Source organism: Schistocerca nitens, chromosome 1 (assembly GCF_023898315.1).
Source record: "Schistocerca nitens isolate TAMUIC-IGC-003100 chromosome 1, iqSchNite1.1, whole genome shotgun sequence".
Lineage (NCBI taxonomy): Eukaryota > Metazoa > Arthropoda > Insecta > Orthoptera > Acrididae > Schistocerca > Schistocerca nitens.
This window is the reverse complement of record NC_064614.1, coordinates 1,286,686,124-1,286,758,212: the sequence shown is the minus strand read 5'-3', so window position 1 is coordinate 1,286,758,212 and position 72,089 is coordinate 1,286,686,124. Positions and strand designations below refer to the sequence as shown.

Here is a 72,089-nt window from a genome sequence, read left to right as displayed (position 1 = left end):
GTTTACCGTTTGGGCTCCGCCTTGCGTCTCTTTACCGTGATTTTCAGCTTCCTTCTTAGTCCTGTGTTCCTCGCTCCCTACCCTCCGCCCCCCCCCCCCCCCGCCCCCTCGGTTAGTTCCTCGGCCTCGAATTCGGATGGATCTCCGCCGAGGCCCGAAAGATTCCATCCCCCCCGATGGTGTTCCGTTTCTTTTTCCGCTGAATTTTATGGGAGTTTCGGGACGCTGTTGTTTTTTACACTGATGGCTCTAAATCTGCTGATCATGTGGGGTATGCCTTCACGTCCTCTGTTGGAACGGAAAATCATCTGCTGCCACGTACATGTGGGATGTTTACTGCGGAATTGATGGCAATTTCCCAGGCCCTTACCTTTATTAAACAGTCCCAACCCAACCGCGTTTTGTTATGTACGGACTCAATGAGTGGCCTTCTGGCTATTGACCGATGTTTTTCGCGCCATCCCTTGATCTCTGTCATCCATGACCATCTCGCTGATATTCACCGTGCTCCTTGTTCCGTTGACTTCCTTTGGGTCCCTGGCCATGTGGGTATCCTGGGTAATGAGCTCGCTGATCGTCAGGCTGGGGGAGTAGTCACTTACCCCCGTTATCTGTAAGCCCTCCTGCAGCGGATTTACGGCTTCACATCAAATCCCACATCACACAATCATGGGCCAACTCTTGGGAGGCTACTTCTCTGTCTAATATGCTTGATGCGATTAAGGTGACACCAGGCCCGTGGCGTTCTTCCTTTGGCCTCTCCCGAATGCACTCGACCACACTGTGTCGTCTCCACATTGGCCATACCAGGCTGACCCATGGTTTTCTTTCGTGTGAGGAGCCACCCCCACTTTGTGGTTGTGGATTCTTCCAGTCAGTAGCCCACATTTTACTTGAATGCCCCCTTCTTTTGGCTCTGCGTGCTAAGTACAGACTCCCCCACACTTTACCTTTGATGTTGGCTGACGATTCCCGGATGGTCTCTCTGGTTCTCGGCTTCCTCAAGGAAAGTGGTTCTTATTCTCAGTTTTAAGGTTTTTAATCTCTCTCAGGTGTTGTGGCAGGGCGGTGAGTGTTGGGGTATCTCCCACTGTACGCCGTGGTTGGAGATTACCGACTCCCCTCCCTGGCTGAGATCCCCTTTTCTTCCCCTTTTACTCTAACTAATCCTAAAAAAAATGATAAAAACAGTCTCCTTTTCCCATACACACTTCTACATTCTAGCGGTTGCACCTTTTAAGTCGCAGGTGGTCTTGCCTCTGCTGCTTCAGCGTAGCGTTGAGTTCGCTCTCTTGCAGACTTGCGTCATTTTGTTTTTACCATTGCCAACATGACTGTCCTTTTACATTTTTAGCCTTTTCCCTTTTATCGTTCTGACTTTTTTGAGATATCACACTACCGGAATGGACCACATTTGAAACAAGGGACTGATGGGTTGGTTGGACCAAACAGACCAAAAGTCTCCGCTCGACCACCTCCAAACATGACTTCGTCACAGTCGCATTCGCGCCTAACACCCGAGAAAATTCATATCACCTATACGTCTTAGATTACGCTCCAAGCCAGGCCGCGCGCGTGCGGGAGGAGGGATTCCAAGTTCAGCTTCCGCGCTCGCTCGTGACAGCCGACCCGAAAGGGCACTCTCCTCTGACATGTGAAAGCTGCGTTGTTCTTCTCATGTTTACCGCCGGCGTCTCAGGTCTGGACCTGCCTTCAGGTCTGTTGTCAGAACAGCCCATAGCTCGTTGACACACATGATTAACGCGGCCGGGAAAACATATACTACTCGCAAGCAACCGAGGTCGTGTTGGAAAACCAATCACTCTGATTTGCGCTGCAGGTGTGTGTAATCATTGAGAACACACTATTTTTTCGAACAACTTATTTAACGATACAGTATATCTATCACGCTATCACAAAACACCCACCCAGATGTGCCCTGGGCCATGTTGCACAGTCCACAGACACGCACCCAATCATAACTTCAGTACATACAATAGCAAACTGCTGCTAAATAATTCTTCACACAGATGTGTAGATACGCTCGGTACTCGTAAACTATCCAAATAACGCACAGCAGAGCCTGTAGATCCGCTCGCAAAATAACTCAGCAGACGTGCTCAGGTACCCCTCCACTCCGCACCCTGCCCACAGGATCGTGAAGTCACCCATCCGTCTGATTTCAGACCTCACACAGCCCCTGTTCGGCTTCCGCAAGCGTGACTTGGCGCGGTAAACGCGCTCGTCAGCAGTCAAAGAACACACATACGTCTGTCCAGGACCACGATCCGTCACAATCCCGAGCCGCGACCACCGAACTCGGGTGAAAGACAACTTAATATCAACGTAGCATAATTCGAAAGCGCAGTCTCCATACGCTAGACACATCATAGCAGCGCATGTCTTTACCTCCTATGACACTGTAGCACACTGCGCATTGCTCCTCAGACGACATTACACGACCCTTTAACTAAACGTAACTACACATCCCTGCTCTCGCCTCGTCGCGTGACCAGCCATCTAAAACCTTCTCAATATTATTCTTACTTTACAACATTTTTTTTAATGAGATCTAATTTACACCTCCCACAGCACCTCACCTCACACCCGTCCCACCATCAACATACGCAAACGTCCTCAACCCTATCTTGACACTCATATATCACCCCACAAACCATGTTCATCAATCAATTTACCATTCTCATCCCCTTTTTTCGAATTACGTACAAACGTAGCCTCTATCTAAACACCAATCAAGTCGTCTTTTTCGCACTTTCAACAGTAAAATTAATTTTACACACACCCAGAAATACCAAACGTAATTAATGAGTCAAAATTTTATACAGATCCTCAAGCACGTACGACACTCACACCATTATTCAAAGCCTGATCCACATTTACCACCTCCACCTTGAATTAAGTATTATTACCATAGCCCCAACATTCTGCCAGCACTCGATTTCGACCTATTTTTCCGCTCTTAACTGTTGTCACTAGCGGTCGAATATCACTATCTATAGATTGCATAAATTTCCACATAAAAAAATCTCTCGCGCCGTTTAGAGACTCCTATATCCGAACATCATTAGGCAAGAGCAAGTGATAGTTGTTGAATAACTCATCCATCAGGTCTGGGGGCAAGGTCACCCCCTTTATTTCCTTCTTTCAGCAGCAGACAGCTATTTTTTACAGTGGTAGCTAAATTGCGCCATCAACTTAACATCACCAATCGCGAAACATATCTTCAAATACACAAACACTCTCTCAATTACACAGTGGTCCCGCCGAGGACATGAACTTCAATATTACAGTTCTTAATCCAATAACGACCACGACAAGTACTAAATGCTCAAACTAATCGCATAGCGCCTTACAAAGCGAGCGTCCGAGCGCCGCTGGCGGCATGTCAAAGCAACATAACTGTCAATCTAAACAGCCTTCCACTCAGCCCTGGGACCAGAATGCTGAAGTGGGCTCTCTCTTTCTATAACTGCTCTCCAGCTATTGTCTAACGACATACAGTGCACAAATGGATTCCTTAATAGTGTAGATCTCTATCCCTCCCTCCCCCCCCCCCCCACCACACTAACATCTCCAACAGGACATGTGAAAAGTGTCTCCCCCAGCCAGCGAATCTGACGTCATTCACCCTTCGCTGACAATTTCCACTCGCAAATCTTAAACACTCGCATATATAAAACCATATTCACTCCTGCCAAAACTCACTTAATAATATTAAAAAATCATTCTCCCTTTCTAAGCATAGATGAGTATGCATTTATCTTCACCCATCTGACCTCTGCAATTTTAGTCGCAGAAAGACATGTCTATTACCTTCTGTAGCCTGTATAGAAACAGGACGACCTCAGTTACTGCAACAGGACCTTCTTTTGACCATTCGCCAGAAATGAGCGCAATGTTGTACGTCACAAACTAGATACTGTTGTGTCTACCTCATACAGCATAGACACAATGAGGTAGCTAGGTGCACGCTAAACTAACGCAGACGGGCTTGAAGTTCTGGAACATGAGACTTATCAATGAATAAGAAAAAAAGTACGTAGATGTTGGTTACTTAACTTTTATTCTCTTGTTGGAATACATCTCTCTTGAATATTAGGAAGCTATAAACACTGATACAAATGGCGCCTTGCTAGGTAGTAGCTATGGACTAAACTGAAGGCTATTCTATCTGTCTCTCGGCAAATGAGAGGAAAGCTTCGTACGTCTGGTCGCAAGCTATGTCGTCCGTACAACTGGGGCGAGGTCTAGTCCGTGTCTCGTGACCTGCCATGTGGTGGCGCTAGGTTGCAATTACACAGTGGCGACACGCGGGTCCGACATGTACTACAGGACCGCGGCCGATTTAAGTTACCACCTAGCAAGTGTGGTGTCTAGCGGTGACACCACATTCCTCCCCCGCAAATCGGCGAACGGTCGTGAGATAAGGCTTCCGCCCGCCGTGGGGAGGACCCCATGTTGACGTATGCGATGAGGTGGGGAGCCTAACAACAGGCGAGGCCGTGCCACCCGCACCCGGCCATTGGGTCCGAGGGGAGCTAGGAAACGCCTGCAAACCTAGTCCAGGGTGCACGTCAACATGAGGTGTATGCGCACGTAATGAGACAAGAGGGGCCGAAGGGTCGACCTCCATGTGGTCGGAGCACCCGACGGGCGAAGACGACATCTGGTCCGGAGCGGGCAAGAGGTCCATGGTGGAGGACGGCTGGGCACGGGAAGCGAGCGGCGGCGCGTGACCCAGGGAGGCGCCAGGCGGCTGCAGCGAAGCGTCCGCGGCGGGCGGCGCCGGCGGCGGCTGCGGCGGCGGCGGCGCGACGCCATGAGGCAAAAGGGAAGGCAGCGTCGGTAACACCTGGGGATGAGGCGAGCCAGTAGATGGGTCCGTCGCTGAAAGCAGACGGGGAGCGGCAGAACCCAGGCGACGACAGAGGCGCAGCTGATTGAGATGCCGTCGCACCTCACCAGAGGCCCCCAAAACCAAATACATCGCGCGGCCGAGGCAGCGAAGAATGCGCCCTGCGAGCCAACGCTGTGAACCGCGATAGTTGCGATAATAGACAACGTCGCCAGGAGCAAAAGCAGGAGTCTGCCGCTGCACAGGAACCTGATGCGGCGGATGCAGCAAAGACATCAGGGTGCGATGAGAACGACCATGAAGCAACTCAGCCGGCGAGCGACCATCTCGGGGCTGAGAGCGATACGAAGACAAAAAGAGCAACAAAGCGTCCTCCCGAGAATGCGACTCTTTCAATTTCAACATCTGGGACTTGAAAGTCCGGACCAATCGTTCAGCGGCACCGTTCGACTGAGGCGAAAACGGCGCGGATGTCAGATGTTGAATACCATTGGCCTTGCAGAATGACTGAAATTCTGCGGACATGAATTGTGGGCCATTGTCGGAAACAATAGTCTGCGGAAGACCTTCAATGCAAAAGATAGCAGACAAGGCTTGGATTGTGGCAGAAGACGTCATGGAAGACATCCGGACTACAAAAGGAAAATTACTGAAAGCATCGACCACAACCAACCATCGAGCATTCCAGAATGGACCAGCAAAATCGATGTGCAAGCGTTGCCAAGGGGAAGTGGCTTTCGGCCATGCAAAGAATTTCCGCGGCGGTGCGGATTGTTGTTCGGCACCCGCCACGCAAGAGGAGCACATATTCGTAATCGCAGCATCGATTCCGAACCAAGTACAGTGCTGACGAGCAAGTTGTTTCGTACGCACTATACCCCAATGTCCTTGGTGAAGAAGCTTTAAGACAGAGGACTGTAACGATCGTGGGACCACGACTCGGGATTGATCATTATCGGAACGCAACAACAAAACACCACGTCGTACAAAAAGGCTCTCCTTGTGAGCAAAAAAACGGCGAACCAAAGGATCTTCGATCCGTGACTTTGACAAGGGCCATTGCGTAGCAACAAAACGCAAAACAGTAGCAAGGACAGGGTCAGCAGCTGTGGCTGTAGCTACACGACGAAAATCAATCGGAAACGATGCGACCACGTCATCGGCTTCCGAATCAATGAACATGCAAGCAAGTTCGGAAGAATCGAATGCTTTATCCTCAGCAACAGGCAAACGGGACAACGCATCAGCGTTTCCGTGCTTAGCAGTGGACCGAAACAAGATATCGTAGCGGTACTGCGAGAGAAAAAGCGACCAGCGAATGAATTTCTGCGCCGTACGTGGAGGTACAGGCTTGTTCGGATGAAAAAGCGATGTCAAAGGTTTGTGGTCCGTGATGATTGTAAAGTGACGACCATACAAGAAGTCATGGAACTTGGTAACACCAAACACGAGAGCTAAAGCTTCTTTCTCTATCTGTGAATAATTTCTTTGCGCAGATGAGAGCAATTTTGACGCAAAGGCAATAGGGCGATCATGCGAGCCATCTTTGTGCGCAAGCACAGCACCGATCCCGAAATCCGATGCATCTACCATCAACAAAAGGGGTCTTCGGGGATCGAAAGGCGTAAGGCAAGTATTTGAAAGTAACGCCGATTTCAACTGGCGAAAGGCGCGTTCGCATTCCGTCGTCCAGACGAACGGAACACCTTTACGGCGTAAGCGATGAAGCGGAGCTGAAATGGAAGAAGCATTGCGCAAAAATTTATTATAATAATTTATTTTACCCAACACACTCTGTAGCTGTTTCAAATCTTGCGGAGCAGGTAAGTCCTGTATGGCAAGGAGGTGCTCTGGACTCGGATGTATACCCTGGGCATTTATGACATGCCCCAGGTAGGGTAAGTCCCGAGCAAAAAACACACATTTGTCCTTCCTCAAGCGAAGACCATTTTGACGCAAGACCTGAAATAATGTTCGGAGATTTTGCAAATGTTCGGCTTCTGTCTTTCCTGAGATCACAATATCGTCCAGATAGTTCGCAGCAGTAGGGACCGACGCACACACAGTTTGTAAATATTGCTGAAACAAAGCAGGGGCGGATGCACACCCGAATGGCAGTCTTTTGAAGCGATACAAGCCAAGATGCGTGTTTACTACCAAGACGCGCTGGGATTCTTCGTCCACAGGTATCTGCAAGTACGCATCTGCTAGGTCCAATTTGGAAAAATATTTTCCCGGGCACAGTTTGTCAAAAAGATCTTCCGGGCGGGGCAAAGGAAAAGTAGCAGTCAAGTTGTGGAGTCACAGTTGCCTTGAAGTCCACACAAAGTCTCAATGTTCCGGACGGTTTTGGCAAAATGACTAAGGGTGAGGCCCAGAGAGAAGCCTGCACACGTTCAATTACACCTTGAGATTCTAAATCGTGCAATGTTCTTGCGACCTCATCACGCAATGCGTGGGGAACATTGCGCGCTCTGAAAAATTTCGGTTGCGCGTTGTCTTTCAATTCCAAATGTGCTTCATAGTTCTTAGCGCAACCAAGGCCCGGTGCAAAAATGTCTGCAAATTCTTCACAAAGACTAGAAACACTGGCGGAAGGCACAGTCTGATTCACGGATAGGACCTGATTTACTGTAGACAAATTAAACAATTGAAACAAATCTAAGCCAAACAAGTTCACTGCACTAGAATTAGAACGAAGAACGTAAAATGATACAAGTTTTGTTTGTCCCTTGTATGTTGCAAGAAGGCTGCACTGTCCTAACACAGGTATATGCTGTCCTGAGTAACTAGTTAACTTAACATTTGCGGCACGCAATGGCGGTTGGCCCAGTTGTTTGTACGTGTCGTGATTGAGCAATGAAACTGCAGCTCCGGTATCGAGCTGGAATGGTATCACTTTGCCTTCAAAGTCTAAGTCCACAAAAAGTTTATTGTCCTGTTGACGACAAGAGCGACTGTCACGTGCAATTTGAACTGAGACAGGTACAGAAGCACTTGCGACTTTACGGGATTTCCGGCGACGTCGACGCACACTTTTGGTGGGACGAACACAGTCACTGTTAGCTAAAGTGTCACTGGACGGGTGGGAATGAACTACATGAATGTCCATGGGCGAAGGTCCACGAGCCTGGTTGTCCTGGGTTTGATTCCGGCGCGAAGCAAAAGGCCTGGAATTTGTGTGATTGTCTGATCGAAGCTTTTTCTGGCAAACTCTTTGAACATGTCCTTTCTTTCGACAGTAAAAGCAAATAGCTTGGCGTGACGGGCAATTTTCACGCGAATGTCTAGTTGCACACCTCGGGCATGATTTCACTGCAGTTGCTTGCTTACGCGGCGCACGTGTTTGCGAGCTAGGCTGCCGCTGCTGTGCGGACGGGCGCGAGGGCCGTGTAGCGTCCCGGGCAGCGCGGCCGGCGGGCCGGTTAATGTGACACATGGCTGGCGAAGTTTCAAATGATTCCTGAGCAAAGTCAAGTGTGTCTTGCCTATCCAATATATCTATCACTTGTTGAAGGGAGGGATTTACGAGTTTCAAAATCTGTTCCCGTATGCGAACATCAGAAACGTTCTGTGCTATTGCATCACGCACCATAGTATCTGAATAAGGGAGGCCACAGTCACATTCAAAGGCACACTCCCTAGTAAGTCCTTGCAAAGTTGCTACCCACTCCCTATTAGTCTGACCGGCCGTACGTTTTGTACGAAAGAACGTATACCTTTTTGCAACTACATTTACTGTTTCTTTGAAATAGGCATCTAAAGCCGACAAAATTTCCTCGTAGGTCAGAGTTGCTACGTCGCGTCGGGGAAACAATTTCACTATCACACGGTAGGTAGACACACCGACACAAGAAAGCAAAAACGGCTGCCGCTCTTTACCTTGAATTCTGTATGCTGCTAGGTGAAAGTTGAACTGGCGAGACCACTCTTGCCAGGTCTCGTCGGCCGCCACGTATGACCGAAAGGGAGGTGCAACAGCGTGTTGTGGCAGCAGTAGCGAAGAAGCGGCGGCCGCCGCATCGTTTTGCAGCGCACGTTGACCCTGGACGAGCTGTCCAAGGGCTTCCAATAACGCCTGCGTCTGCTGATTCTGCAAGCGAAAAAATTCGGACAGTACATCTGGAGATTGTGGTGAAGCCATGACACAAGCAAATCAGAGCAAAGTACAATCAAGTAAAGCAACGTGGGCGCGGCACCACTCCTCGGCGCCAAATAATGTTGTGTCTACCTCATACAGCATAGACACAATGAGGTAGCTAGGTGCACGCTAAACTAACGCAGACGGGCTTGAAGTTCTGGAACATGAGACTTATCAATGAATAAGAAGAAAAGTACGTAGATGTTGGTTACTTAACTTTTATTCTCTTGTTGGAATACATCTCTCTTGAATATTAGGAAGCTATAAACACTGATACAAATGGCGCCTTGCTAGGTAGTAGCTATGGACTAAACTGAAGGCTATTCTATCTGTCTCTCGGCAAATGAGAGGAAAGCTTCGTACGTCTGGTCGCAAGCTATGTCGTCCGTACAACTGGGGCGAGGTCTAGTCCGTGTCTCGTGACCTGCCATGTGGTGGCGCTAGGTTGCGATTACACAGTGGCGACACGCGGGTCCGACATGTACTACAGGACCGCGGCCGATTTAAGTTACCACCTAGCAAGTGTGGTGTCTAGCGGTGACACCACAGATACAACAGATCCTCAACGCCCTATCATCTTTATCCTCTACCATCAAACAGTGAAAAAGTCACGAAGGCACCAATGCGATCTACCTCCAGCGGGAAGAAACGGAATTCACAATACTCTCCCCGAATAACTCAGAGTGCGATCATCCAAGAATTCCTGACACCTCAAACAGCTCACCAAGTCAAACTGCAGCTGCCTATATGAACAAGATCATATTAAATATACAGACGCTGCACAGACCACTTTAAAGTTTGACCACCCATAATCTAAGCGAATGAGAAGCTGCCTCTGACCCTTGTTCAAACAGTGTTTTCTAACACGCTATTGCACAGTGCCGAGCATTTCGTCCTTCTGCCGCGACTTCGAAGTCAGTGTCTGATTCTAATCAGACATTAACATGGACTGATGCACGGCCTCTCACAGGAAAGTATATCTTGCAGCTTGTAAATCATTCAATGTTATTCTATCGACTGTAAGAATATGATTTCAAATAAAGGACAGCCACAACACAAGGAAACTAGAAAAGCCTGGTGGCGTTGTGGCGACTTCCCTCGAAAGTGATTGACCACCTCTACATTTAAACTCATATGTCGCAGTGACCGAATAGTTTATAACTCTGTGTTCCATTTCTAGTGATGGTGATCCCGAACTTGTGTGCAAAAATGACCCGTTTTTGGTGCTAGCAACCCCGGAAGTTGCGGTCCATCAACCAAAATTTGACTGAAAATGCTTGTTTGAGTTGGGGGACAATCATTATGTCGTACCCAATGCACTGATGCGGTGGATAAGACACCACCGATCTTCTGTAATATTATTCATCACAGCTGATACTGTAAAAGTTTTTGCGGTAAGTCCAACACTGGCCTATCTTGTTATAGCTAGTTTTCCTAATTTCAGTATCATAGCTAAACAATACATCCTCTGCTTTGCAAGTATCATTGCGAACATTCATAGATGACTGCTCAGCACGTCCATTCCAACTTAATTCTCGAACACATAAGAAACGATCAAAGTATACCAGACAACGCTATACATATTTCTAAGACCTCGCACATAGTACTCGATCAATTTCTCTGCGTATGGCGGTCACAGAGCTATCTCGCCCTCTTACGTTAAAAGACCATTCTCACCTCGGCATTGACCAACCTACCCCGCAACATCGCTACCAAATTATTCCTCAACCGAGCAGACGAATATAAGCTACACTCCACCTCTCTTGACTGAATAGAACTTTCCTAGTCCTAAACCCTCCAAGTGCACCACATTTCTCGAAATGTAACAAAGTCTTGGAGCTTAGTACACCATATCGATCTATAGTAACAGATCTGAAAGTGCCTTAATTTAATAGCATACAGTTAAGAACAACAAGAACGGAGTGATATTTATACACAACGTAGTTCGACGCATTTTTACGTAAGTCATCCAATCTATCATGTGTAAAGTATTGTTTTAGAGTCCATGATTGGTGCATCGAAGGTTCCGGTGGGAGAGGGGGAGAGAACATAAACACACACACTCCTAAGACGAGAACGTTCAGCACTTAAAAACGGGCGATAACCTTAGATCGCTTACTTTTCCGTCCTGTCAGACATATGGCTCAGCGTAAGGAAAGCGGGGAGAAGGATCTCTCTCCCCCAATCGTAAAACTTTTCCTCTCTGATGTCCGCAGCTCGTGGTCTTGCGGTAGCGTTCTCGCTTCTTGCGCACGGGGTCCCGGGTTCGATTCCCGGCGGGGTCAGAGATTTTCTCTACCTCGTGATGACTGGGTGTTGTGTGTTCATCATCATCATTTCATCATCATTGACATGCAAGTCGCCGAAGTGGCGTCAACTAAAAAGGACTTGCGATACGGCGGCCGAACTTCCCCGCATGTGGCCTCCCGGCCAACAATGCCATACGATCATTTCATTTCATTTCCTCTCTGATACGAGCCCAATATGGCCCTGCGGTCACGTCTAGTGCCCAATGATCACATACAATGACGAGTCAGAAATAATCATCTTTATGTAGACCTGATGGAGTAATAGTATAATTATTAGTAGCCGGTACATCCTACAGGCAAACAGATACGCTTAACAGCAGCGTCCAACATGTGAAAATTAAGTCATCCCGTCACCAACTCTGTAAACACCCATCTGTCGGGTAAGTGTGTACACAATGAATACAGCCCCTCACAAATACCCACATCTAACTTAGTAATGACGCTGAAGTCTCGATTTTACACCAAGCATGCGACAGGGTGGGGAACGCGTAAATCAAATTGCGTTTAGAGGAATGTGTCAACTTTCATCACACATGAGATGGAAGTCCTCTAATGACAGACGGGTTCACCGTCAACGATCGCAAGTAGACAGTGCTTTAAACCACATACGGAACACGTACCTGCATACGACTAGAACGCAGGCTATATCACGTGACTAAAGCATCCAAATAGAATACTGGAAAAAAATCGACCTTCAGCAACTAGTCCTTCTCTAGAATAAATGAGTCAACGTTTGAATCGTACCTAGTTGCAGCTCTATCTCAATCGATCATCCCGTACACTCTCTGTTATCCTTCAACACAGATGTAAGTTTAGACGTGAATGATTCTCTGTCCTCCTGAAAAGCATCAAATACCGTATTGAACTCGCGTGTATCACTGCTACCTCAGTAGACATACTCTATAATACGAACTCAACGTGAAAAAATTAACTACCTTCCTTAATCCGCTCGCTTCGATGTCATCGTTTCCCTACATTCCTCTTGTTGCCGCATACTTGACCCCATGTACAAATTCCTCCCTGCGGACCAGAAGATAAGAAAGTACGTTCTCATTTTCACCGCATTTCGGTGTATATTAAGTTAGTTTATACCTATGCGCTAATCAGTTTGCGCATTTCTTTCGATTTTGTCAGATCCATCCATGCGACCGCGACATGACCTATCGTTCTGTGCTCTAAAATTGCCTGTAAATGTAACCAAGGCGTATTCAGTCACCTCTTTTCATTTCATCTACACTGCTGGCCATTAAAGTTGCTGCACCAAGAAGAAATGCAGATGATAAACGGGTATTCATTGGACAAATATATTATACTAGAACTGGCATGTGATTACATCTTCACGCAATTTGGGTGCATAGATCCTGAGAAATCAGTACCCAGAACAACCACCTCTGGCCGTAACAACGGCCTTGATACGCCTGGGCATTGAGTCAAACAGAGCTTGGATGGCGTGTACAGGTACAGCTGCCCATGCAGCTTCAACACGGTACCACAGTTCATCAAGAGCTGTGACTGGCGTATTGTGGCGAGCCAGTTGCTCGGCCACCATTGACCAGACGTTTTCAATTGGTGAGAGATCTGGAGAATGTGCTGGCCGGGCAGCAGTCGAACATTTTCTGTACACAGAAACGCCCGTACAGGACCTGCAACAAGCTGTCGTGCATTATAATGCTGAAATGTAGGGTTTCGTAGGGATCGAATGAAGGGTAGAGCCACGGGTCGTAACACATCTGAAATGTAACGTCCACTGTCCAAAGTGCCGTCAATGGGAACAAGAGGTGACCGAGACGTGTAACCAATGGCACCCCATACCATCACGCCGGGTGATACGCCAGTATGGCGTTGACGAATACACGCTTCCAATGTGCGTTCACCGCGATGTCGCCAAACACGGATGCGGCCATCACGGTGCTGTAAACAGAACCTGGATCCACCCGAAAAAATGGCGTTTTGCCATTCGTGCACCCAGGTTCGTCGTTGAGTACACCATCGCAGGCGCTCCAGTCTGTGATGCAGCGTCAGCGATAACCGCAGCCATGGTCTCCGAGCTGATAGTCCATGCTGCTGCAAAAGTCGTCGAACTGTTCGTGCAGATGGTTGTTGTCTTGCAAACGTCCCCATCTGTTGACTCAGGGATCGAGATGTGGCTGCACCATCCGTTACAGTCATGCGGGTAAGATGCCTGTCATGTCGACTGCTAGTGATACGAGGCCGTTGGGATCCAGCACGGCGTTCCGTATTACACTCTTGAACCCACCGATTCCATATTCTGCTAACAGCCATTGGCTCTCGACCAACGCGAGCAGCAATGTCGCGATACGATAAACCGCAATCGCTATAGGCTACCGTCTGACATTTATCAAAGTCGGAAACGTGATGGTACGCATTTCTCCTCCTTACAGAAGGCATCACAACAATGTATCACCAGGCAACGCCTGTCAGCTGCTGTTTGTGTATGAGAAATCGGTTGGAAACTTTCCTCATGTCAGTACGTTGTAGGTGTTGCCACCGGCGGCAACTTTGTGTGAATGCTGTGAAAAGCTAATCATTTGTATATCACAGCATCTTCTTCCTGTCGGTTAAATTTAGCGTCTGTATAGCACGTCATCTTCGTGGTGTAGCAATTTTAATAGCCAGTAGTGTATTTACGAACTGCGTAGCACACAAAACCACACAATATCGACTCTCATTTCCAGCAAAGCATCTTTGCTTGTCTCTCATTATAAGTAATATCGCTGTATGTAAGTTCGAAAGTCCCTGAGCCCATATTAAAGGCGTTTTATGAAAGCGGAGCGGTGGACAGCATCCGAATTCTATAGCTTCTAAACTGTGCGCTTTCCACTCCAACGTATCTTACTGAAACCGAGTGCAACACATCACTTACCTCTCCGTAGTCGAGCCACGGCACGTAGTGCGGCCTCCTCTTTACCTCGGCCTCAGCGACATGATCACTTCCGACACGCTCCGTCATCTTAAAGCGAGTGAAGGGATGCGTTTCCGCGGGTATGAGCTTAGCGATCGTCAACTGTCTTTCATTGTTGCGTGTGCCGTGGCTTCTGCAATGTAAATGACTTTCTATTCCATCTTTACATGTAATCAAGTAGGCACTGGATATCAGAAACTGTTCATTCAGAAACTTCATTTTTATGTGGTAACCACATGTTTCATATCACTTACATGATGTGCTTCCTTTGAGAATGCTATACGCCTACATCATCATATAGGAGCTGACGTCACGGCTTAGGAATGGTGTGAGGTAAAGTCATCAAACTTAATATTTTTGCTCATAACTTTATGTGATCAGAAATCAACCAGTCATACATACATTTTAAATATATTGCAATTTCTGATTAAAAGCAACAATAACTCCAATTTTCCTTTCATGTGAAAACGTACCGTACTTCAAAATTTGTACTAATCATTCCACAAACGACGACTAGAAGTGAAGATAGCCTTAATTAAAGCTATTCCCATTAGAAATATGCGTTTGTTACAAGCATTCAGCTTAATATTTGCGAAATGCAAAGAGAGTCGGTACAAGTGACGGTATTGTCTTTTGCCTATCAACTGCAGTAAAGCATTTTGCCTTTATGTAGTCAAAACATCAAGTGCAAAATTTTCATAACAATGTCTGCTGTCGTCCTGCAGGACAACAAGTGGATGCTATATAAAGAAACCGTTATCTTTAATGATTGTTGTTTCATGTCACACCAGGCAAGTAGAAGATTCTAAATAGCACTGCTGTGCCGAGTTATGAAATATTATGTACGAAAATTTATGTAGCAATCTTCCCAGAAGTTTCGTAGCAGATTAGAATACAGAAAAGTGTTGGTAATTGTACAGAGCCACTTCTTGTTGATATGATTCACTTAAATTGGAGTTTAACTATAACGGTGATAGTATTATTGGCCAGACACTTTTTGTTACTGAATGTGCATCCTGTGTATTTGTCCACATGATTAATAGCTTTGATACACTACCAAGATGTCGCTTACATTCTACCAGTTAACGTCTTTCAGTAATTTATGATTACATGTATCGTGGATGTATCGTGATTGTGGTTCATGGTGTGGGTTCCTGTTGTCATGTCCTAGCAGGAATAGCACAATGGGGTGTAGGGCTTTACATCAGGAAAGAAATGGAATCCAGCGTAGTTGCAGTAAGACTCGTAAACGAACGACTGACGTGGATAGATTTGACAGTGTCTAACAAGAAAATTAGGATTGTGTCAGTATATTCGCATTGTGAAGGGACAGATCAAGATAAGATGGATAGTTTTAATGACGCACTTAATGACATAGTTGTTAAAGTAAAGGACAGATGGATGGCTCTGAGCACTATGGGACTTAACATCTGTGGTCATCAGTCCCCTAGAACTTGGAACTACTTAAACCTAACTAACCTAAGGACATCACAAACATCCATGCCCGAGGCAGGATTCGAACCTGCGACCGTAGCAGTCGCGCGGTTCCTGACTCAGCGCCTAGAACCGCTAGACCGCCGCGGCCGGCAGTAAAGGAAAAGGACAGTGTTCTGCTCATGGGTGATTTTAATGCCACGATTGGAAATCGAACAGAAGGGTATGAAAAGGTTATGAGAAAATTTGGAGAGGATATGGAGGCCAACAGGAACGGGAAACAACTCTTGGGTTTCTGTGCTAGTATGGGCTTAGTAATCAGAAACTCGTTTTTTAAACATGGGAAGGCAGGGGAACCAGATCTGTCATTGACTGTACAATAACAGATCAGTAATTCAGGAAGGCTGTGAGGGGGATACGTGTATTCAGGGGATTCTTTGATGACACTGATCACTATTTAATCTGCAGTGAAATTGGTATTGTGAGGCCGAAAGTACAGCAGGTCAGGTCCATATGTAGGAGGATAAAAGTGGAGAAACTTCAGGATAAGGAAATCAGGCACAAGTACATAAGTGATCTCAGAAAGGTACCAGTTAGTTGAATGTAGGCAATTACAGTCATTGGAAAAGGAATGGACAAGGTACAGGGATACAGTACTAGAAGCGGCTAAAGAATGTCTTGGAACAGTAGTGCGTAAAGGTAGGATGAAGCAAACAGCTTGGTGGAATGACACAGTCAAGGCAGCCTGTAAAAGGGAAAAGAAGGCGTATCAAAAATGGCTACATACTAGAACTCAGGTAGACAGAGAAAGAAACAAAGCCAAACAGATAATTGCAGCATCCAAGAAGATATCTTGGGAAGACTTTGGAAACAGGTTGGAGACTTTGGGTCAAGCTGCTGGAAAACCATTCTAGAGTGTAATTAGCAGTCTTTGAAAGGGAGGTAAGAAGGAAATGACAAGTATTATGGACAGGTCAGGAAAACTGCTGGTGAATCCTGTTGATGCCTTGGGCGGATGGAGGGAATATTTTGAAGAGTTGCTCAATGTAGGTGAAAATACGATGAGTAATGTTTCAGATTTCGATGTACGATGAGTTAGGAATGATGATGGAAATAGGATCACATTTGAGGAAGTGGAGAAAATGGTCAATAGATTGCAGGGCAACAAAGCGGCTGGGGTGGATGAAATTAAGTCGGAACTCATGAAATACAGTGGAATGTCAGGTCTTAAATGGCTACACAGGATAATTGAAATGGCCTGGGAGTCGGGACAGGTTCCATCAGACTGGACGAAAGCAGTAATCACAACAATCTTTGAAGATATACCTCTGTAGTTGTTACAATCTTTCCTGTTTCCATGTTTAATCAGCTTTGTGGGTAAAATCTTCTCAGGTATTGTTGAAAGGAAAGTGCGAGTATTAGTTGAGGACAAATTGGATGAAAATCAGTGTGGGTTTAGGCCTCTTAGAGGTTGTCAGGACCAGATCTTTAGCTTACGGCAAATAATGGAGAAGTGTTATGAGTGGAACGGGGAATTGTATCTATGCTTTATAGATCTAGAAAAGGCATATGACCGGGTTCCTAGAAGGAAGTTATTGTCTGTTCTACGAGATTAATTGCTTGCAAAAGTTTGCCTCCTATTCCATAAAGGTCTTTACATAGATAGTCAGGCAGCAGTTAGAGTTGACGGTAAATTGAGTTCAGGGTTCAGAGTAGTTTCAGGGGTAAGACAAGGCTGCAGCCTGTCTCCACTGTTGTTCGTATTATTTATGGATCATAAGTTGAAAACAATAGACTGGCTGGGTGAGATTAAGATATGCGAACACAAAATAAGCAGTCTCGCGTATGCGGATGACTTAGTTATGATGGCAGATTCGATTGAAAGTTTGCAAACTAATATTTCAGAGCTAGATCAGAAAGGTAAGGACTATGGTATGAAGATTAACATCTCAAAAATGAAAGTAATGAAAGTAATGACAGTGGGAAAGGGATATAAACGCATTGAGTGCCAAATAGGAGGAACAAAGTTAGAACAGGTGGACAATTTCAAGTACTTAGTGTTATATCCTAGCCAGTAATGCCACCGAGCCCGCTGCCAAAAGGTTGGCAGCATCAAAGTCCGGACGCCGTCCGCATAAGCAGCGCCAGCGAGACAGGAAATCGCCGCAAGTCTGCGCGCGCCACCGCTGGCTTCTGGCTTCTTAAGCGCTGGAGTCGCGAGCGCTAGGACAGTTCTGGATTCGCCGCTCAGTTGTAGACTCGCCACCGAATTGTGTACCTGCTAGTCAGTTGTGTGTTCATCGCAGCAGAGTTGTTGTTTGTCGTCAGCCGACGGTGACCAAGCCGCTCCGACTCGAACTAGACAGATTTCTGTAGACCATGTTCACCACTGTGTTCTGTATCGTCGTTAATAAAGATAAGTACCGACTTTCATTTAATCCGAGTGTGTGGGTTTTCATCTTTCTGTTCACTGTTCCAGCGGACCGGTCGGCCCGCTATTAAAAGTGTGGCGGTGACTTCGTAGGCCGTTTCTACAGCGAAGTGTTGTCGCTACGAAGGCCGTCACAAAACTTAGGATGCATATTCTCACAGGATGGCAACGTAGTGAAAGAACTGGAAGCGAGGTGTAGCAAAGCTAATGCAGTGAGCGCTCAGCTACGATCTACTCTCTTCTGCAAGAAGGAAGTCAGTACCAAGACTAATTTATCTGTGCACCGTTCAATCTTTCGACCAACTTTGTTGTATAGGGGCGAAAGCTGGGTGGATTCGGGTTACCTTATCAATAAGGTTGAGGTTACGGATATGAAAGTAGCTAGGATGATTGCAGGTACTAGTAGATGGGAACATGGCAGGAGGGTGTCCACAATGAGGAAATCAAAGAAAAACTTGGAATGAACTCATTAGATGTAGCAGTCAGGGCGAACAGGCTTAGATGGTGGGGTCATGTTACACGCATGGGAGAAGCAAGGTTACCCAAGAGACTCACGGGTTCAGCAGTAGAGGGTAGGAGGAGTCGGGGTAGACCAAGGATAAGATAGCTGGATTCGGTTAAGAATGATTTTGAAGTAATAGGCTTAACATCAGAAGGGGCATCAATGTTAGCACTGAATAGGGGATCATGGAGGTATTTTATAAGGGGGACTATGCTCCAGACTGAACGCTGAAAGGCATAATCAGTCTTAAATGATGATGATTATTATTATTATTATTATTATTATTATTATACAATACTGGCATAATGAAAATAAAATGGCTTCACTCAGTTATTTTTTCATTCTGATGCCAATTTTTTACTAACCCTGACTGCTTCAGCGTAAACTTTGTATGCGAATTCTCTAGGAACGGCATTATTTACATTGAAGGTATCGCCACCTGTATTCTGTTGTTATTTTCGCCAGTTGCGCAATTAACTGAATCACCATGCTCTATAAGAGCAGTTCTATCTAAAAAATTAAAAAAAAGAAAACAAGAATGGCCATGAGACTTAGTGCTTTGTACCGCACCCTTGTTAAGTAAGTGACGGTAGCAAGAAGAAAGCTTCAGACCATGAGTCACGGTTACCGCATGACAGACACACTCTGACGCAGTAGCTAGATGCCAGTGGTTACGACTGTCGCCGAAAGGAGTCAGCTTCTTATGGACTACGAAATTAGCAAGTAGTTTAAACATATTTTAGAAACAAAACTTTAATAATAATTATTGACAGTCGTAATAAGCATAATAACTAATTTGTTTATTAATCTCAATTATTGCGTGAGTCGGAAGTAAGATATAAAATGATAAGTACACGTTAGCGTGAGAACTGTGATTGTGCAGGAAAGGTGAATTATACTCACAAGGGAATTTTGTAATGTACAACTAGCTAGACTATGGGGTTGAGAAAACAAGAAACACAGATCGATAATTCTGTAATTGTACCCTCCGTTGTTGTTGTCGTCTTCAGTCCTGAGACTGGTTTGATGCAGCTCTCCATGCTACTCTATCCTGTGCAAGCTTCATCATCTCCCAGTTCTTACTGCATCCTACATCCTTCTGAATCTGCTTAGTGTATTTATCTCTTGGTCTCCCTCTAAGACTTTTACCCTCCACGCTGCCCTCCAATGCTAAATTTGTGATCCCTTGATGCCTCAGAACATGTCCTACCAATCGGTCCCTTCTTCTTGTCAAGTTGTGCCACAAACTCCTCCCCAATTCTATTCAGTACCTCCTCATTAGTTATGTGATCTACCCATCTAATCTTCAGCATTCTTCTGTAGCACCACATTTCGAAAGCTTCTATTCTCTTCTTGTCCAAACTGTTTATCGTCCATGTTTCACTTCCATACATGGCTACACTCCATACGAATACTTTCAGAAACGACTTCCTGACACTTAAATCTATACTCAATGTTAACAGATTTCTCTTCTTCAGAAACGCTTTCCTTGCCATTGCCAGTCTACATTTTATGTCCCCTCTACTTCGACCATCATCAGTATTTTTGCTCGCCAAATAGCAAAACTCTTTACTACTTCAAGTGTCTTATTTCCTAATCTAATTCCCTCAGCATCACCCGACTTAATTTGACTACATTCCATTATCCTCGTTTTGCTTTTGTTGATGTTCATCTTATATCCTCCCTTCAAGACACTGTCCATTCCGTTCAACTGTTCTTCCAAGTCCTTTGCTGTCTCTGACAGAATTACAATGTCATCGGCGAACCTCAAAGTTTTTATTTCTTCTCCATGGATTTTAATTCCTACTCCGAACTTTTCTTTTGTTTCCTTTACTGCTTGCTCAATATACAGATTGATAACATCGGGGAGAGGCTACAACCCTGTCTTACTCCCTTCCCAACCACTGCTTCCCTTTCGTGCCCCTCGACTCTTATAACTGCCATCTGGTTTCTGTACGAATTGCAAATAGCCATTCGCTCCCTGTATTTTACCCCTGCCACCTTCAGAATTTGAAAGAGAGTATTCCAGTCAACATTGTCAAAAGCTTTCTCCAAGTCGACAAAAGCTAGAAACGTAGGTTTGCCTTTTCTTAGTCTAGCTTCTGTGATAAGTCGTAGGGTCTGGATTCCGTGGAAATATGGGAACACGTGAGGCAATGCAAACTGATCTTCCCAGAGGTCGGCTTCTACTAGTTTTTCCATTCGTCTGTAAAGAATTCGCGTTAGTATTTTGCAGCCGTGAGTTATTAAACTGATAGTTCGGTAATTTTCACATCTGTCAACGCGTGCTTTCTTTGGAATTGGAATTATTATATTCTTCTTGAAGTCTGAGGGTATTTAGCCGGTCTCATACATTTTGCACACCAGATGGTAGAGTTTTGTTAGGACTGGCTATCCCAAGGCCGTCAGTAGGTCTAATGGAATGTTGTCTACTCCTGGGGCCTTGTTTCGACTCAGGTCTTTCAGTGCTCTGTCAAACTCTTCACGCAGTATCGTGTCTCCCATTTCATCTTCATCTACATTCTCTTCCCTTTCTATAACATTGCCCTCAAGTACATCGCCATTGTATAGTCCCTTTATACACTCCTTCCACCTTTCTGCTTTCCCTTCTTTGCTTAGAACTGGGTTTCCATATGAGCTCTTGATATTCATACAAGGGGTTCTCTTTTCTCCAAAGGTCTCTTTAATTTTCCTTTAGGCAGTATCTATCTAACCCCTAGTGAGATAAGCCTTTATATCCTTACATTTGTCCTGTAGCCAAGCCTCCTTAGCCATTTTGCACTTCCTGTCGATCTCGTTTGAATTCCTTTTTGCCTGCTTCATTTACTGCATTTTTGTGTTTTCTTCTTTCATCAATTAAATTCAATATTTCTTCTGTTACCCAAGGGTTTCTACTAGCCCTCGTCTTTTTACCTATTTGATCCTCTGCTGCCTTCACTATTTCATCCCTCAAAGCTGCCTATTCTTCTTCTACTGTATTTCCTTCCCCCATTCCTGTCAATTGTTCCCTTATGCTCCCCCTGAAACCCTGTACTACCTCTGGTTTAGTCTGTTTATCCAGGTCCCATCTCCTTAAATTCCCACCTTTTCGTAGTTTCTTCAGTTTTAATCTACAGTTCATAACCAATGGATTGTGGTCAGAGTCCACATCTGTCCCTGGAAAAGTCCTACAATTTAAAACATGGTTCCTAAAACTGTGTCGCACCATTATATAAACTATCTGAAGCCTGTCAGTATCTCCAGGCTTCTTCCATGTATACAACCTTCTTTCATGAACCAAGTGTTAGCTATGATTAAGTTGTGCTCTGTGCAAAATTCTACCAGGTGGCTTCCTCTTTCATTTCTTCCCCCCAATCCATATTCACCTACTACGTTTCCTTCTCTCCCTTTTCCTACTCTCGAATTCCAGTCACCCATGACTATTAAATTTTCGTCTCCCTTCACTACCTGAATAATTTCTTTGATATCATCATACATTTCATCAATTTCTTCATAATCTGCAGAGCTAGTAGGCATATAAACTTGTACTACCGTAGTAGGCGTGGGCTTTGTGTCTATCTTGACCACAATAATGCGTTCACTATGTAGTTGCTAACCCGCACTCCTATTTTTTTTATTCCTTATTAAACCTACTCCTGCATTACCCCTATTTGATTTTGTATTTATAACCCTGTATTCACCTGACCAAAGTCTTGTTCCTCCTGCCACCGAACTTTGCTAATTCCCACTATATCTAACTTCAACCTATTTCCCTTTTCAAATTTTCTAACTTACCTACCCGATTAAGGGATCTGACATTCCACGCTCCGATCAGTAGAACGCCAGTTTTCTTTCTCCTGATAACAACGTCGTCCTGAGTAGTCTCCACCCGGAGATCCGAATGGGGTACTATTTTACCTCCGGAATATTTTACCCAAGAGGACGCCATCATCATTTATCCATACAGTGAAGCTGCATGCCTTCGGGAAAAATTGCGGCCGTAGTTTCCCCGTGGTTTCAGCAGTTCGCAGTACCAGCGCAGCAAGGCCATTTTGGTTAATGTTACAAGGCCAGAACAGTCAATCATCCAGACTGTTGCCCCTGCAACTACTGAAAAGGCTGCTGCCCCTTTTCAGGAACCATACGTTTGTCTGGCCTCTCAACAGATACCCCTCCGTTGTGGTTGCACCTACGGTACGGCTATCTGTATCGCTGTGGCACGCAAGCCACCCCACCAAGGCAAGGTCTATGGTTCATGGTGGTGGTGGGGGGGACTATACAGTTATTGAACCGGAAAATTGATGGTTAGATGGGGATTTGTCAATTTCGTTTTTATGTGTTCGGTTAGGAGAGCAAAGTACCCATGCACCACAGAGCGTTACAGTTTCTAATGAGTTAAATAACGATGTTTAATCAGATGAGTGCTATAACTGATTTGATTTCAGTGTTACTAAAATCCTAGGAAAAAAATGTATTACTGCTGATGCTCTACAGCGCTTCATAATGAGAGCAAGGAGTATCATAATGAGAATAGGTTAATTTTCTTTTATTTTTAAGGATATCTTTCCGAAAGTTTTATTACACGTCCACTTGCCAATAGTGGTAAGAAATGGTAGAAGAATCCTTCTTGGAAGGGTGTGAATTTGAAGCGGATGGTTCACTTCACTATTGCAATTTGACAGTACTAGATAGTTGAAAATGACATTTTCTTTATGAGAAAGTATATCAGCAATTAGTGTAAGGTGACTTTTATACCATCTTTCTAATACCTGCTACTTCGTTAACATAGAGAATAGATTCTGTAAGCCAGAGCTTCACGGAAATCTTGCTTGAGAGGTAAAGGTAATGACTCTACCTCAATGCTGCCTGTACCTGCGATGAAAAATCACTATCGTAGCACTTACGTTTCTGGAGATTGTTCCAATGCCTGTTGTTTGAAAATTAATGAACTCTAACATACTGGACTATACGCTGGGCTATACTGAGAAGGTGGCAAAGAAATGCAAGAGGTGCGATGAGTTGAAGAGCCCACTAAGATAATTCACACTGTAACAAAGGTGCTGGTGAAATCTCAAAAGTTAACAAGCAAGGTAAATTCATTGCCTCACCAGTTTTTTTCCTTGTTTATGCGGAACCAGTTTTGGTAATGTGAGTGGAGCAATGTAATGCTGAGGACAAAACTATGTTGTTCCCTAGAACAATGTACCGAAACCTGGAAGTTGTCTGTCACATTTGCACTTTTCATTTCTGAATTTCGAGGATTTGCCGAAAAGTAATGAGTCCACACTTTTTATGTGAAATCTCTGAACTGAATTCCGTATATTTAATTTGAGGATTAAGCATTTCAGATGTGTTTAAAATGCCTTTCACTGACAGTTTCATGAGCAGTAGTGTTTTTTTGAAAATATGTAAATAACGCAATAATTTTGAAGAGACTAGGAGGACTACTTTTCACAATAAAACGTATGGTGTTGTACATAAATTGTTGTTTATAAAATACTTCCCTCTGGGTGAAGCTGACGTGCGTGGGTGTACTAATTGTATTGAAATGTATATATTTGTATTTTTCGTCTCATGAACTGTAAATTTTCAGTATCTGGCAGCTCAATGTCAACGTCTCACGACATTTCAGTCAACGCTCTGCAAGGTGTTCATTGCATGTTCAGTAGTAAAGTATAAAAATAGAAGTAACAGTACGTCTACATCTCCAGCTACAGCCACAAGTCACTGTATGGCGCACGGTGGAGGGTACCTTGTACTACTAGTCGTAATTTCCTTCCTTTTTCCACTCCTAAATGGAACGAGGAAGAAACGACTGTCTATATGCATCCGTGGGGCCACTAGTTTCTCTTATGTTGCCATTGTGACCGTGACCGTAATCGTAATGTATGTGGCGGCAGTAGAATCTTTCTGCAGTCAGCTTCAAATTCCCGTTCTTTAAAACTTCTCAGTGGTGCTTCGTGACAAATGGGAATCCTTTGAGGGAAGACTACTTTCTTTCAGTTCCCAAAGCAACTCCGTAACACCTGCATGATGATCACAGCTATCGAAAACAAGTCTAAGCGGCACACGTCAGAGCTGCTTTTTTTCTTCCATTAATCGAACCTGTTGGGGATCGCACACAGTTGAGCAGTACTGACGTATTCCTTGAAAAATGAGTTACATTTCCCTAAAATTCTCCCAGTAACTCGGAGTCATCGATTCGCCTTCGCTACCACGGCCCTTACGTGCTCGTTTCATTTCAAATAGATTGGTAACGTCACCCATACATAATTTATCGACGTGCGCACCACTCATGCTGTATTCGAACGTTACAGGATTGTTTTTCCTTCTCATCCGCATTAACTAACATTTTTCAACTTTTAGAACATGCTGCTTCGTTGTGTCCAGTTCACTTTGTATCCTCCTACAGTCGCCTAACGATGGCACCTTCATGTACACCACAGCATCACAAGCAAACAGCCGCAGATTTCTGCCCACCCTGTCCACCAGATCATTTACATGTATAGAGAATGAGAGCGCTCCTGTCACACTTCTAGGACGCACTCCTGACGACACCCTCCCTCTGACGAATACCTGCCGTTGAGGACGGCTCACTGTGTTCCATTACTAAAGATGAGCCACTCACGTATGTGAGAATATAATCCGTATGCCCGGACTATATGATTCTGCAGTGGACACCCCACCAAATGGTTTCCGAAAATCTAGGAATATGGATTCGATGTGTTTCCCTTCACCCATGGATTGCAGGAAATCATGTGAGAAACCTGATAGCCGTGTTCTGCACGAGCGTTGCTTCCTAAATCGGTGCTGGTTCGCGGAAAGTAGCTTTTCTGCCTCAATGAAATTTATTATACTCAAACTGCGAATATCCTCAAGAATTCTACAGGAAACTGATATTAAGTGTATTGACCAGTAATTTTGCGGCTCATTTCATTTATTCACATTATACACATGAGCCATTCGAGCTTTGATCCCAGATAAGGGAGGGTTTCGCAATAAATTCAAGCTAAGCAAATGTCAAATGCCGAACAGTCCTTGCTATAAAAATAAATTGTGTTTCTACCCGGTCCAGGCGCCTTGTTTTCAACTCTTTCAGGACGTATGTTTCACTATCCTCCACGGGGGAGTCTCGTATAGACATACCATCGTTTGAGCGTCGCACATTCTCCTGAATGAATGATTTTTTAAAGGAAAATTAAAATTTCAGTCTGGAAAGAAACCGTCGACTCGCTTAGTGGTTACTATATGACGATGGAAATTGTTGTATGCTTCGTGGCTCCATCTTTTTCAACATGCTCGAATTGCTAAGTTTGCCTATCTATATTTCCACGTTCTTTTTGTAATCGAGAGGCTCAGAATCTCTGCTTCCTGAGCATTATCTGAATATTGTTATTAAACCACGACTGGTCTTACGCGCTTAGTCGCCACATGCTACTCCGGAGCGCGATTTGCAGCCAGGTTACTCTTGGCCCATGATGCGTCTACGCTTATCGTATTAGACTATAAATCAACTGCACTTAGTTCCATGTGGAATGCTAACAACTGTTGATCCGCTCTTTGTAGTTTAAAGAACGGTCTTAGCTTTCTTGATCGACTGAATTTAAACTTTGTGTTATTTCCAGCTAGTCGGCTCGGCATCAATGACTACGGTAGATTTGAATGGCATGTGTCTACTCTAGCAGCTTCAGAAACCTCATTTATCTACCTGCGCCTCATATTCTCGCGAGTTATTGTCCCTTTTATCTTTCCTCATCCTCATCAGAGACTTTCACAATGAGTGAAAATTTCAGTTCGTCATTGCCGTCTCTGTCCTTCCTGGAAACTCCCTCCTGACGACGAAAATAACACAGAGTTAGTGTCATTGTCTCTCCTCCCACGACGTGGGTGTCGGGCCTTACCCAAAAACTTTGCTCTCTGCTGTTCTATTCCTATCATGAATGGCTTCTGTGGAGCGTAGCTGCAGACGAATTTAGAAAGAGAACGAGAATTAGTTCATCTGCAGAGGAATTTGGTGCGTATACAACTGGACGATAGGTGGTTGAATGGTAAAGAAAGAAACTGCCTAACGGTGATAATGTAAATAGATGGAAAAACCCGTGGGTTCTACACAGAGGTATCTTGTTTAATACATGTAGATACGGTTTAGAAAGATGCCGAGTGTGTATTTCTTTGGATTAAAGATGTGAACTCATTTCGTATATTTACTGGACTTACGGTCATTTTGGTAGTAAGAAATGTATAGCTCACGTAAGGAGATATCATTATTGTAAAAGCATTAATCGAATCATTAGAAAGAAATTAAGTACATGTACGTTATGCCAACAAACCAAGTATGCATTAGGCACTAGGCTGGTACTCATTTTCCATTTATACCTAGGACGTTCGCTGACATTTCTTCTGTTACCGAGAGGAATAGATGGTATATGTTAGATCATAAGTCTACTGTAACTATAATTTAAGTTCCTTAAATTACATTCTGTCAAAGCCGCCACTGGCCAAGCTGTTGTAAGGATTTTCTATAGGGATTCCATAATTCATAAAAGAACAGGTGTAGCAAGTGGGTGCATTCATTGCACCAGCCAGAGTTCTTTTATGAATTAATTAAATTAATTATACTGTACTATGTTAATTAAACCAATTCATTATATTACATTATATTAAATTCACTACATTATATTACATTTATAAATTTTAATTTGCATAATGTAATGCAATTAATTTAATTAATTTGTAAGAAGTGGTTGTGCATTAGAATCACACCTAATGTGCTCCATACCCACTTACTACTAAATATAAAAATCAATGCCAATTTTGAGCACACTAACTAAAATCCATAGAGAAATGCAAAAATAAGTTATTTGTAAATGTTGGCCATCCTGAGCGAACTAGAATTAAAAAATAATAATTTGATGTTCAAAATCATTAAATATTCTTTTATATTCAGTCAAAAAATTTTCAGCAAAAGCTTTTGATAGGAAACGTATCAGGTTTTTTTTTCTCGTGGTATTCTCTTTATTTCATTTCAGCCCACTGTTGTTTTTTTTTTTAGTCAATATCGCTTTTGGACTGCGACTCACCCAGCTTCTTCTTCTTCTTCTTCTTCTTCTTCTTCTTCTTCTTCTGGCAGCCTCTTGGCAACAATATCTGCAGATGGTTCAGTTGCTGATAACAGATGTCCTCATTTTCTTCTAGATGTGCTCAAGCAAATACCAATAGTATTGGGTAGGCAAACAAAACCTACAGCTATTGAGCTGTCCTCACAGGGCAAGGAAATAACGTTTACAAGTTGTATATACAGTTAGTATTTGAGAACAAAGCTGATTGAAGAACAAAAGTGAGACACCTGCTAGCGGTTTCCTGGACCAGCTCCAGCTCCAGCTCCAGCTCCAGCTGCTAAGGCTGTCCAGGAAGCTGTGGCTGGACAGCACGGCGCGGCCTCCCCGCCGCTCCGGATGGCGATCAGAATTTGAGTGGGACACAGGTCACTCAGGAGGCAGGAGCTACGCTATATTTCACTCCAGCCAGCCCGCTGAACTAATGGACTTTCTTTGATTTTTCAGCCAAATAGTAACCAGTTTTAAAAATTCAAAATTCGAGTGTAATCTACATGAAAATGGATATTCAGAAAAATAATAATGAATAAAATTGGGTATCATAGATATGCAGTTCCTCTGTTTAAATATTTTCAGTAGGTATTCTGTTTTGAGATTCCCATCTAAGTTTATTTCTATACATGAGTATATAGAGAAGTGTGTCTTTAGATACCTTATCATTAAACATACCCGCCAAAGCCATTGGTGTCTTTTGACTTGTAACTATTTCGTCCAAGTGTCACTTTGATCACATAAGAAGGATAATGTGTTACGAAATCGGGAGGATTTATATCAGTATCTCCTTTGTAGAGTAACTCGTTTAAAATAAAGAGGAGTGTCATAAACTTTCAAATAATTATCTGCTGGTTCTAAATTCCAGCCGGCCGCGGTGGCCGTGCGGTTCTGGCGCTGCAGTCCGGAACCGCGGGACTGCTACGGTCGCAGGTTCGAATCCTGCCTCGGGCATGGGTGTGTGTGATGTCCTTAGGTTAGTTAGGTTTAAGTAGTTCTAAGTTCTAGGGGACTGATGACCTCAGATGTTGAGTCCCATAGTGCTCAGAGCCATTTGAACCATCTAAATTCCAAGTTTCTTGTGGAGACACGTCGTCTCTCCCGTTTTTCATATACAGATTATACAGCGTTATATGATCATATATTGACAATCAGGAAACTGGAGGAGAGAATCACTGCTCAGAATAACATCAAATTTCAGTAACATACTATTGATGCAGTGGGGAAGTGTGATGGGATAAACATTTAACGAAAATTTGACCAATAGATGGCGCTGTAAGCGTCAGAATCTGCACACCAATAGACGCACAGCACACGTCCCTCCCACAGCTGCGATTCATCTGTCAACGATAGTCGATTCCAGTTATGTTAAGCCCCTCACAGCGCCATCTAGTGGGAATTTTCGTTTCTATGACGTTTCCCCCTGTGTCAATAATATGTTGTTTAAATCTCGCGTCGATCTGAGCGTTAGTTCTCTTTCTACGGCGTTTTGAAACTGAAACAGCATTTTATGTAAGAAAAAAATTATGTAGTGTAACAGAATTTACGTCTACATCAGAAAAATATGCATGCTAACTGCAAAGCGCAAGAATAAAAGCTATAGTCTTACAAATTTCCATGCACCTATTAATGATGACAATAGAAGAAATTTGCCGGCAGTAAATCACTTTTGGGTTCTTTTAGATTCTGAAATCACCAACATACCTAAAACCAACGTTGAAATACTTCTCGGCTACTTCAGCGTCCAAGCTGCGAAGGAAAAGATGTTTAAGAATATCCAGCACACTTATGAACAAACAGAAATGGTGAAAGACTGCGAAAATGTGCAGGCGTCAGTTTTAAGTGCAACATTTTACGCACATTATCAAACTACCAAGAAAAGCCAAAACTTAGATATCTTCAAATCCAAAACTAGGGGAATATCAACTGGATCACATAGCCACATCTAAAAGGCGTTTCATGGTAATCATGGACGTTAAAGCAATCAGATGTGGGGAATTTGATTGATGCCATTAGCTCACTATAATTAAAATAAGATTTGTCCCCTTTAAAAACAATAGTAAGTAATCAGATAAAGTGCACTACAACCAATATTACAAAATAAAATACAGGAAAATTTAGAGAAGAAACTCGGACAACAAACCAAGGTGACCGGCACGAACTGCAGGTACAGATTGCGGTGGCGCGCACAGCCACACAGACGCAACGGTCGGCTACCGCGGCGCCTGCAACTTAGTGCCAGCGCGTTCCGCCAGCCGGCGCTAGAGGCGTTCCCGCCAAACATTCAATCAGCCGCGAACTACGTACGCGCACGAGCCTTTTTCCGGCGCGGATGGTCACACTATGATACCACCATCCACCAATCGGGGATCGCCAACGGCCGCCAATCGTCACACGGGCATCAGCGGAGAAAGACTGGAGCCGCCGTGTTAAATAGCCGGAAGAGAGGGAAATAGGCGTCTTTCGACCAGCCGCGGACTGCCGCCCGGAAGATATTTCGCGCAGCCGGAACGTCCAGATGCCACGTCTTCGCTACGCCGGCCATCGACCCCGGACCCTACGTTCCTTTGTCGGGTTCTCTCTCGACGCTTTCCGTCGGATGCCGCGGAAGTAGAAGGGCGCAAATTCAGTTCAGTTGCTAATATTTCAATTCAATAAGGTGGCTTATTCTTTGGCTTGTTATAAAATTATGGTTGGAGAAGAAGTTTTTCGTTTTCGAAGAACGTTTATCTTTTGTAAAATTTATTAGGTGGAGCAAGGCCACCGCCTAAACTTTTTTGTTCGCACATGGGTGTTAATCTGTGGATACGAGTATAACAGATTTTTGGCGACGAGGTAAACACTTAGTCATACTGAAAATGCACAAATACGGAGTCAGTCGACATGACCCAGGCCGTGCTGACCCTGATGCAGAATCTCTGAGCCACCAATGAGAGGCTGGTACACGAAATGCCGAGGTTGCTACACGGCAGCGGACGGACAACAACTTCCTCATCGGCTGGCCCAATACTGCCTCCTTTTCCAGCTTTCGACCGTCAGGTAGAAGCTTGGAGCTGCTATATAGCCCGGTTGGAGCAAAACTTTGCAGCATATGGAGTATCAGGTGAAACGCGCTTTTCTATTGGCTTACACACAGGCCCTGCTCTCTATCAACTTATATCTCAACTCCACCCAGATGAGGATCCACCCAATTTGAGATACGGGCAGATAAAAAACAGTTTAGCAGAGTACTTCGACGCGCAAATCCATGCAGCAGCAGCTCGTCACAAGTGTAGCTGCCATAAGCGTCAGCACGAAACTTGCAGAGAATGGATAGCCCGGTTGCAAGGATTATCACGGTACTGCAAGTTTGATTCTGGTTCACGCACCAGATGAGTATTTAAGGCATGATTTACTTAAACTTTGGTAGGCACGTTTCTAAGCTTGGGTGCCTATCATCCACGCCTTTAAGCAATAGCAGCGCTCGGTTGGGGCCACACAGGAACCGGCATTGGTTTTTTTCAGCACATCGGTTCCTCCGCAACGAAGTAACAGGGTCACAACGACTAATGTTAGGCGCAGACCACAATTAGAACGGCGCAGACAGCCTCTCCCGTTCTGCAAGTATTGCTTTATCCAGCACAATACACAAGACTGCAGGTTCCGCAGAGTTCGATGTACAGCATGCGGACGTACGGGTCACAAGGCAGAAGTCTGTCGTTCACTCGTCTGGCATGGGTTCGGAACCACAGGACGTCGCAATAGTCAACGCACTGATGCCACCCTCGTCTCACAAGGTGTTCGTAACGGTCAAAGTCCACGGTCAGGACATCAAGCTGCAAACCGACACAGGGCCGGCAGTAACAATCATCAATGAACCGACGTACGTAAAATTAGGCTCCCCTGCTGTCAGCCTATTTACGACTACGCTCAAGAGCTTCACTAACGATACCATTCCGGTCAATGGCGCTTTCACAACGCTGATCAGCTACGGCCGTCAGACAGTCACAGGCCGCATTCTGGTGGTTCCCAGCTCAACTGCCACGAACATTCTTGGTCTGGACATCTTTCACGCCCTCTGAATGCAAATTCACGACGCGGAGCCGGCAATTAATGTCGTCCCACACGAAGAACTGACGAAAAACAGAAGGAAACTTCTCCTGAAAGTGCGCCGACTCCCAACAGCCCGGGTACGAAATTTTCAAGCAAGCATTGCACTTATACCCCAGGCGGTTCCGAAATTCTGCAAAAGCCGCCCAGACCATACGCACTCCGTGAAAAACTAAAACTGGGACTACAGAGACTACAGGATGAAGGAATCGTATCTCCCATAGCAAGCAGTAGATGGGCATCGCCAAGCGTCACAATAGAGAAACCGAATGAGGCGATCAGAATCTGCGGTGACTTAAAACGCACCATCTACGCACAAACAGTCACCGAATCCTACCCTATTCCAACGCGCGAAGAAATTGTCACTCGACTCGTTGGAGGAAAAATCTTGGCGAAAATAGAATTAAGACACTTACCTGCAGCTGCCGATCGGCAAAGAGACACAAGAAAAACTAGTAATCAACACGCCCTTTGGGTTGTTTCGAAATAATCGCCTCCCATTCGGAATCTCTAGTGCTCCGGCGATTTTCCAGCGGTTCATCGAACAACTGATCCACCACATCCCGGGCACGGCAAATTATTTGGACGACATCATTGTCACAGGCCGGAACACAACGGAGCTCATACGGACCCTTTCGGAAGTATTTGCGGTATTTTAAGAGGCAAATCTCAAATATAACGTGGAGAAGATCGTTTTTGGGGTGCCACAAGTGGAATACTTAGGTCACATAGTTAGTGCTTCAGACATACAACCCAATCCGGCGTACATAGAGGATCTCCAGAAACTGGCGCCACCCACGGATACCACACAGCTTAAATCAGTTTTGGGGAAAATTAATTATTACAGGCGGTATATTCTCCACACCGCTGCAATAGCGGAACCACTACACCACCTTCTCCGCAAACGGGTCAAATGACACTGGTCATCCATGTGTGACAATGCTTTCCAGGCTTTGAAGAAGGCACTATTGAAAACTATATGTCTTTGTCCATACGATCCGACAGACCACCTGGTACGAGCAGCAGACGCCTCCGATTATGGGGTCGGAGTAGTTCTTTCCCATGTGAGACAAACGCTATGGGTCTTTCCAGACCACTGATCAAAGTCTCTCAGAACAGTTCAACGCAATTACAGCCAAACAGAGAAAGAAGTTTGGCTATAGCATTCGGAGTGAAAAAGTTCCACGAATACCTGTATGGACGACATTTTGTGTTGCAGACGGACCACAAGCCTCTGGTACCACTGTTCCGAACGTCGGCCGACATACCCCCCAGGACGGCTCGCCGAATTCAGTGATGGTCCCTATTGCTGGCAGATTATAACTAAGACACACAGTACCTCTCATCATCACGGCACGGAGCTCCGACAGGCACTGGTGCAAGAATGGACGGCTATACCCCAGCAGCTGCTCGACCACCTGATCCACAGTAGGACAACCCGTTGTGTGCGGGGTACATGCGCAGGAAACAGTGGCGTTTTGTAGCACATGTGTTTCGAGACCATTTTCTCAACTTCTCACCAATACTGTGGACTTACAGTTCTGTGTCGTATTTGTTCCCTATGTTCGTATGCTATTAGCACTTGTTTTGAGTACTGCCACATTATGTGAAAACTGGAGAATGGTAGGTTTAGTATTTGAAACCGGTTCATAGCTGAGAGGCTACGTGTGGCATGTGCCGGAAATGGTAGTTCATGGTGTTTGTTTCCTCTCCTGAAACCTTGAAGCTGGGTTGCGTTTTGTGACTTGAATGGCTCCGTATCTGCTTTTGTCACAGAGCTTATACATTTGTAACACACGGATATTGGAAGTGGAGTTCTGTCAGATCTTTATCTTCGACGCGGTATGAGAGGTACATCAGCTGCAGTTGTGACTAGACTCGACTTGGATGACACTGATGAAATGCAGACTGCTGCCAAAGGATTACTGTCTGAGGACTAAGAACTGCTACGTTAATAGTAGCTTACTGGACTACTTTCCAGAGAATATTGTGGCATTCATTGGGTGAGCGTTGTGATACACTGATTTTGGCAACCGAATACTATGGTAGATTGCCAGTACCTGTGGGAACTACTATGTGAATGACACTCGTGGAGAGTAACCAGTGAAATTTAAACATGATATATGGCGTGTTTCTACGGTCTCCTGCAACACCGCCAACCCGCAAAATGCCACCGCTATGCGGGTCATCGCTCCAGCTCCGTAGGTGCACCAGCCAAAGTCAGCCGAATTTCGCCCGATCTGCAAGAAGCAAGCTACTTCAGAGGTCGCGTGTAAGAACAGTAGAGGCCGCCCCATCTACGGACCTTTTGCTGCATCCGCCACGCCTTTCCTCCGCCAATTCGAGCCCACATTGCTAGACCAGTAGCTATCTGGTAGCTACCCGCCACATGGGTACAGCTGTCCTCGCCAGCAGAGTAACGAGGTCGCCAGCACCACGCCACCAACTGGACTCGACGCAGCTCTTGCCACCAGCGACGACTGCGCATCATAACCTGCAGCTCCGGTTGGAACTCCTGGAACCACTCGTGAGATGCCTACCACTGATGTCTAAGGAGACAGTCTGTCTCGTCTGCAGAGAACTTTCCAGAAGACGATGATGATGACGTTGGTTTGTGGGGCGCTTAACATAGTGGTCATCAGCGGCAGTACAAGTTCCAGATCTTTTCAATTCCAGTCTCGGCACTTCCAGAATGATGATGAAATGATAAGGGCTACAGAAACACCCAGTCCCCGAGCGGAGAAAATCCCTGACCCGCCCGGGAATCGAGCCAGGGACATTGTGATCCAGAGGCAGCAATGCTAACCACTAGACCACGTGCTGTGAACTTTCCAGAAGATAGTCTCACACACAGGTTTACTTGTGTTTTTTTTCCATGAACTTTAAATTGTCAAAGAAGTCATTCCTTCATTTTCAATAAGCAGTTTTTTTGTATTTATTTTGAACTGATAACCGATCGCAAAACTTATATTTGTCAACATAAAAATCAGTTTATTGCCACAATCAGTTTGAGTATAATCAACATACTTACTGTGGAAGTGACCCAATCTGGGACACTTTAATATGCTCCTGCACAACGGATTTAGTGTAACAGCCGGTTTTAGGTGAAGGGTAGTGCCTGAAGACACAGGCAGGTATGCTTAAGTGATATTACTACAGACAGGGATAGCATCCATGTGCTGTGACCATTGACGTCATCATCTTGCTGGAAAGACCCATTTCGAGCGTATCCAAGATGGCGACCCATTATTTACCACAACACATGCGAAATTACAAATAAAACCCGGTCCCCAACATTCACAAAACCTAATAAAACTAGTAAAACAAATGCGGGAAACACCTATTAGTACGCAACATCTGGAAAGACCACTCAAAACTGCCAAAAACTAAAACCTCACAACACCATAAAAACTAATCGATCTGCACAAGAACATTGCGTAAGTGGATCAAAGTAAATTAATTAGATCTATCTCTTGCTGTGATTTATGTTTCTTAATTAGATCATGGGAGGAGGAAAGTGGATCAATGTTTATTAAAAATAGAACAGCACCTTTGATCCTTGGACCAGGATATCAATAAAGCCCTCCCCCCCCCCCTCCCTCTCATCTACAGGAGCCGATATTCCCATATCCAGTTGACGTGATTAACTCAGTTCGGTACCAGGATCCCAATAACCCTTCCCCCAAAATAACAACAGGTGGTATCCCAAACACCAACAAACTTAAAATACTGAAAGGAACAGTAAACAAAAATCCCACACTTAAAATCAATAAAATATACATAAAAAACCCAAAAGTTATTACACTTAGAATAAAAGAATGAACTCGTGCCTACACCTAGACTGATTCCCCATATCTCCCTCTCCCTCTCCCTCTCCCTCTCCCTCTCCCTCTCCCTCTCCCCCTCTCCCCCTCTCCCCCCTCTCCCCCTCTCCCCCTCTCCCCCTCTCCCCCCTCTCCCCCCTCTCCCCCCTCTCCCCCCTCTCCCCCCCTCTCCCTCCCACTCTCTCCCACTCTCCCACTCTCTCTCCCACTCTCCCACTCTCTCTCCCACTCTCTCCCACTCTCCCACTCTCTCTCCCACTCTCCCACTCTCTCTCCCACTCTCCCACTCTCTCTCCCACTCTCCCACTCTCTCTCCCACTCTCCCACTCTCTCTCCCACTCTCCCACTCTCTCTCCCACTCTCTCTCTCCCTCCTGTCCCCCCCCTCCCCCTCACTCGCACTCTCACACACTCTCTCTCACTCTCCCACCCTCCCACTCTCTCTCTCCCTCCTGTCCCCCCCTCCCCCTCACTCGCACTCTCACACACTCTCTCTCACTCTCACACTCTCCCACTCTCTCTCTCCCTCCTGTCCCCCCCCTCCCCCTCACTCGCACTCTCACACTCCCACAAATACACACGTATACAGACGCATTGTGTTGTATGGAACTGGGGATCTAGAAACGACGGAGAGGCTCCGTCCCCGCCGAGCCCTCACTGGTACACAACCCCACAACAGGCTACAGCAGTCCACTCACCCCACCGCCGCCCCACACCGAACCTAGGGTCATTGTGCGGTTTGTCCCACAGTGGACCCCCCCCCCCCCCCCAGGAACGTCTCACACCAGACGAGTGTAACCCCAATGTTTGTGTGGGAGAGTAATGATGGTGTACGCGTGTTTGGAGACAGTGTTTGCGCAGCGATCGCCGACACAGTGTAACTGAATCGGAATAAGAGGAACCAGCCCACATTCGCCGAGGCAGATGGAAAACCGCCTTAAAAACCATCCACAGACTGGCCGGCACACCAGACCTCGATACTAATCTGCCGGGAGGATTCGTGCAAGGGACCGGCACGCCTTCCCGCCCGGAAAGCAGTGCATACAGACCCATAAAACCACAAACAAACAAACAAAAATACACACACTACCTCACGCAACACCACAACCACCCCCCTTCCCCAACAAACCACACCCCTATATCCACATGAAGAAACACCACACCCCATAAAAATAGCCATCAGGTACACTTCCACTCCAACAGTACTCAAGACGAAACTCTGATTCGAATTGGGCCTTTTCCCACGCCCTATAACAGATCTATTGGCTCACCCAGTATTCCTCAGTCGTATGTTCATTTCTCTGTCGAATAATTCTAAAACTCAGTACCATGGTTACCTGTCAACTGACACCAGCCCCTAGACCGCAGCCCCCTACATGAAGACAAATGACAGGAGAACCTTTTCAATATGTTGCTCTATCAACACTACCGAAACCTGTTTTGTACGCCTCTTCACCACAAACCCACTCTGTACGCCTCTCCACCACCCGAGACGACTGCCGCCACACAGCTGAGTGCAGCCAGTGACGAGTAGCTGTGTCTGTGTGCACAGTGTAATTGCGGTTTTGTAGCGCTTCCTGTCTTGCCATTAGAGTACAAGTTTGTAATGCACACTGTGGTGAGTGAAAGGTTGACTGGCAGTATTGTCATCATATATTGTGAATAAAGGTAAGTAGACGAGACCTGCGTAAATGTAGGGCGTAGGTAGTCACAAATGAGTGCAAATATGAAGTGAAACTTGTCTCTCATCACCTACTTATATCCTCAGACATCTTTACGTCAGAGAGTGACGTTGCGAAAACAATGTGTAATGGTTCACGATTTTGCGCCTGGTATAGGGGCCATGCTAATCTTCTCTGTATCCTTTGAATTTTAGTATACGTACCGCCGAAGCAAGTACATTCCAAGGACACTAAGAAGCTGCATCTGTCGTTATCATATCGCTTCAAACATGTCTCGACTCGGGCTTTGTTTTGCTGTGCCGTGACAAAGGGCACAACACTTACCAAGCGCTAATCTGTCAATCAACTACTGTGAAATATAATTGTTAATAAGTGGTGACGCTAAACTTAGATTGTAGTGCAGCATACTCTCAGCATCCGCCCAGAGCAGCTGCAGTTTCACAGAGCTGCCAATGGGTGGCAGCACCAACGTTGGCGTAGTGCTCACATCTGCACCTTAGTGTCATAGGCATGCCTACGAAACACACTTCTCCAGTATGTGAAATGAATGAACCTGTTTGTGGCTGGTGTCAGATTTTGAACACTTTCTAAACTGTTGAATAATTTTGCAGAGCCGTCAGTAACGCTAACACAAGTTTCATTAATATTGCAATGGTACTTTGTAAACGATACTGCACGATTCAGTCTTTGAGCGGAGAATGTGTGGTGTTCTATGTAGGGCACTTTTTATCTGATACTCAAGAATTTACATGTGGTGTACTTGATGTAACTCCACCAGAATAGAAGACAATCTTAATTGCGAGAATATACATAATCGCCTCATAAACGATCAAGCAGAGCATTCGTATTGTACACTTTGCAAAACCATCCATGCCTGATATGGAACTACACTGGTGTGTTTCAGAGTGGACATTGCGCCACTTTCTGTACAGTAGCCAGTGTTAGAGATGTGACTGATCCATGGGTACACAGGACAGCTTTACTTGACATTAGTGTTATACTGCGATGTAGATGTATGAATGAATGATCACGAGAAAAACCGTATTCAGGGACTGTATGAATAGAGGAAGCAGGTTAGCTTGTGTGTTGGTAACTGTAGTTGTTTGCCAGTGATATGCTGATCAGTTGTCACACAGCTAGGGAGATACTGTAGTGCAAAACTAGAACAGATATTTATTAACCGCTTTCAAATTCTAAACCTGAATGCTCACTGCTGCCATGTGGAAGAAATCGTAGTTCGTGATGTTTGTTCCCTTTCCTGACACTTTGAAGCTGGGTAGCGTCTTGGGAGTTGAATGGCTCCCTATGTGCTTTTGTGGCAGAGCTTATGCGTATGTAACATGAATATTTCACGGTAACTTTGGTCAAACCTTTCTCTTCGACACGTTATGGGATCAGCTGAAATTGTGACTAGACTCGACTTGTGTGAAAATTACGGAATGTAAAGTGCTGCCAAAGGATTACAGTCCGAGAATTAAGTACTACTATGTCAATATTAGCATACTGGACTGCTTTCTAGACAGTGTTGTGGCATTCACTGGAGGGTGTTGTGACAAATTGATTTTGGTAACTATATATAACGGTGGATTACCAGTATCTGTGGGGAACTACAATGTGAATCACACTCGTGGAGAATAACCAGTGAAATTTTGACATGACATATTCCAGAATCACACACTGGCTGTAATAATTGGCCAGTTTTAGAAGCTGCAGTTATCTTGTGTAAAGTCAATGTAATATTTTCAAATGATGTGTGTCGGTGCAGATGTGTGTTTTGTAACGAGATAGAGCTGATGCAAATCAACTTGATTGTAGGGGTAGGCGATGTGACAGCTGATTGCGTTTTGTTTCATGCTGCAAAAACAAATATCAGTATCACAAACGAAGGTCATATCCAACCATCTCAAAACCTTAGAATACTAATAAGAAAAAAAGTTAAAAACGATTCCACGTCAAGCCCAATCGATGGAAGGAAAGAGAGCTAAGAACAAGAACTTTCTTTTGGTGAAAGGTCCACATAATACGCCATAGAGACAAGGGAGGTGCTGAACTAAAGATTAAATGTCCTTCAGCGTAACGCTACGACGAATAAAAAATAAAACGCAGTCGACAGCCCGGGCGTCTTCGCTAAAACGGCCGATAACTCAGATGGCAAACATACGGTAGAACGTAAGTGCTTAGAAAAGGACATTCGTCCTCATTTCCTGACCGAAGTGGTGGGGGAGCACCACTTAACAAATAGCGATACCTCAAAAGACAGAGCCTGATACGCAACCCAGCTAAAATGATTCCTCACGAAGAGGGTACCGAGAGGAGGTCGCCCAAGCCGCTGGGAGAGGCTTAATTCCCCGAAGCTGGTTCCCGTGAAGTGGAGACCAGCTGTGATGCCGCAGGGACACCACCTGCTCGCAGATGGCAACACGGAGACCGTCACAACGAATGGAAGAACCTGCGGGCCCAGGCAGGAGGACTGCATCCATGGCAGCAGCGTCAGCAGGCTCGACGTGACCAGGAACCCACATAAACATCACAGTGGCCCCATCTAGAGTGAGCAACTAGAGGCTTTCTTGGACCTGCTGCGCTAAGGGATGGACTGTGTACAGCACACACAGGCTGAGGAGATGACACAATTAAAAGCCTGTGTCACCGGATGCACTGCATGGCCCGATTCGGGGCGCTGCTGTGAATGCTGAGGAGTGTTCCAGAATCGTCGGTGGCCATTACGAAGCCACACCCGACACCATGGTCTGTCCGAGAGACATCAGTGTACACAATGTTCTGTGCGATAGTCGAGGAACTTGCAGCGAATCCAGAGTGGTTTCCTTAGAAAGCGAATGAAGTTGAACACGAGACGCCATACGATACAAAGGTGGTTACGGGATCACACCCATCGAGAACGTGGGAGAGAGCGTGAAGTTAATCTGCCGGAGCACTAGCCGAAAGTTAACTTCAGGAGGTAAGAGAAGTGGGATGCTCCCCATACCAGCAGTCGAAGGAGTCATCGAAGGAGGCGGCATAGAAAGGGTGGACGGACATGGTAGACAAAGAGCATCTGTATCTGCTGAGTAGCAGATCACGCCGGTATGACAGCAGTAGTTTGCCAGCTTCTGCACAGAGAAACTCAACTGGGCTAGTGTAAAAGATGCCATTGATCAAACGGATTCCATGATGGTCGATTGTATTTAGGCGGCGTAAGTTGAATTGATGTGCAGATGCATAAACAGCCATAATCTGGTTTCGAACGGACAAAGGGATCGGCACAAATCGAGTAGGGTCGTCCGATCCGCTCCCCAGGAAGTAGTGCTGAGGACACCTAGGACACTGAGGGGCAGCAAGCATCCAGGTAAGACGTGTCGGAGGACCAGGAAAGTTTTCTATCACGTATGAGCCCCAGGAATTTGGTAGTTTCAGCGAATGGAAGAGAAACTGGCTCAAGATGTGAAGACGGTGGAAGAAACGCGTTGCGCCGCCAGATATTCGTACAAACGGGTTTGTCAGTGGAAAAGCGAAAGCCATTGTCGATGCTCCACGATCGAAACACCGCTGAAGACGCCGCTCAAGGAGGCAGGTGGGTGGAGAACTGCAACAGACCGCAAAGTCGTTGACGAAAATGGAGCCAGGAATGCTGGGCGGGAGACAGGCCATGCTAGGGTCTGTGGCTGTAGTGAAGAGGACGACGTTCAGGAGGAGCCCTGACGTACTGCTTTTTCCTGGATAAACGTACCCGACAGGGCAGAACCCACACGGACCTTGAGAACTCTATCTTTTAAAAATTCCCAAAGAAAATGGGGCAGGCGACCTCGGAGGTCCCATGTGTATAAAGTAAGGAGGTACCAGTCCTCCGTAAAGTGTCGTGGGCTTTCTCCAAATAAAAAATTAAAAAAAAAAAAACCTCAGCCAGTCTGGTATTTCCACAGAAAATCAGTCATAACATAGGTTGACAACTTGATGAGATCCTCACCTGCAGAACGGCGCGCTCGAAATCCACATTTTGCAGTTGTTAGTAAATTGCGAGGCTCCAGCCACCACACCAACCGGGCATGAAGTATACGTTCCATCACCTTGGAAAAACAGCTGGTGAGAAAAATTGGGTGGTATCTAGAAGCGGGGTGTTTCTCCTTACTGAAGTAATATCTGGCGTTCACCAAGGAAGTGTTATAGGCCCTCTATTGTTCCTGTTCTATATTAACGACATAGGAGACAATCTGAGTAGCCGCCACAGATTGTTTGCAGATGATGCTGTCATTTACCGTCTTGTAAAGTCATCAGATGATCAAAACGACTTGCTAAATGTTTAAAATACGATACCTATATGGTGCGATAAGTGGCAAATGACCCTGAATAAGCAAAAGTGTGAAGTTATCCACATGAGTACTAAAAGAAATCAGCTAAATTTCGAATACGCGATAAGTCACACAAATCTGAAGGCTGTAATCCCTCAGTATTTAGTTGAATTTACAGTTACAAATAACCTAAATTGGAACAATCACATAAATAATATTATGGGTAGGCCAAACCAAAGACTGCGATTCATTGGCAGAACACTTAGAAGGTGCAACAGGTCTACTAAAGAGACTGCTTACACTACGCTTGTCCGCCCTATTCTGGAGTATTACTGTGCGGTGTGGGATCCGCATCAGGTGGGACTGACGGATGAAATCGAGAAAGTACAAAGAAGGGCAGTTCTTTTTGTATTATCTCGAAATAGATGAGATAGTGCCGCAGATATGATAAGTGAATTGGAGTGGCAATCATTAAAACAAAGGCGTTTTTCGTTGTGACGGGGTCTTCTCATGAAATTGCAATCACCAGTTTTCTCCTCCGATTGCGAAAACATTCTGTTGGCACCCACCTTCATACGGAGAAATGATCATCACGATAAAATAAGAAAAATCAGGGCTCGCACAGGAAATTTTAAGTGCTCGTTTTTCCCGTGTGCCGTTCGAAAGTAGAACGTTAGAGAGACAGCTTGAGGCTGGTTCATTGAATCCTCCGGCAGGCACTTTATTCTGAATAGCAGAGTAACCAAGTAGATGTAGTTATAGGTGTACTAATAACGGAGTGCTTTCAAATAAATGCACGTATATAAAGGAACTACGTACAAATGACTAGCTTTACAAGATACGAGTCTTTACTGATAACTGAGTAAGCGCTTTCAATAGAAGTGACTCAAATTTTCCAGCAATACACAAGGTACGTCGATTTGATGGCAACCAAAATACAGTGAAAATCTCATACAGACTACACATAAACTTCTGGATACCGTCCCCCAAAAAAATATACACACCTTCTTAATAGTAATCCAACCAACGGATTTTTAAAAGGAAATTGTGTAACTGCGTGGGGACCAGCAGCTACTCTCTGCCGGCTGGTCGTACTTCAACAAGACTTACATGAGGACAACCAAGCAACAAGTACACTCGCTGCAACGCAAATCGTTCAACGAAACGAAGGCACCAAAATCACTTACACCTTCGATGGAGAGCGTTGTTCGAGATGGTCTCCAGGGATGGGTCTCTCCGAGAAAACAGGCACCAAAGGAATGCGACGAACAGCGCCCGGAGTTGACATCAGGCAGGTCCGCCACAAACTCGGGACGCCTTACGAGGTAGACCCGCCGTCCCGCTGCTGGCCGAGCGCGCATGTTTCCCTCTTTCGTCCGCGCAAGCACGTCCTTGCTCCTCGACGCGAGTCCAATACCACCTGCCACGAGCGTGAGAAACACCCGCGAGATCACAACAGAACCGAAGATCCTAGTGCAGCCAGGTAATCGATAATGTGGCGCCAAAGAGCTGGTGTGCGATAAAAGGCGCACCACGTCTCAGAAGACTCACTGCTGCAGGGTGCAGAGTCATCGGCATTCTCTCTGGGTCGGCCTGCGGATTCCAGGACAGAAAAACTTTTGGTGGTGCGCACCGGCGAAACAGCGTCGCCCGGCCGACCTCTATCTCGCGCCGACACCTTTGAAGACGATCTTAGAGTCGGCGAAGGGAAGACCGTTGTTTGATTTTTTTAGAGCCTTTGCGATACGTAGATGAATCGGTTTTGTGGCTGGAAGGAGGTAAGAAGTCTTTGCGGGAATGTTCCTTTTGTTCTTTCTGGCGTGCTGGTTATGAGGCGTGCGTTTTCACTGCCGTGGGCGAAGTTTTGGTGACTTGGTGCACAGCTGGAAGAGAAGGAGACTGGGACGCTACCGCGACACTGGGCGACTTGGTAACCGCACTGCTGAATTTGAGGTCGCAAGGCCGCATGGGATATCCTTCATGCAACGAGGTGTAGCAAGAACATTACCGTAAGTGTTAGATGCTAAAACACAGGGCTTTCGAGTTGCCAACATCTTGCATGTCAGAGGGTATACTACTTTTTCCTCCACCCATATCTCCTGGGTTGACCGCTCATCGAGATATATGTGAAATTCTCGGGATGAGGCGACACGGTCTCTGTTATCATTGATGCAGTAGGGAGAAGGAGGCGAGCAACTGCTTTCGTGTGTATCCCTACCACAAGTAACACATTAGGCTGTGTTTTTACAGGAAATTCGTGCTTGTTTGTAACGTTGACATTGGTAGCAAAGCATCGGGTTTGGAATGTACTGTCTGATTGAAGATCGAAGTAGGCTATAAGGTCATTACAATGGAAGCAATACTCGACCAAAAGTGAGAAAAGGGGATGCACATTGGAACCAAGGTGGCATCAATCTTTTTCTTTACTCGATGCACTGCAGTGAAGTCCTGATCAGAGACGTAAGTTAGATTTCTCCCTCGGTCAGATCATCAAGCAGCGAGGTGTATATAGCACCATACGAAGAATTCAGTGTTCGATGGGCATCAACATAAACAGGATAGACATGGAGGAGAGAATCTATGAACAGTTGTTGAGCTTGAAAATCACTATTGGTTTCCAAAAGCAAAGTACCATTATGCAGACGAAACCAGGATTTCACAGGGCCAGCAATGCCATCAAAACTTTTCTGAATAATAAATGGATTAACTACAGGGAAGGACTGCGTCAATGCTTTAGAAAATGTGGGTTGATTCATAGACGATCTGGAGGGTAGACCAGCTGCACAGTACAAGCGATTTTCTGCATGCATTCCTCTAAAAACGCTTATGGGCTACTTTTAGGACATGAGGCCGATTATTATAAATGCTAAACAGGAACACATTCTGGTACGGAGTGCAACGGATAATAACTCATACATAAGAGGAGAATATGGTCACAGCAAGATAATATGGAATATGCCCCACATCAGTGTATCAGACGAGGAGCGTTTGAAGCTTTTAAAAGAACTGAATTCCGGTACATTTCTGTCACTGACATTTCGCTCGTGGGGGGTTTTCGAGTATCCAGTGTTACCTACTGCAAGCAGACAAACATGGAGTATTAAAACCTGTTCACATCTACAGACACCTTGATTTTCAGACTGACAGAAGAGGAAATATATCAAATGATTTCACTGCATTCGACAACTGCGGTTTAACTAACGCCAGACTCTACCTGAATTGAGAATTCTACCCATATGACAATTTACACCTGCAGTGGGATGAAATTTATACAGTCTAGCATATCACATGTATGTTAGCTCTTTGGACTTCTGTGGACTGAGTAGACATCCCCTTCTTTTCGTAGTAAGAAACCAATCACCGATCATCGTAATAGACCGCTCGAAACAGAACGAGACAATTACATTTCGACCAGATGTATGTATTGAATTTAAATCTTCAGCAGATTTCCCAGAACACACTGCAATGTATGCTCTAGTTCTAAATGACCGTGTGATCAACTACTGCCCGCTCACAGGCGTTGTGCAACGAGCTGTATAAATGAACAGGTGCTGCGCCATAGCTAGAGCATTCCAAAATGGCATCTGAAGGCGTGAACATCATTGCAGACGCTCAGGGTTTCTATAACGGTGAGCGTAGACAGTTCATATTTAAAGATGTTGCATTCGTAGCGTACAGAGAAGATGCCGGAATAATAGACATTCTCAGCAAATAAAGCGTCACCGAGGTCTTTAAAGGATGTGAAGTGCGCTAAGACACAGAACAGTGCAAAGTAGTTAACACGTTTCTACCGTTGGAATTCATTGGGATGATCCTGGCATAACCTATAAAGATATGGTGACGTCGCTTCGGTTATTCAGCCACACAGATACCATCATCTTCTTGAGAGGGTAGGATACGATCCTCAAGTTTGTTGCTATTCAGGACATGGAATTCTACGGGTGTCCTGCTCTCCAACGACTCAAGGAGTAAAAGACGATGTGTTTGCTTATGAAAATGTAAAATTACTTTTTAGTTGGATGAGAAATAATTGATTTTTTTCTTTGCAGCCTTTTGTTCTTTTTTCAACACTGTTCCCGCTCCGACATTGTACATTTTTAACCAGATACTACGTCTGCGAGTTTCTTCAAGCAGCAGAGATATAATTTTAGACATGTCTGCTGTATGCCTTTGGAATCGGACACGTTTACGTGCCTCCTGCTCCCATAACCCAATTCGTGCTGCGTGATTGGCATAATTCCAAGCAGACATTCTATATATTTCGTTACCTTCCGCCTTAAACTTCACCTCTTTAATAACACTCATATTCAGCAAAACTTATGTCATTTGTGGCCAGACAGCCGTTTATATATATATATATATATATATATATATATATATATATATATATATATATATATATATATATATAAACGCAGTAGGCAACAGGGTTTTTTTTTTGTAAATAATAAGAATAAAGATGTATGGTGACGTATTTGTGTCAATTGAATAAACGAAAAAAAATGCAACATAGTTGTTGAGGTACAATATATTTCCTGAAGTACAATATAGTATTCGTGAGGTACAACTTGACTCTTCTATTCCGGTGCAGATTTACATGCTACAACAGTAACACTGGTTGAGAATACTTTTTACAATTTTTTTCCAGTAACATTGGAACCTTTTTTTTAATCTACGCTAAAAACTAGTTATAGTAAAAAAGTACCTCCACACTAAATTCCACAGTCCCGGTAGCATAGCTTTTCCAGTAATTCTGATCGACTGTGCGCACTTAGAATCTAAATTCAACAGCTCCAATTCCAAAGATTTTTACAGTAACAATTCTGATGACTCTGAGCTATATACATACATAGATACATACATACATACATATGTTACAGTCAAAACTGGTTTTTAATTACAACGCATCTTACTAGTTTATACTGAGCCACTTCGTCAAAACGCGTTTTGCCTAGTTAAAACTAGTTTTAAATGACTTTCGCTTTTGACCAGTAGTAAATTTTAGTTGTAACTAAGGCTGTAAGTATCAACTAGTTTCAACTAGTAAGAACGCGTTCTAACTAAACTACGCAGAACTAGTTGTCAGTAAATTTATTTAGGGGCAAATATTAAAATTAAAATGGTGGTGGTGGTTAGTGTTCAACGTCCCGTCGACAACGAGGTCATTAGAGACGGAGCGCAAGCTCGGGTTAGGGAAGGATTGGGAAGGAAATCGGCCGTGCCCTTTCAAAGGAACCATCCCGGCATTTGCCTGAAACGATTTAGGGAAATCACTTAAAATTAAGAGCAACTACGAGTTGACAGAAATTAAAAAACAGCATTTTTGTATTGTGCAATGCTATATTTATTGAGAATATTGATCATACATCTAAGTCATTAATATTAACTACAGCAATACAAAAATAACCATACACTGAAGAAATATTTAAGGTACATTACAGAGCTATATTAACAGTTTAGGTACGAAAATGGAAAGAAAATAATCATACAGTGAAAGTATATTAATTATACATTTGAGAAAAGTCACTACAATCTAAATAAAAGAGAAACGTACCCAAAAATTTAACAATTAAATTTTTATTATTTGTTATAGCAAGGCAAACTGTCATCACAACTGGTTCAACTGGCTCTGAGCACTATGGGACTTAACATCTGTGGGCATCAGTCCCCTAGAACTTAGAACTACTTGAACCTAACTAACCTAAGGACAGCACACAACACCCAGTCATCACGAGGCAGAGAAAATCCCTGACCCCGCCGTGAATCGAACCCGGGAACCCGGGCGCGGGAAGCGAGAACGCTACCGCACGACCATGAGCTGCGGACTGTCATCACGTTTTGAGTTATAAACGTTTCCTTTTTTCCTACAAAACTCCTCTTTGAAATACACGCCTTCTTACAAACATAGCGAACAAATCCTTGTCCTGATCTATGTCGAGTTACCTATTAGTGAAACAACTTGCAGAGAATTGTTTCAGCGCTTCAGAAACGGTGATTTTGTCGTCGATTACCAGGACGGAGCTGGAAGAGAGAAGCTTTTCGTAGCTACTGGAACCGACGGAACACTATCAGGAGATAGTTATCGAAAGCAGTCGATGCGTTTGAGCCCAACCCTGGAATGGCCACAATACAGCGACAGTCAGCGAAACGTATTTTGCAGCTTCACTGTGCCAAGGTTTTATGATACCAAGTTCAGAAATGATGAAAATACAAAACAATAGTATAAAACTATTTTGACAAATAGACTTAATGAAACCGAAGATCAGACAAGAGTGACCATTTCCCATCTTTCTGCAATACCCAAATGTATACCACATGAGACAGCTGGAATGGAAGACAGAAGAGAGGAATGAGACAATAAGAAGAATGCTGGAGAGGGGAACAAGAATTACTATAAAAGAACCCCAGGACAAGAGAAGGGGAGCACGTAAGTAATGCAAGAGGAAAAAGAGAGAATTTGAAAAACAGTGGATTGATGAGTTAGAAGAGGAAAAAGCTGCTCACGAAACAAGGAAAATCTATATGAGGGTGAACGATATAAAGAAAGGATTATAACTCGGAGCAGTTTCCCGTAACGATAAAGAGGGAAACCTGATTAGAGGAAAAGATCAGATTTTAATCATATGGGTAAAGTATTTCAGTGAACTGCTGAATACAGAAACGGAAAACGAAGGTGATGTTGATGCTGGTATCGTAGAAGAGGTGGAGCAGGAGTTAAACAGAGGAGTATCAGAAATCAGTCGAGAACCTACAATGGAAGAAGTTAGCCGGCCGAAGTGGCCGTGCGGTTAAAGGCGCTGCAGTCTGGAACCGCAAGACCGCTACGGTCGCAGGTTCGAATCCTGCCTAGGGCATGGATGTTTGTGATGTCCTTAGGTTAGTTAGGTTTAAGTAGTTCTAAGTTCTAGGGGACTAATGACTTCAGCAGTTGCGTCCCATAGTGCTCACAGCCATTTGAACCATTTTTCAAGAAGTTAAAGGTAGTATCAAGACTCTTAAAAACAATAAAGCTCCAGGAGAAGACAATATTACAGCAGAAATGATAAAATATGGCGGAGAAAAACTGATAAGGGTTTTACATGAGATTATAGTGGAAATATAGTGGAAGAAAAATATGGCGGAATAATGGAATACAGCAACACTCCGCCCTACTCATAAGAAACATGACAAAGCTGACTGTGCGGATTGTAGAGGAATTGATCTGCTCTGCATAGTATATAAAGTATTAGGAAAAATCATTGCTGGCCGACTAATAACTTGAGTAAAAGCGACGAGATTTCCACCAGCTGTTTATTGATTTCAAACAAGCTTACGATAATATCGAAAGGAATCAACTCCAGAAGGCAATGAAAGAGGCAGAAGTACCCAACAAACTAATAAGGCTAGTTCATATGACTTGAGAAGAAAGTATCCAGAGCGAAGGTTGAGGGCACATTGCTAAAGCCATTTGAAGGTAACCGAGGATTTCGGCATGGTGATGTACTGTCCAATATTCTGTTTAATGTCACCTTGGAGAGGATAATGCGAAAGACACAAAGCGGCAACCCTGTGGGAACACTGTTTAATAGAGTGCCGCACGGTCTTGCATGTGCAGATATATTGAATTGTTATCCAGGAGGAAACAGGACCTGGGAGAAAAGCTTGAAAAATTAGAAAAATATCGAATGGAGGTGGGGCTGACAAGTAATGAGTCAAAGACCAAGCATATGTCAACATCTAGGAAAACGTACAGTGAAGGAGAAAGAAGCATGACTTTGAACGGGAATGAATATGATCACTGTGAGAGCTTTAAATATCCTGGATCACTGATAACTGAGAATACAGATATGAGAGAAGAAATACATAAAAGGATTGCAGCTGGTGGGCCGAGATACTTTGCACTGATTAAAGTATTTAAAGCAATAATCCTTAGTATGAATCTTAAGCTGACTGCGTGTCGTGCAATAGTGAGACCTTTGGCGATGACAATGACGCAAAATGAGGAAGAATTGTTCCAGTGACGAGAAAGGAAGATACTTACGAACATCTACGGGGTACAGAATGATAGGGGGCTTTGGCAAAACAGAAATAATAAAGAGATCAGAGAGTTGGGTAACAAACCAGATATAGCGACGGAAGTAAAGAGTAATAGACTATGTTGGTTGGTACGTGTAGAAAGAATGGTGGAGAACAGAATAGTCGACAAAATTTTCAAAGGAAAACCAGGTGTACGCCGTGTAAGGGGCAGACCAAGGACCAGATCGCTATACAACGTGGAGGAGAACTTGAGAGGAGTGGTAGTCAGAAGATGGAGAGCCGAGGCAGCCAGCAGAGAAGAGTGGATGGAGATTGTCCAGGAGGCCAAGGCCCTACACGGGCTGTAAGGCCAGGGAGTAAGCAAGTAAGTAAGATCTGTGGTGACGTACCTATTACTGGAAGTACTTGTAGAGAATTGTTTCAGCGCTTCAAGAACGGTGATTTTGACGTCGAAGACCGGCATGGCGGTGGAAGTGGGAAGCTTTTCGAAGCGACTGACACCGACAGGAACAATCACAGAAGATACTTGGTCGAGAACAGCCATGCTGCAAGATCACGTTTTCAAGTCCTTCGCTGTACTGTGGCCATTTGCTTTCCAGTGTTCGGCTCAAACGTACCAAGCTTTCGCCAACTGTCGCAAACCCGTCAAAACAGACTTGGAAACGTTTAAATGGGAAGTTCTATACCACTCACTGTATTTGACGGGCATTGCTCCCTCTGTCTACCACCTTTCTCGATCATTTTCTCACGGTGGTTATTTGTCATTGATGCCTACTCCCAATTCACATATGTCATCCGTATGGCATCCACCACCACAGTGGCCACACTCATGGCCCTGGCCCAGGGCCTCGCCATTGAGGGATGGCCTCATTCATTCATTTCTGATAATGGCCCCCAATTCACAGCATCCTCCTTCCATGACTTCTGTCAGGCAGCGGTATCCAACATATCCATAGCCCACCTTTGCACCCTTCCTACAATGGCTCAGCAGAGTGGCTTGTCCACACATTTAAACAACAGTTGACAAAGACGGTCACCCTGTTCTTCAGCACATATCGCACCTTGCCAATTGATGGACATAGTACGGTGGAGCTCCTCCATGGGCGACATCTGCAGCCCTGCTACATTTGCTGATGCTGCCCCCCCCCCCACCCCCACCCGGCCCTCTCAGAGTTACACGTGGGCCCACACAGCCACGCTGGAGGTGTAAGTGGGGAAGGCAGGTTGGATGCCTGCCACGGTCGTCACGGCCGATGGTTGGTGCGTGACGTCAGTGCAATCGTCGAAAGGGTTTGAGCGCCGCCTGCGTATCCCTGCGGGGCTCCCGCCACCACCCCCTCCTACACTATCTGTTTCAGGCACAGATGTGGTGCTTGAGTCGCCGCCACTGCCCCCAGTTGCTGCCTCCCGGCGAGCTTGCTGCTGGCCCTCCCCACCCCGAGGTGGATCAGAGGATCCCTTTGAGACCCTGGCATTTGGGTCGGCCGCCATGGACACGTCGTACATCCCTTCCTCCTAGGCAATGGCAGTTGACGAGCCCGGATCTTCTCCCATCTGCCGGCCACCGCAGCACCGTCCAGGGCGATTTCGCCCCTACGCGCAAGTTTCAAGAGGGAGGGATCTGGTACCAAGTTCCATGGGTTTCGAATCCTCCCCAGATGGCATGGAACTCGATGACCATTTGAGGTCTCTGCAGCAGTCGCGCCGTAAGCTTTGGCTGTACGCGCTCCTGGCCCCGAGTCTAACGTGAGGGCACCACTGTGGAGCACGTGGTTCCAGTGGTCAATAGCGACGTACCCTGCCTCTCACTCAGCGAGGTAGTCTGGTATTCGTGTTGAGTTGGTTGATATCTCACTTAAAGACATCGTGTTTACATTGCATGTGCTTACTTCCCATTTCGTGCGGTTATCTCTTGTGACCCATTGCTTAATACTTTGTTGTTGATCTTGGTGTATTGCTTGGTTGTCTGTTGTTATGCTTGTCCTTGCATTTCCATTCGTCTGTCTTGTTTGTTCGCTGGCTGCTCCCGTTAGGTCCTGCCACATTTTCGTTAGCAGCAACTCCACTGCCATTCCTGACGCGGTTACAACAACAAACATATAAAATTCCTAACACTATATACATATACACCGAACATTAAATATTTATTACAATAATAGAAAATGAACTGACCCATCTAGAACTATGTCTGCCATCCCATCCATTGCAGCTACACATTGCACTTTACGCTATTCATACAAAATATGTAATATTAAAACAGCTATTGAAATTATACAGATCTCAACAGTGAACATTAAAATTATATTTTGTTATTGAAATAAATTGGTGAGGGTATTAACAACTCAGGAATGTGTTTAATCGTCCTGGAAGGACTTCAGGTTCAATTTGTTGATAACGGTGACAAAGTGACAAGTGATTTATTTCACTAATTATGACAGATTATTAACATTAGTGATAATGTGGTGTCACAGCCAGACACCACACGTGCTAGGTGGTAGCTTAAATCGGCCGCGGTCCTGTAGTACATGTCGGACCCGCGTGTCGCCACTGTGTGATCGCAAACCTAGCGCCACCACAAGGCAGGTCTCGAGAGACTGACTCGAACTCACCCCAGTTGTACGGACGACAGAGCTAGCGACTAGACGTACGAAGCCTTTCTCTCTCATTAGCCGAGAGACAGAATAGCCTTCAGCTAAGTTAATGGCTACGAACTAGCAAGGCGCCATTAGCCTTACAGTGATTGTAATTAGAGTCTCACTTGTGTTCACCATAGAGATGTACAAGAAGACATTAAAGATAAGTATATGAGAAGCTCCGTTCTTTTCTTCATAGCATTAATTACGTATCCTGTTCCAGTACTTCACGCCCGTCTGCGTTAGTCTCGCGTGCCCTTTAAGCCACCTCTATTTACAAGGTGTTGGCCCAGCTGCCGACACATCAGATAAAGTCAAGTGGCTAACTTTTAAAGAACATTAGACCACTTGTGCCAGGAGAACTTTGACCAATGACCTCCGATATTGTCCTCCTCCAAGGTCTCAGGTCAATGTGAACTTCGACACTCAGCCTTGAAGGAGACCTGTATCAGAACGGTGACCCATGACCTTGACCTTATAACTTCGCCTTTGATTGTCCCCAAATTCCTATTATCGTTTCTAGTCACTAATACTAACCTTGCATTAATAAAATCATGTTAGAGTGTAAGGTGGCTATAATTTCGCACCTTACAGGAACTCATCAACGTACTTTGCCGTGATCTACAAACACAATTAGGTAGCATTTACAAGATGTACGTGTCAATGTCAGTCTCCTTTATATATTCATATATACACGTACAACCTGTCACATAATTGTTAACGCTTATTGCATGAAAGGTGACGGAGTGACTTTATTATAAAAACGGCGTAATGAATGATTGCCTATACTAGTAGAGGTTGGAACGCCAGTGGAGATGAAACAGCAGACAGAACTCAAGCTCTGGGTGGAAGGCCCACACAGGTGTTGGTCCTGTTTAAACACGGGAAGCCGGCCGAAGTGGCCGTGCGGTTAAAGGCGCTGCAGTCTGGAACCGCAAGACCGCTACGGTCGCAGCTTCGAATCCTGCCTCGGGCATGGATGTTTGTGATGTCCTTAGGTTAGTTAGGTTTAACTAGTTCTAAGTTCTAGGGGACTAATGACCTCAGCAGTTGAGTCCCATAGTGCTCAGAGCCATTTGAACCATAAACACGGGAAGTAGCTTGACAGATGTTGTGGCACCTGATCTCTGGAGCACAATAGGGTGACGGCCGGCCGCTATTGTAGTAGGGGCCGGAAGGATAACCGGATAATACTTCCGAACTCTGAAAATAATGGACGCAGGTGAGAGGAACGAAGAAGCGGCACCTCTGAAACCACGCAGGCTGGGTTATTTCTGGTACCGCGCGCCGCGGTATTTGAATCCCCGCCAGACGTCATGGACGTCGAAGACCCATAGAGGTCTCTGCACCATCGCCCCGTAATCTGTGGCGGTGCGCGCCTCCTGGCCCGCATTTAGAGTGAGGGCGCCACAGTGGAACACGTGGTTGCAGCGGCCAATAGCGGCGCCCCCGATAGAGTACTTGAGCGCCTGCCTGTCGCTCAGCCTGCCAGTCTAACCTTGCGTACGTCTCAGGACATATTACCTCGCATTAGACAGTGTATTTACTTTCATGTTTTCTGAACGAGTGGACGTGGTTGTCTTGTTTGGTTTTCTTGACTCTGTTGTCCATTCTTGTTGTTGTCGTAAGGTCCTTCGTTGGTCGTGTCTGTCCTCTTTCGTTGTGTTGTTGTTCGCAGGCCGCTCCGCAGGTCCCACCGCGTGTCTGTCAGTTCAAACCGCGACTGATCCGGTCGCCGTTACAACAAGGGTGATAGACACAATCAAGCCCGTGGTGGGCAATCTGATAGTGAAGATGAGGAACAGCGACACACTGAGGCAATCGTAAAGATATGGGAATATAATGTAGGGAGTCCAAGTGAACGCAGGACAACTAAGAAGTGAGGTAGATCGCAGTATGTGGCATATCATATGCTGCCTCGTGACGATACCACAGACGGTGGTGATGGCTTTTTTTGAATATCAAGAAATGGAAGGGAGAAATGGGAAAAGATCACCTAAGCTCAGAAATGGGAAATAAAATTCAAAACATTAGAGCCGAAATGGGAAATAAAATTCAAAACATTTATGCCGAATTGAGAAGTAAAATTCACAGCTTTAGTGTCGAAATTCAATCAATAAAACATGAGACGATGGAAATGAAAAATGAGGTAGTGAAGCTCCGAACAAAACTAGATTTGGGAGGTCAGAAGAACCGCGACCGAGGTGCGATTACTAGCGAGGGGTGCAAAGCAGGTTGCTACTGAAACATTAGAGAAAACAGAAAATACGACCAAGGTAGGTAGATGTGCATTAACGAAGTTCCAGAGGCGCGTGAAACAGGTAGAAATACCGCAGCTGCAAAAGACGGAAATTGCACCTAATAAGGCATTGACCGAGGAGCTCTCCCAATTTAAACAGAACATAGAGAGCGAAATTAAGCAATTATCTCAGGCAGTCAGATCACAACCAAAGCAAAAATCACCTCTCAGAAAAGAAGTATTAGGCGATTTGGAAACAACAGAAACCGAAAGAGCCAGTTCAAACTCTACACGATGATGTCCAAGCCCAAACGATATTAGAGTGTGCACTAATGTAAGGTTTAATCGTCAATTACAGACTGAAAGTGTATCTGCAGAGCAATGAAATATCGCTAGAGATATGGTCCGCGCGTCTAGACAGGGCACGACTGGAGCGCAGTTTGCGAATACGGAGAACAACATTGAAATATTTCATGTGCATAATTGTTATCCGATATTGCGCACCACGGAACATTCATCCATCGAGGAAACCGTGACAGAGAATAGAAGAGGAGATGCCCAAGGTAACGGTAGACAGGAAACTTAGCGCCAAGTGAGAATGTGATAGGCCGAGCGGGAAGAAACTCTAATGAAATTTTCGATTTTAAGCATTTTATCTCTGTAAGAAAATTTCAGTATTACAAAGACGAGGGTAATGCATTACACCTGAAAACCTTTATTGCTCAGTTTGATTTATCATTACCTCTTCACTGTCCTCTGATGAACAAACTGGACTTCGTATGTTCACATATCAAGGAAACAACGGCCGAATGCATGCGGAACATTGCAAAAACATGCACGTCATACGACGAGTTTCGTGACGCATTTTAAATCAAATACTGATCCAAGGAGACAAGATAGGGTTAAGCAGGAAATAATGATGAGCAGAGACTTGGAGGGTTCAGGGTTCCGTAGTCCGGTCAAGTTTTTTGAAAACTTGACCAAGAAAAATTAGTATTTGCTCGACCCATGCACACCGGCTGAGATCAAAAGATTATGTTACATGAAGTTGCCAATTTCAACCAGTAAACACTCGTCGACCTATGTGGAAGTGTTGTAGAAGGGTTCAAAGGTATCTTAAGAGAGTTGGAGTTCGCTTTCAAAAAGCAGCAGGCGCGAGAAAATCGTAGGCAGTGAGACGTGCAAGTTGAAAGAAGGAAGAACAACGGAGGGAATAATAGAGGCAATAATTAGCAAAACAATGTAAATCGTCCGCCTCACCAAAACATGGTCCAGAGAGATCGTAGTGGAATTAATGGACAGCGGAGGAACTATGGCAGAGAATATAGGCAACAAAATGATCAGAGATGGGAGGCACAAAATAATGGAGCAGCATGGGGCGACAATAGAGAAACTCGTCAACGGTCTGACCAAGGATGGGGTGGAATGAACAACAGAAATCGGGAACAATCGATTGAGAGTAGACGACCTAACCCTGGGAGAGTACGCCAAAATAACATGGAAAACGAACAATGACTAGGCCAGACGACGGGCACTAGAGAAAATGCGCCAGTAAACAGTCTCAGAAGTAATAATGAACATATTATAGAAAATGAGGAAAATATTACTTGATGAAAAGGAAACGTTACCTAACAGGACATCTATCCGCTGATAAAAATACGAATTGGAGGAATTAGGGGTACTGCGGTAACAGATAGTGGAAGTGAACTCTCAGCTATTTCAGATAGACTGTTTGCTAAATGCAAAGATTCAGTTGATCCACCAGCGCTCACAGTACAAAAAACTAAGGTACGAGGTGCGTTAGTTGGAAAGGGTATGGAAATATCGCAACAAACACGTCTAGACTTTGATTGCCAAGGACATCGTATGACGGCAAATCTGTTCATAACACCGAAACTAACAGCTGATATAATAATCGGTGTAGATTTTCTTTCAGCGCAGAAAGCTATCACCGATCTAGGAAGGGGGGAGTTAACGTTAGGGAAAGAGAATAAAATAAGAATCAAATTTGATGAGAAGGCAATAAAAGCTCAAATTCCGGTGTGCTGTTTAGAACTACAATTCACGAGCAACATGCAGTTCAGAGGGCAGAGAGTAAAAAAGATAATGACAACAGAGCAGAGTTCAAGTCAGAACGTGAACATATTAATAAAATTAACAGTAGGATTGATTCGAAACTTGAGAATCAGGATAACACAGATAATGAAGACTGCGTTATTTTTGAGTGCAAGCTCCAAACATTGTCTGAGTTCTTCCTACCCAAAATTAGATGCATTAAGGGGTATCAGCATAAATATGAGGTAAAGAAACATAGACCATTTCGGGTACCTCCTTATGACATCCCATGGTCCTACCGGCAAAGATTTCTAAGTGAACTACGAAGAATGGAGGACGAAGCTGTGACTGAGGCCTCGAGAACTGAGTACAATAGATCACTACGCATGGTAGACAAAAAGGACGGTGGAATTCGACTGGTGTTAGACTCGCGGCAAATAAATACCATTATTGTGGATCGCCCTGAAAGGCTTGAGGAGCTGTTTCAAAGATTTCACGGGGTTTCGGTGTTTTCCTCGCTTGATTTGCGCTCGAGCTTTTGGCAGATAGAGCTCGATACTGAATGCCGAAAATACACGGCAATTATTATCTTCGGAAGGTGTTTTCATTCAAAAGGCTCCCTTTTGGATTGAATATATCTTCAATTGCATTTATCAGTGGTTTTAGCAAAATATTGAGCGAAGAGTTAAAAGAGAAGCTCACGTGTTATGTAGACGATATACTGATAGCAGAAAAGACCTGGGAGAGACGTAACAAACTCTTAGAGGAAGTGTTAAGCAGTTTGAAAAGATATGGAGTAACCACAAACATTGAGAAGTCTTGTTTTGGGAGCAGTAGGGTCAGCTTTCTGGCACACGTGACAACAGGAAAAGGGTTTAGTCCCGACCCAGAGAGGATGGCAGCAATTACAAAGTTTACCACTCCTACAACCAGAAAACAACGGAGAGGGTTTCTAGGAATCATAAATTCCTGTAAGAAGTTAATCTATGTGGGAACATTAGCAAGTGCCCGATTCTGCCAATTGACAGGAAAAGGAACACCCTGCGTGTGGGATGAGTGTGCGGACCGAGAATTCAATAATTTGAAGGCGGCACTCGTCAATGCTCCTATTTTATCGCGTCCTGACTTAGCACAGGATTTTTTTATGGTTACTGACAGCGCGAAGACCGGTCTGGGAGCCATGGTGTTTCAAGAATTTGAACAAGATGGCAAATTAGTGCACAGAACAATCGCCTTTGGTAGCGGGGTACTACCCAAAAGTGAAAGAAATTAGTCTGTTGCCGATCTTGAAGTCCTTTCAATTGTATGGGGATTTAAAAAGTTCAGATACTTTCTGTTTGGTAGAGAAACAAAAGTCTATACGGACCATAGGGCCCTAGAGTTTCTGCTAACCGCCAAACGTGCGCATGAAAGACTAGCTAGATGGGTAGCGGTGCTTCAGGAATACCAGTTTTCAACGGTCTATGTACCTGGTCCGACAAACGTTATCGCTGACGCCCTGTTCTGCTCAATTATTGGCATAACAGAAAGGGCGGCCGAAGCATTAGAGCAAGAGCACTTTTCGTTGTTCTACCTCAAGGGCGTGGTATTTGAAAACTTCGTTACTGAAACGATGCGGAATATTCAGAATGAGCAGCACAAGGACCCAGATTTAGTCAAAATAAAAGAAAAATGGAAGGATCGGTGGCAGGCCTACATAAGACAGCACTACCTCTTCAGAAAAGGGATTCTTATAGGCAAACGTCAGTGATTCGTTGTGGGTGGTGTGCATACGAAATGAGTTAATAAAGAAGCTTATATGGTATACACACGCAATTTACGCACATTTCGGTCCACGAAAACGTTTTATGAAAATGAGGAAAGTCTGGTACTTTAAAATAATGGAGACACGCATACGGAAAGTACTACCCATCTGTAAAAAGTGTCAAAAGGCGAGATCCACAACTATAGGGACCCAGGCTCCTTTATACCCAATTATTCCTGAGAAGCTAAACCATATGGCAGCGATGGATTTAAAGGGTCCATTAACCAAGACATCTTTAGTATTGGAGCTGACATCAAAATTTGTAACGTTGACACCACTAAAAAGGGAGACTGGTGCAACTGTAAGTAGAGCCCTGTGAAGAGACTTCATAAACCTAGTGGGAACTGTAGACTGTATCATTTCAGACAATGGACCTCAATATAAAACTGAGGTATGGAAAACCATACTGAGGAGGTATAAGATAAAGCCCATATTTATTGGTAGGTTTTGACCCGAGTTCGAACATCGCAGAGAGAACGATGAAAGATTTGGTCAATTTATGTAGATTATACTGTTGAAAGAATCATGCTAGCTGGGATGTGTTTCTTAAATATGTTCAGGATGTGATAAATGAGCTTCCCCACAGTACTACACTGATGCCACCTATGACGGTTCTGAAGAATAGGGACCTTCCAGATAAAATTCGAGAACTGGTCGATTTTCCACAAAGGACGCGCCGACATTATAGCCATAGTGAAGGAGGCTTTGCGCAATATTCGGGTCGCTGGTGAGAAGTGCAAGGTGCGCGTAGACCAAAAAGCGCGTGTAAGGGAATCTGTCGTTGGACAAAAGGACTTAGTTACGTCTTATAGGTTGTCCAACAAACAAATGAAGCTGTGTCAAAAGTTCTTCAGGAGATACAGCAGCCCTGTGCGTATAGGAAGACTAGCGCACGCAAATGCGGTTAAAATTGAGTCTGTGAAAACAGGAAAATCTTTGAGACTCCATCATGTGAGCCATCTCAAGCCATTTATAGAATAAGTAGGGAGAAGTGAAGAGAGCTTGTATGGCAAAAGTGTGGTATTGTGTATAGTTAGAAATTTAGTTAAGTATTACACTGAAGGGATTTGTAGATTTATCAAATTTTCTATTATCATGTTAAAAGAGGTACTACAGTACATAAAAAGTCAGGACGTTGTGGGTAGGAAAATTATGGTATGTTTCTTTGTGTACGCTATTACTATGTGCACAGCAAGCTGAGTGTACAATTTTAGAAGGTGTTTAGAGTTTAAGAGGTGCTATCTGTCCATGAAGGAATAAAGTGAAATTGAGAAACGTGCGGTACTGTAAAAATGTTGTAAATATGTGGGAATAAAAAAAAAAGTTAACCAGTGGACGTGGAAGGCATTAGGAGAGAACGCTAGTAAAATTTTTTTAGAAATAAGTGTCTATTTTACATGTTTAGCAATAGGACCATAAATGAGTGACTTGCTAATAGGGTTTGCGGTGACACGCAGATGTGTCGTCCAAGTATGATTTGTCTCCATTCAGAGAAACGGGAGTTTAATAGGTGCCCAGCTCCACGTGTCTATGCGAGAGCGCACCGTTATTTGTATGGGGATGTTGTTCTTATGCTGTTCAAAGAGACGGAATAATTGTGTACATGGTGGTCAGTTCTGAGGAATTCCGTATGAGCCCACCGAAAGATTATTTGAGTGTTAGGGGGACATGAAAAGGAACCGTAATACGGGGATATAGACGCGTAAAATGTAATAAAGGAAAAGTACGAAGCTGTATGTTCAAAGCACATGACACAGAGGGTAATACATAAGGGCATGGCAGTCGTGTTCATGAGCAGTGATTTTATATAATGTTCTAAAATCTTTATATATCCACGTACCACAAATAAAATAAAATGTAACTTCATTAAAATAAAAATACCACCAGAGAAAGGTAACAGCAGCAGATCCGAAAAAGCGGTACAGAGAAGAAAAGGTATTACTGAGTAAAACCATGAGAAAAGGTACTTGAAAGCGTGATTAAAATAAAAGATATCAGTAATTGCACTAAACTTGCTGTGTAGTATGATTGTCCACAGGAAGCACTCCAGGAGCATGAAATGAAGAAGTGGCCCACCTAATCATTATTTGTGTATGTTTGTGTGTGCAGACGTGCACTTTATTGTTCACAGATATTCACGACGACAGCCACGATGGAACCAAGAGCCATGAAATCGGACGATCTTGTGATACCCACGACAGTGTAGTAGTTTGACTAGTACAAACATCATACTGGCCAGTAGTTTAACAAGTAATTTCACAAGTTGTTTATCAAATGGTTTAACAAGTGGTATTTGAACTATTATAATTAATCCTCACCAAATTTCATTATCGTATGAACAACTAATGAACATGTATTTTTATAGGAATACAGGTGCCGACAGATATTTAATAATTCATTGACATAGGTGTAAGTGTATTACTTTACAAGTAACATTAACTTGGTACGTGAAACTGTTGTTGTTGTTGTGGTCTTCAGTCCAGAGACTGGTTTGATGCAGCTCCCATGCTACTCTATCCTGTGCAAGCTTCTTCATCTCCCAGTACCTACTGAAACCTACATCCTTCTGAATCTGTTTAGTGTATTCACCTCTTGGGCTCCCTCTGTGAGTTTTACCCTCCATTTTCTCTCCAATACTAAATTGGTGATCCCTTGATGCTGTAACACCCCACCCGTCACCTATCTGGTTTTGGCGTGACTAACAGATCAACAGAGAGTGCAAAACTGCCGTAATGTCGGATAACGCAAAGAAAGTAATAAGGCCCTGTGACTCCTGATTGAACTGCGGTGGCAGTTTTGACATTAATTGTTTCAGAATTGATCCCTTTTAATTAAAAAGGGGTGCACATTGATGTTATATTCAGCTATTGAACACCAGATCCAAATGTTGAACATAAAATAATTAAGAAAATGACTTGGGATTTCAACTACTTGATTGAAAACAGTCGATTAGCACAGATTTATTTTAACTCACGACCTTCAGTCATCACATTACATGACTCTCCTAACAGGCAGTGGTAATAAATTGCCTTTGCGTGGAGTAAAGCGCGATAAATCAAAAGTAATTCCTGTCGACTGACCCAGGCGTAATGCGAAATGCGAGAAGAATTCTACAATACATGGCCCATGAAACCCTCGTGGAAACTTTTCCGACGGGATCCAACAAATTAATCAGTGGCCGTAGCGGGCGCAATATCACCGAATGCAGCGTGGCGGAGTGGCGTCTTTATACGGACGTCGGCCGACCTCGTGGTGCTGCAAGGCTGTGCTCGTCTATTCACTTCTAGCTATCTTGCTCAGTACATAGCTGAACGAAAATCTCCAAGCTCAATCGTTCCGTTTGCTAAGTCCTAAACTGCAGAGATGATCACTCTCTCTCAGGCAAGCTGAGTAAAGAACGCCACGTCCGTACTCTAGGCAAGCTGGGAACGGAAGACCACTACGGAGACTTCTCCCAGTCCGCTCTTCGCCTCGGTTTCCCCTCCAGCAAAATCACTTCCGCCAATTGCAGCGCAAGTCGAGTTAATTATGTGTCGCTTCCCAGCGCTGACCAATGCCTGCTCTGGGAAGTGAACAAATCCCCACAAACATTGCCTTCCTCTCAACTTCTGCTATTTAGCTCCTCCCAGGCCATCCATCAAGGTTAGCGTCTGCACAAAACACCAATTTTTCCGGAATTCCGACTTCCAGGAGAGTACTTCAGATTCCTTGGTACTACATTCCCATCGGAGGCTGGCGTATTTCATTCTATCGCTCTTCACCTGATTTACTTCTGACTCTGTGGACCGTGAATTCAGCGTGAAGTTGCTATAGTCACGAACATGCATATTTTGGCCTCAATTGACCGCTGCACCGCAGCTTTGCGCGGTTTTCTCGCATGTTTCACTGAAAACGGGACAACGGAAATTTATCAACAGGCGTACAAGTTCTCCGTCTGCTTCCCAGTATAGCAGCATGGGGTTAACCACCCACTCACTGTCACTCATCTTAAGGCAGCTGGAGGCCGTGCCACCTTACTGCTTTCTCAGAGCTTGAGCCACCCTAAGCTGCCTATTGTCGCTTCCCTTTGCCGCTCACCAGCCAGCCACAGTCAACTCGAATACTTCCCTGGGATAAACTAGCCCCCAGTAAATCGACGTGTTTCCACAAAGTTTTCATGTCATGTGAATTACTTTAAAACCATCACCTGACATTAATGATTCAAATATGTCCATACTATGACAAGGCACGATGCATCTTGTAGAGGGTAGTCATTTTTGTTCAGCCCTACTGTTCGCTCAACGTGAGTTAGGTGATCTTGAGAGGCACCCACATGCCTTGCTCATACTGTGGCATCAAGCAGTTAGGCCTGCAAGATGAGTGGTCTGCCAAGCGAGTGGATTCATTCTTATCTGTCGAGTAACTTGAACTCTAGTACTCACGATAAAGTTACAAATTATCCTCCTGTATGAATAATGCGCAACGGAAACACATATCTGACTATCAGTGATTTACAGAACTCTGACTGTTCACTACGCACTGGCAATACCACATTTTCTTTTTGTCTTTTATTTAACGGCTTTTATCAACACGTGGCCACCGCACTGAATATGAATGGCGCACACATTATAAATTCGGGACATCATGACAACATACAATTCCAAGGAAAAGCCCACCAATCTTTTTCTTTTCACTATCTCATTTATTCCGATAAATTCTATAACCTAAACACACAAATTCTATAACCTACAACAATAACACATGAGAAATTCCGCCCAGTGGGCATGGCTTTACATTGGTGAATCTCTATATTATGGTCTCGTAATTATTTAGCGCTACAGTGCACTTTCTGGATAGGATGGTGGATCTTTTATTATTTCTCACACTTCGACTCTCACAATCATCATCACGAAACTTTCCTCCAGACCGAGCAGTACAAAAGGAACAAGCATAACCCACTAATCTTTTGAAACTACCTTGCTACTCTCCCATGCAAACCACACATACCCAAATTACATGGCATACATCACACTGCAATAAGAAATACAAAACACTAAATAGTCACAACACTATCACTTTCAGCTTTCCCACTTCAATTAGTATTTATCCCAGTTTCACACGACACTGCCCCACTTTGTAATTCTACTTTCCTACTATGAACTCTGGAGATATATGCACGTCTTCCTGTGCAATGCAAGCCAAGTGGCGTTGCTGGATAGACGGCCGACTCACCTTGCTTCTCTCTCAGAGTTTGAATCTAGCGTCACACGGAATCATATCACGCAAAGTAATATTAAGATCATATTCATCACACACGCGAGTCCTCAACTGATACCATGGACGAGTACTTCTCTTTATCCTTTGTCTCATACACAGATTGAGACTCACACAGTACTCACCACGTGGAAGTACTCGTCTCTAATTTCAAGTCCTGCACACGCCATTTCTTAAATATTTCAACTCATGGTACACACGCTATTTCTTAAATATTTCAACTTATTGTACACACGCTAGTAATTCAGCTTAACTTAAGCACACGGAAGTATTTCAACTTATTGCTACACGTGGTTTCATTGTGACCATTGGTCACTTCCGAAGATTACTACAATCCCATTAATATTACCTGCCTGACATTTAATTCTCCCCACAAAAGTTCCTGAAATAGAGAAATTATTATTTCAAACTACTCTTAAATATTCCACATGCATACCATGTCTCCACTCTTTCCTCATTATGGAGCACAACTAAAACAGGTCTTAACAGCACAAGATCCAGCGGCAGAGTGCTGAAACATGGCCGTTCTCCAGGTCCTCTCACACCTCTGTCGAAGTGGGGGAGCACCTTGCTACCGTATTGGTCAGCCACATTTCAGGCGCTCAAAGCTCAGGTAAATTTCATCTCTTTGGTCCCACCAAAGGTGGCCAAAGGATCGACTCAAAGATGATCATATATTCACATTCACTATCTGCGGTTAGCAGACTACCATACATTCATTCATTTCACAGATCTCACCAAACTGGATGTAGGGATTTACTTTGTGGGAGTGCACATGTGATCAATTAAATAAATAAATTGTCATTCTTTCCCACACTGGTATCCGGCTTCGCTGTATTAATTGAAATTGAGTTAGTTTTACAAAAAAAATGTGTTGTTCTGAAAAAAATAATGAAGTATGTTGTACCTATTTTCAATGTCGGGCGGTACTGTACCCTTTCAATCTTTAATGACTTCATGCAAGGGGCATAGTTCTTGCCATCTTACATAGCCCCTCTATTCAAATCAGTTTTGTAGTACAGGTGATGACTCATGTGGTGTTACCACCTATGGTACAAAATTAATATCTCCATAACTGGTATTTTAATCCGTTTGCGTGATTAGTTATGGGCAATTGATTACCATTGCTCTTTTCTGATGCAAACTCCCATTCATTCCTAGGGTACCTGCCTTCAATGACTGGATTTACTGGTAAATACGTGGTCATTATTTAGTCGTAATTTTATTTTAATCTCTGCCGATTCCTGAGACTATTATTGGTAGGAGTACTCAAAAGAGAACTACAATTATATTACAACGACACACGTCGCAAAGGGCAAATACACATGTTTAAGCACCTCTGTGCTTGTCATTTGAATGGCAAGACCCGCAATTATAACTTAAGGTCCATTCACTCTCAGTTATCCATCCCTGCTCGACTTAAATTACTAAAAACATACATGAAGAATATCCATGTAACATTTTGTGAAGTTGATAGTGGTTGCTCTCATTCAATTATATGTGAACCCCCCTTTGACATTTTATAAATGAATTTTTTTTTCTTTTTTTTCTTTTTTTTTCTTTTTTTCTCACTGTCGTTGGACGTTTATATTGTGGATGGTGAAAGTGTCGTCTTTACACAATTCAACAAGGTCTGGCCCAGTCCAGTGTCTGGATTGTGTATACACAATATATATATATATATATATATATATATATATATATATATATATATATATATATATATATATATATAACACAACCAAAATGAGAAGAATCATTGCGTACTGAGCAACCACTGTTGTGTATTTGTAACAAGGTATAAGTATGAAATCTTATTCTAACACAAAGAGACGTGGCATGACAAATATATGACGTTTTAACAAATGGCACATTTATATAATCATAACTTTCTTATAACATAATACATAAACAGAACAAATGAGTACTTTACGTTCGTTGAGGCGCATGTTATTCATTTGAATCCACACTGACACACACACACACACGGCACAAGTTTCTTGCAGGCACGGAAGTGACATTAGTTCTGACTAGCAAGTTGAGGAATGGCTAACGGCTGAGAAGAGAGCAACGTCGATTACGGAGATGGCGCCACAGGCGCCCGCATCTTCTTGAGGCAGGATGGCTCTCACCTAAGAGCTCGTTGTTGACATCTTGTCCGACAGGCACAAGACCCCATCGGTGCATCTATGATCGGTGACCTCTAGCGGCTCAGCCACAGGTCATTGTTCCTTCTATAGACGTTTTAGGGCAAGGGAGGGACCGTGATCAGACAAGAGCCTATTTTTTGCTCAGGCCTTAAAAGTTGGTGTCATTAGGCACGAAGGGTCAACTGCGCTGTCGCTCCACCTGACGTGGCGAGCAACAAATATAGAAACCTTCTTGGACATCTTCATTGCTGCCCCCGATCCGTACCGTGTGCAGAGACCAGGACCGACCCCTCTGTCGTACACAGAGGTGCTGGATCCCACCTCTCCTTGGCTGCTGGGTTGACCACCGGCCCCGTCGATTCAGGGCGTGGTCTGCATGCCATCACCATCGTCAGCTGTGTGCTCCCCTCACTGCTGTCGTCCTCGTCCCTTGTCAGCTCGTGTGTGGTGTGCCAGGTGTCGTAGCTTCAACTCCCTCTCGTTCAGTTACGCCACCTTAACACACTAAGACAACTAATTTTAGTACACGGAAAGTGCTTATGTTTACCATCAGTACCATACTTTTTTTTTGAAGACAATGAACTTATTTCATTGCAAAAGCAATAATTTTACTTGTTTGTAAATCTACTTCAGGATCAATTAAAATAGAAATGTAACAGAACTTTTTTATACATAAACATAAAATTGTACAAGACAACTTGCTTCACAGTCGTTCACACACACACACACACACACACAATCAAGGGATAGGGAATCAAGATTATCTGGACAGGATCCCATCACCATTTCTAACTACCAATTCCTACGACTAACACGGTGTTGGCCAACCCGACTACATACCTACTATTAACTACCTTTTATCTCTAATCTTGTTTTTTCTTCTGAATTCCCTATGTGGCAGACGTCCCTCTTATTGTGCCTGCGAACATGTATAAAACACAACAAACGTAGACATGTGTCAGTCTTACCAAGATTTTTGTTGGAAGTTTGGATAGCTTCCTTTATCGTGTTCTATTGCGACACTTCTTCTCTCCTCTACTTTCTTCCCGTTTTATACTATTGTCACGAATGTTTTTATAAGACCTGTGAACATATTTCGTATTAGCAATGTCTCAATGGCACAGCACAAATATAGCTCACTGCTCACACTCGCAGTTGTTGCACTATCTTGGTATCAACAAGTATTTCTGGCGTATTAATGCTGCCGTTTGCTCTTTAGATAATTACATCCGGTTCTTTTTCAACATGCACTTGGTGTGCTAATTCACGCAACTGCGCATAGCTGTCCACCTCTTACGTATTCAGGGGCATACGAGATGCATCGGTGCGTCCTCGTAACGACCTACGGGACTGGCCACCTTAAATATGTTCTCCAATGACAGAGATACAATTACGGGGAACTTTTGCGTAATTTTCAGAGTTCCTAATCTATCTTTTTCTAGGGGTACACCCAGAAATACTTGTTTTCCATTCTTTAATCGTGTGTTTTTACAAAATAATCTAGTGCACCTCACTTTCACAACATCGAGAGGCGAGATATTATTAACAATAAAAACACAAAATATCGGCACATTTAAACGAGACATTCTACCACTAAGATCAGTACATACACAAACAAACAAGACACTTTAGCAAAAATCGTTATTCTAAGCCTATATTTACTACGTCCGCGCTCTGGTCTAGTCATTCGTAATCCTGCCCGTTAAGGTGGGATGGATCAGGCTTCGGAGGGCGGACTTCGACCTCTTCCTGGTTGTTATTTTGGTAACCATTATTCCTGTTCCTTCCCGATTGCTGATTACCGCCCCAAGTCCTTTGTAATTTATTATGTTGCACCGGAGAGTGTCGCTCTTCTTCCGTGTACCTTCTTTTCGAGTTGGCATTACTCTTATCTTGATTGTGGCCGTTGTAGTTTGGCACTGGCCTACTATCCCACTGAGGTCCATTATTGCGACGGTTGTTGTTTTGTTCACGCAGTCGGCGTTTCTCCCGTCCCTGTTCCTCTTGAAATGCGAATTCCAGTTAGCGCAAAATGCCCTTAAATACCTCAGTATCGCTACCACAACGACCGGCAAGTGATTGTTGATACGAGATGGGAAGTTCCATGTAGCATAATCTGATGATTTCCACACCGCTACATGGGTTGTCTAGGTACTGGTTCCTTTTTGTCATATTTTCAAAAAATTTGACCGGACTCCAGTACCTTGCCCCTTCCATATCTCTGGACACCATAATTTCTTGTTTGATCCTTTCTTGGGTCTCTTTAGACCAATACTAGCCAGAAGGCATTTTTGAATTCTTCGAACGAGACGCTCGTCTTCTCTACATTTCTCATGTACTCAGCGGTCGCGCCCTCCATAGGGGAGCGCACAAAATCCAGCTGGTACATCAGTGGCCAGTGTGGGGGCAAAGATAACTCGAATTGTCCCATAAAAGGTTTTGGATGCAAGCTATTACCTTCGTCCTTGTAGCGATGGAACTTTCGGACTGATACAAAATACTTGTAGTCAAACCGGTCATCATTCGAGTTATCATTTCGACCGTTCTTACGATTCGTATGAACTTCGGGACGTGGAGAAATTCGTTCCGACACGCTATCGTCATCTCTCCCGCCCCGGAATGTTCGACAGTTGTTCGGTACATCTAATCAGCCGGCAGCAATTGTACTCACTGGACTGCTGCGCGCTGTCCGTGTTTACCTCGGTCGTTGCCTCAGAGCTGTGAATGAAGGCGTGGCTCCCGTTGTTTATAGTGTCAACTTTGTCACACCGTGAAGCGGTTATCTGTGTTCCGGCACGTGACGGTTCAGTCGACGCAGTAATTACACCCTTCTCCTTTCCTGACGTCTCTGTAATGAGACGTTATACCTCGTCCTCTAAATTTCTTTTTAATCTCTCCACCTCCTCTTTCAACATCTCGTTAGGCCCTATGTCCGGTTGCTCTTGTTGCTTTTCTTCGACACGTTTTATCCAGCTTTGTAGCCTTGATAACATGACCTTTCCTACTTTTGCCGTGCTTTTCGTGGAGTCCCGAGTTTCTCTCACTATTTTCCTTGCAACCTTTCGCAATTAATTTGGCTTCAATTGCCGTCCATACTATACCCTCTACAAGATGCATCGTGCCTTGTCAGTCATTTATGTTCAGCCCTACTGTTCGCTCAACGTGAGTTAGGTGATCTTTAATGGCTTCATGTAAGAGGCATAGTTCTTGCCATCTTACAATGCCTCAGAATATGTCCTACCAAGCGATCCATTCTTCTAGTCAAGTTGTGCCACAAATTTCTCTTCTCCCCAATTCTATTCAATACCTCCTCATTAGTTGTGTGATCTACCCATCTAATCTTCAACATTATTCTGTAGCACAACATTTTAAAAGCTTCTATTCTCGTCTTGTCTAAACCATTTATCATCTACGTTTCACTTCCATACATGGCTACACTCCATACAAATACTTTCAGAAACGGTTTCCTGACACTTATATCTATACTCGATCTTAACAAATTTCTCTTCTTCAGAAACGCTTTCCTTGCCATTGCCAGTCTACATTTTATATCCTCTCTACTTCGACCATCATCACTTATTTTGCTCCCCAAATAGCAAAACTCATTTACCACTTTAAGCATCTCATTTCCTAATCTGATTCCCTCAGTATCACGCGATTTAATTCGACTACATTCCACTATCCTCGTTTTGCTTTTGTTATAATAAATACGTGAGTGTCTTGGCTAATTATACAAATAGAAGAATAATAAATGTAAGGGTAAATGACCTCACTATTGAATGCATCTTAAAATTTTCTATCTCATAAATGTCAATAAATTGTGTTATGTATTGTATAGTATTTGTTGTAAATCGGAAACTACTTGTGGGCATTAGTGAGTACAGGATGCACAAAAAAAAAAAAAAAAAAAATGCTTTGTGAGACCCACTGGAAGCAACAACATGGCGTGCAGACGGAATGGGAGGCTAATGGGACGCCGTCTGTAAACCAAAGCCGCATCGCGGACGTGGGCAAACAGCTGGGCTATTCATCGGCGACCTCAAAGATCTCGGGCGCCAGACAATGACGGCGCAGGTAACAGGCGGCAGCCGCAACAGCCCTGCTCGTTCGGGGAAACATGGGTCTCTAAACGGCCACCGATAACTTGTTTCCACCGTTGTACTACACGATGGAGACGAGATAAGCCAATTGTACACATAATACAGTCAAGTAAGCCTACAGCAACTGCTAATAGCTGTACGGAACTGTCAACTATATTTGATTTCTTCTGCGGCCCTCCGCCGTCTTCTGCGGCCCTCTGCCGTCTTTTGCAGTCACCTGGCATTGGCTTCTGAGGAATCTGAGTCACGCACAACGACTCAAGTTCCATGTATAGTGTCACCAAACACACAACCTACCTGTCCACAATTACCGATATCCTTATCCAAAATACAATAGTTATATCACGAGAAAGAAGCAACATGAAGAACAGAAGAGTAGGAACACAAACATAGTAAAAGAAGAAACACGAAGAACTGAAGACTAGGCACATTTACATTTCTCTTAGCCGACGCAGAAGAATTTTAGGTGACCTATAACGATCTTACCTGACTGTACCTCCCTCATACTGTGTGCAGAGTTGACGAAAACTTTCAAATAATACACCCACTTACCTGACTGTATAATTCGAGGATCTTTCCACATCATCAGTTCTGGGAGAGACTGGTACCCTAATGAGATCAACAATCGGCTGAGGTGATTCTTCAATTTCTCCAGGCGTATTTTATCAAGAAATAAATCTCGGGTGAACAGCCTGGTACGAGTGTGCATAGGATGAAGCACATCACATACCTCTACGGGGAGGAGATGTATCGCAGCATGAAAAGGATCGACAAGCTGCGTCATCGGAGAAGTCGTCTACTGAGTTCTTTTGTTTTTCTTATGAAGTGCGGAGAAGAACGTGTGGTACCGAATTTTGCTAAGGGTAATCGTCACATCGACTAAGCGGCTGCCAGAAGAATCAAGAAACGTGCCAGCCTAGCTTTGGTACGAGAGAGAGTTCGCTTCACGCGATGGCGCTTGGACACTACCAACAAAGAACTCCTACAGTTACATCTACAACTGGCCAACCGGTTCAACCCCTGGACGTGGAATTGGGTTGATGGTGTCACATGAGCCACAGCAAACTCAACCCAGAGGAAGTCAACCGAACGACAGGCATCCAAGTTTGAACGTATATCGGAGAAACAACCTTCTGATAGCAGCGGAAAGACTATCATCAATACCGGCAGGAGTGGCCGAGCGGTTCTAGGCGCTACAGTCTCGAACCGCGCAATCGCTACGGTCGCAGGTTCTAATCCTGCCTCGGGCATGGATGTGTGTGATGTCCTTAGGTTAGTTAGGTTTAAGTAGTTCTAAGTTCTAGGGAACTGATGACCTCAGCAGTTAAGTCCCATAGTGCTCAGAGCCATTTGAACTATTTTGAACCATCATCAATCTCACTAACAAGGAACTGGATGATGACGGTATTTCGGTTCCTAAGAAAGGATTGAATTTCGCTCCGACTCCTAAAGATGTACCCATTGCTGACATCATTAGGACAGTGGAATAAACACATGCTCGACTTCCACCCGAAGCTGCTGAAGAAGTTCGTCGCCAAACCTGCAGAGCTCTAACCAAAACAAAGCTGATGAATCCGAACATTTCCTACAGGGAGAGGGCCGCCATACGGGAGCTAAGAGAAGATGCATACATAGTAAAATTACCTGCAGACAAGTGCAACGCAAAAGTGATCCTATCCCGACAGGATTATGCTGAGAAGATGCGGGGCCTTCTTGGTGACAGCGCATACCGCAAGATTGACGCCGATCCTACCAAGAGGGTCGAGAGGAAGACTCTGGCGCTTCTCAAGGCTTCCAGCTTCCCTGACGAGATCACTAAGAAGCTATGCCCGACGGCTGCTGTCCCTCCTAGACTTTACGGACTGCCGAAGGTGCACAAGGAATCGATTCCGTTACGTCCCATTGTGAGCAATATTGGTGCCCCAACGTACCTTCTCGCCAAGCACCTCAAACAACTGCTTAGCTCTTACGTTGGGAAATGTACACACCACATCCGTAACTCCGTGGATTTCCTGGGACGCATCAACAACCTTGTGCTTAAGGAATCTGACATACTGGTGAGCTTCGACGTGGTATCTCTATTCACTTAAACTCATCAGCCAGAAATTTGACGAAGAGACCACCAACATTTTCAGACATGTTCTGACATCAACTTACTTCTTATTTGACGGTGAATACTACGAGCAGACGGAAGGAGTAGCCATGGGGAGTCCACTCTCACCTGTTGTCGCAAATATGTACATGGAACATTTCGAGGAAG

At 44.4% G+C, this 72,089-nt stretch overlaps 1 pseudogene; it reads right to left on the bottom strand.

Annotated features, from left to right (window-relative positions):
• Nucleotides 1-37,413: 37,413 nt before the first annotated feature.
• LOC126205489 (U6 spliceosomal RNA) lies at nucleotides 37,414-37,514 on the bottom strand (annotated as a pseudogene).
• Nucleotides 37,515-72,089: the final 34,575 nt, after the last annotated feature.